This window comes from Mauremys mutica, chromosome 12, assembly GCF_020497125.1.
Source record: "Mauremys mutica isolate MM-2020 ecotype Southern chromosome 12, ASM2049712v1, whole genome shotgun sequence".
Lineage (NCBI taxonomy): Eukaryota > Metazoa > Chordata > Testudines > Geoemydidae > Mauremys > Mauremys mutica.
Window position 1 is genome coordinate 23,340,294 of NC_059083.1, and position 61,765 is coordinate 23,402,058.

The 61,765-nt window shown below is 51.7% G+C and overlaps 3 protein-coding genes across 6 annotated transcripts; all 3 read left to right on the plus strand.

Annotated features, from left to right (window-relative positions):
- Nucleotides 1-17,013: 17,013 nt before the first annotated feature.
- On the plus strand, nucleotides 17,014-31,923 carry LOC123344924 (zinc finger protein RFP-like). 4 transcript variants are annotated; one of them, XM_044981431.1, is made up of 2 exons: nucleotides 17,014-17,543; nucleotides 31,715-31,923. In XM_044981431.1, exons 1-2 carry the CDS (start codon nucleotides 17,127-17,129, stop codon nucleotides 31,718-31,720), a joined length of 423 nt encoding a protein of 140 aa, XP_044837366.1. In that variant the 5' UTR covers nucleotides 17,014-17,126; the 3' UTR covers nucleotides 31,721-31,923. The 4 variants fall into 4 exon arrangements, with proteins under 4 accessions (XP_044837366.1, XP_044837364.1, XP_044837363.1 ...); XM_044981429.1 differs by lacking the exon at nucleotides 31,715-31,923 and adding an exon at nucleotides 26,431-26,482; XM_044981428.1 differs by lacking the exon at nucleotides 31,715-31,923 and adding an exon at nucleotides 24,548-24,659.
- LOC123344925 (butyrophilin subfamily 1 member A1-like) lies at nucleotides 31,775-35,565 on the plus strand. The gene is made up of 4 exons (XM_044981432.1): nucleotides 31,775-31,830; nucleotides 32,267-32,382; nucleotides 33,710-33,769; nucleotides 34,900-35,565. Exons 2-4 carry the CDS (start codon nucleotides 32,358-32,360, stop codon nucleotides 35,262-35,264), a joined length of 450 nt encoding a protein of 149 aa, XP_044837367.1. The 5' UTR covers nucleotides 31,775-31,830; nucleotides 32,267-32,357; the 3' UTR covers nucleotides 35,265-35,565.
- A 1,597-nt stretch (nucleotides 35,566-37,162) lies between these two features.
- LOC123344909 (zinc finger protein RFP-like) lies at nucleotides 37,163-46,561 on the plus strand. Its single transcript, XM_044981410.1, has 7 exons — nucleotides 37,163-37,582; nucleotides 39,869-39,964; nucleotides 40,537-40,767; nucleotides 41,572-41,594; nucleotides 42,306-42,421; nucleotides 44,071-44,130; nucleotides 45,801-46,561. Exons 1-7 carry the CDS (start codon nucleotides 37,166-37,168, stop codon nucleotides 46,316-46,318), a joined length of 1,461 nt encoding a protein of 486 aa, XP_044837345.1. The 5' UTR covers nucleotides 37,163-37,165; the 3' UTR covers nucleotides 46,319-46,561.
- Nucleotides 46,562-61,765: the final 15,204 nt, after the last annotated feature.

Below are 61,765 nucleotides of genomic sequence, written 5' to 3' on the forward strand. Positions count from 1 at the left end.
TGAACGGCACAGACGGGTGGGACAGATTGGTCAGTGAAGGAGGCAGAAGCCTGAGAAGTAGGTCAGGGTCAGTACATTGGGGAGGGATAACACAGACATGAGTTTGGTGGTGAGGAGAGAAGACTGGACTTAGACTCCCAGGCTCCTTTGGAAAATGGGGCCTTGGCACTTTGGAGATTTTGAAAATTGTACCCAAAGCCAACAAGTTCATGCTCATTCTCGATCTTTAGTTAAGGAGGGCGACCCCTGACCCCAGCGACTGTCTGCAGGGACAAAAACCTGCTCCAGACAGTGGACAACTCGGAAGGGGAAATATCAAATCTTCTCCTATGCCCCAGCTGCCCTCTGGCCTTTATATCATATTCACAGGAGGCAAAGGAAAACCCTTTTCTCCCACCCAGGGCTGCCGATGGGTGTGGTGGGGAGGCAAAAGGGGCAGATGCCCTGGAGCGCAGAGATTATAAAGGGCCCAGGGCTCCCAGTCACTGCTACCACGGCCGGAGCCCTGGGCCCTTTAAATCACCACCAGGGTCATGGGCGGCAGGCCGGTCAGCACTGAAGAGCTGGGTGAGGGAGACTGTCCGCCAGCCCTGGTCCTTATGCCTGAGGCCCAACCCCTTCCAGGGGCCCATAGCCGCCCCCCCGCCCCCGCACCTTGCCCAGGGGCCTGACAATTCAATTCTGTTGGCAGCCCCGCTCCCATCTCTTTCAAAATTCCCTTTCATGCCTCAGGCCTCCCATTGAATTCCAGGGGAGATTGGCCAGCGACATGAATGGCAGCCGGACCAGGTCTTTGGTAGCAGGCTGGCAATGTCACTGCAGAGTGTCAGGAGGGAAAGTCTAACTTATTAATAATTATAAAAGTGATAGAAATTCTGCTAAGGAAAAAAGAGTCTGTTAAAATTGTAGCCGCTGACAGAGAAATGCTCACACGTGTATTTGGGGATTGTTTACTTTATGCTGAACTCTAGAACATATCTTTTCCCCTGTGTAACATTTTATACTCATAAGGAGCCACTCAGTCACTCCTAGAAGGCTGGACATTTCCAGACTGTTGGGATTGGTTTGGGCCCCCCGGTGCCACCCTATCCTCCTTGGCGTGATGGTGCACATGAGGTCATGCCGCCTGGGGGGGGTGACATTTTTCAGAGATGGAGGGGGCAGAGTGATGTCCCCCATCCAGCACTGGACAAAATCACATCCATTTTAGACCCCGTGCTGGACAGCAGACAAACCTCTCAAACAGAGGCCTGTCCATTTAAATCCCGGACGAGTGGCCTCCCTCTCTACAACACTAATTTCTGTTAATGTGCTTGTTCAGATGAGCTCTCATCTCTGATTCTGTGTTTCCAGGGCTGGGAAGTTCTGCGCCACCTGTACAAGAAGGTAACTGAAGTTCAGATTCTATCAATGTGCCAGTTTCAGCGGCTGTTAGAACGTTTTGCTGCTTTCCCCTGACTGTGGCCGTGGGAGGGGAGTTTGTTGCTCAGGGCAGAGCTCACAAGCATCCTGCATTTCACAGCATGGGAGGGGAGGGAGATTGTGTAGCCCTGGCCTGACGTACAGCAGTAAATCCAGACACTATTGTGTCTACTCCTCCTGCCCCTCCTCATGCCCCTAGCACAGGGCCAAAGACACAGCTCCTTGTCCCCCCAGCTTCCCAGGGCTGTCCCTGCTCACAGCCCCCTCCCTGCCTGAGGCCCTGGGGGCCAGAGTCACGGGCTGTGGAACAGGAGCAAACTGAGTTCTGGGTCTGTTAAATGCCCAGTAACTGAGGATTAACAATTCAGGGTTTGGAAACCAAGGAAATGACGTGTAAATGCTAAAATTCAGAGATCAGAGAGAGAGAGAGAGAGATACAAAGATATTTCATGTGACAAAACAGGGAGGTGAGGAAATAAAAGATGCCCAGTGACAAGAACCCTGGTGCTAGAGCACAGGGAGAGCCCAGGGGGAAAGTCATGAGAGCGCAAAGAGGGAGACACATCGGGATTGGGAAGGGCCCAGAAGACTGAGGGATGGGGCAGCGTTTGGAAGGGTCTGGAGGGCCGGCAGGGTCTGGCAGGAACAGGAGGGTGGGGAGAGTATCAGGCCCTCAGCTGAATGGGGCTGGTGCGGAGGCTGTAGGAGTGGGGGCAGGTGGAAGGGCCTGGAGGTTTGGTGACAGTGGCTGTTTGGAGGGAACAGGCAGAGAGTTGCTGTTTTCTCACTCAGTCACAGCAAACTCTCTATAACCCTCTCCTGCCCCATCTCCTCCTCATCCAATACTGTTTTCTCTGGGATCCCTTCTGTCACATCTCCATTCACCTCTCTGCTTGCTCTCCCTCCTACCCCTCCTGCTCCTTCTCCCGCAACACTCCCCTTGCTCTCACGTAGGCTGAGGGTGCAGGGATGGGTGGCATCTGTTCTCTCCCCACAGCGATGATCTCTCTCAGCTTGGAATATGGAGTTTAAGATGGGAAACTGCAGGGAGAGGTGAGGCAGGTCAGTGAGCACTGAGCAGAGGGAGCTCAGTTTCTCACCACTTCGTGCGGACCCCCATGATACCTGGGGCTCTAGGCCCATCTGTGGGGAGATGTGGAGCAGGACATGAAAGAGCCTGAGTCCCAGACCTGGCACAAGTGACCCTTTTGCTGCAGGGCCCATCTCTGCCAGGGGCGTGAGTCTCCCCTGCACTGTCTGACATCTCAGAGCTGCTCCCCATTCAGAGTGGGGTAAATTCCCTGGTTCACTCTCCAGCTGGGGCAGATTCTCTCACTGACACCATAAAACCCTCCCCCAGGGCCGAGCTCTGCCCCTAATGCTCTGATTCTCTTCTTTCCCCACCAGTGAATGTGACTCTGGATCCAGACACAGCTTATCCCAGCCTCGTCCTGTCTGAGGATCGGAAAAGTGTGAGATGGGAAGACACACGGCAGCATCTGCCCAACACCCCTGAGAGATTTGACACTGAGCCCTGTGTGCTGGGCTGTGAGGGATTCACCTCGGGGAGACACTACTGGGAGGTGGAGGTGGGGGGTGGGGGATACTGGGCTGTGGGGGTGGCCAGAGAGTCTGTGAGGAGGAAGGGAGGGATCAGCCTCAGCCCTGAGGGGGGGATCTGGGCTGTGAGGCAGTTGGGGAATCGGTTCCAGGCTCTCACCTCCCCTGAGACCCCCCTGGCCCTGAGCCGGGCCCCCAACAGGATCCGGGTTTATCTGGACTGTGACCGGGGGCTGGTGACATTTATCGATGCTGGTGACGAGGCCCCGATCTTCACTTTCCCGCCAGGCTCTGTCCCTGGGGAGAGAATCCGACCCTGGCTCCAGGTGTGGGATGCAGAAACCCGGCTCAGACTGTGTCCCTGAGGGGGGAATATCCCACTGGGGACCTAGAAACCAGCCTCTCTAGCCATATGGACCCCAGTCTTTCTGGCCCTGGAAGAGTCCCATCTACCCAGCCCCTGGCCCCTCATCTCTATGGCCCCAGGAAGATCCTCCCCCTCCCTCTATGCAGCCCCAGGGATTGGGCGGGGGGAGGAGGGAAGAACTCCTGGGGCTGCAGGAGGGGCAGAGGGGCCCTGAGGGGCAGAGGTGGGGGCTGGGCAGGGGGCAGAACTAACAGCCGGGCTGGCACAGGCAGGGGTGGGGGTGGCAGGGACACAGCATGAATCAATCAGGGTTTGGGGGGGTTGGGGAGAAGCAGCAACAGGGAGCGGTTTGTACAGATCTGTGTCCTTAGATCTCAGTGCCATTAAAAACCAGTTCCCAGTAGCTGGGGGTCTCCTTACAATATGCTGCGGCCATTAAACTCTCTCTTAGCTCCTTTTAGCTTCCTGCTTTCCACCTACTTACTGTAAACTAAAAACATTACAAACAATTCTTGTTTCTTCCACTTTAATGTCCCAGCTGTGGTTGTTGTGGGCAGCTCAGAAATGTGAGGACCAAGCTCAGGGCATTAACAAAGCAGGGCACAAACCCCACACTGGTTGTGTGTTCTGACTTCACTCGCCAGGTATCAAGTGTGATCCCCTCAAGCACTAAAACAACCTTAAAATGGGTGGTGGGTGAAGCTTCCCCTGGGGGAGGCTAGTTCCCTGTCCCACCTCTTGCACCCACATCCCACCCCTGTGCTACCCCTAGGCCCCACCCCCACTCTGCCCCAGACTGTGCCCCTGCCCTGCTCAGCCACCACGACTCACCAGACCTCTCCTCTCCTGTTCCTGTGAGGGTCAGGGGTTGAGAAGGGATGTAGTGAGAGGGGGAGGGGTCTCCAGGGCAAGGGGGGTGAGGAGGGATGCAGCGAGCGGCAGTTGGGGGATTTGGGTGGGGGGAGAGGAAAGGAGGGATGTGGAGAGTGGTGGGTGGGGATTCTCACAGCGGAGGGGGTGGAGGTTAGGAAGCACATGGCAAGCAGTGGGCGGCATCTCACAGTGGCGGGGGGTGAGGAAGGATGTGGCAAGTGGCAGGTGGGGGATGTCTCGTGGGGGTGAGGAGGGATGCGGCAGGCAGGGCCCTCTGCATGAGATACCCAGGTGGTAGTTAATTCAGATAGGAAAGCAAGACATGATATGGAAAGTATCAGAAACCACCACTGGTCGCTAAACCTGATGGCTAAATCTGACAGATGGCTGTTTTTCACACAACCCCTGGCGAGGGGCTATGAAAATTTGGGGGGCTGGGGAACCAAGCTTGGAGGGGCACCTGCCAACAGCAAACAATGCCCCCGTTCGGAAGGGGAAAAAAGTAAACTTGTCAGAATGAAGAACAGTGCCAAAATGCGTCCGAATGAGAATATTTTCCAAAGAGAAAAGCCTTTGAAATAGGGTTGCCACCTGTGAGGTACAAAAAATCAGGATGCCCTCAGCCGATAAACCTGGGAGCATCTACCACACACCTTACAGATGCCCCAGGGCAACAACCTCCAGAAAGCTTGTGCTTCAGTGTTCACAGAATGGGAGAATTAGTTACAGACATTAGGTTTATTATTTTTTAATTTAAAAGTTATGCAAAGTACATAAAATGGGAAGTCCAAAATGGTATTAATTGTCATTGGAACATAAGGCCACTTTAGATATATGGAACGTTTTGGAGCGGTAACAGTCAATCAGTGGTTGCAATTTCAGCTTGCAAACTAGAATCATAGAATCATAGAATTCAAGATCAGAAGGGACCATTATGATCATCTAGTTTGACCTCCTGCAAGATGCAGGCCACATAAGCCGATCCACCCACTCCTGATATAATTCTCTCCCTTGACTCTGCTGTTGAATGCTCCAAATCATGATTTAAAGACTTCTAGTAGCAGATAATCCACCAGCAAGTGACCCCTGCCCCATGCTTCGGAGGAAGGCGAAAAACCTCCAGGGCCACTGCCAATCTACCCTGGAGGAAAATTCCTTCCCGACCCCAAATATGGCGATCAGCTGAACCCTGAGCATGCGGGCAAGACTCTCCAGCCAGACCCTCTGGAAAAAGGCTAACAATATCCTATCATTGACCCTTTGTACTAATTACCATTGTGGCATGTTATTGACCTATTGACTAAACCCGTTATCCTATCATACCATCCCCTCCATAAACTTATCTAGCTTAATCTTAAAGTCATGGAGGTCCTTCGCCCCCACTGTTTCCCTCGGTAGGCTGTTCCAGAATTGCACTCCTCTGATGGTTAGAAACCTTCGTCTAATTTCAAGCCTAAATTTCCCAACTGACAATTTATATCCGTTTGTCCTCGTGTCCACATTAGCACTGAGCTGAAATAATTCCTCTCCTTCCCTGGTATTTATCCCTCTGATATATTTAAAGAGTGCAATCATATCTCCTCTTATCCTTCTTTTGGTTAAGGAAAACAAACCGAGCTCCTCAAGTCTCCTTTCATACGACAGGCTTTCCATTCCTTGGATCATTCTAGTGGCCCTTCTCTGTACCCGTTCCAGTTTGAATTCATCCTTCTTAAACATGGGAGACCAAAACTGCACACAATACTCCAAATGAGGTCTCACCAACGCCTTATATAACGGGACTAGCACCTCCTTATCTCTACTAGAAATACCTCGCCTAATGCATCCCAAAACCGCATTAGCTTTTTTAGCGGCCACATCACATTGCCTACTCATAGTCATCCTATGATCAACCAGGACTCCTAGGTCCTTCTCCTCCTCCGTTACTTCCAACTGGTGCGTCCCCAGCTTATAACTAAAATTCTTGTTAGTCATCCCTAAATGCATAACCTTACACTTTTCACTATTGTATTTCATCCTGTTACTAATACTCCAGTTTACAAGGTCATCCAAATCTCCCTGGAGGATATCCCGATCCTTTTCCGAATTGGCAATACCTCCCAACTTTGTGTCATCCGCAAACTTTATCAGCCCACTCCTACTTTTGGTTCCGAGGTCAGCGATAAATAGATTGAATAAAATCGGACCCAAAACCAAACCTTGAGGAACTCCACTGGTAACCCCCCTCCAACCCGACAGATCACCCTTCAATACGACCCTCTGCAGTCTCCCCTTTAACCAGCTCCTTATCCACCTCTGAATTTTCATTTCGATCCCCATCTTTTCCAATTTAACCAGTAATTCTTCATGCGGTACCGTATCAAACGCCTTACTGAAATCAAGATATATTAGATCCACCGCATTTCCCTTGTCTAAAAAATCTGTTACTTTCTCAAAGAAGGAGATCAGGTTGGTTTAGCACGATCTACCTTTCGTAAAACCATGCTGTAATTTGTCCCAGTTGCCATCGGCCTCAAGGTCCGTAACCACTCTCTCCTTTAAAAAATTTTCCATGACTTTGCATACTACAGATGTTAAACTAACAGGCCTGTAGTTACCCGGGTCACTTTTTTTCCCCTTCTTGAAAATAGGAACTATATTAGCTAATCTCCAGCCAAACGGTACAACCCCCGAGTTTAGAGATTTATTAAAAATCATCGCTAATGGGCTTGCAATTTCACTCGCCAATTCCCTTAATATTCTAGGATGAAGATTATCCGGGCCCCCCAATTTACTTCCGTTAAGCTGTTCAAGTTTGGCTTCCACCTCAGATACCGTAATGTCTACCCCCATATCTTCATTCCCATCAGTCCCTCTATCACTATTCCTTAGCCCTTCATTAGCCTCATTAAAGACCGAGGTAAAATATTCGTTCAGATATTGTGCCATGCCAAGATTATCCCTAATCTCCACTCGGTTTAAAGTTTTAAGCAGTCCCACTTCTTCCTTCTTGGTTTTCTTCCTGTTTATATGGCTAAAAAACCTTTTGCTATTGGTTTTAATCCCCTTCGCTAGGTCCATCTCCACCCGGCTCTTTGCCTTTCTCACTGCTTCCCTACACCCTCTGACCTCAATAGGGTAGGTTTCTTTGCTGATCCCTCCCATTTTCCACTCCTTGTACGCTTTCTGTTTTTTCTTAATCACTCCCCTAATACGCTTGCTCATCCAGCTCGGTCTAAAACTGCTACCTACAAACCGTTTTCCCTTTCTCAGGATACATGCCTCTGACAGCTCCTGCAACTTCAACCTGAAATAACCCTAGGCGTCTTCCACCTTTAGATCCCTAAATATGTTTGTCCAATCCACTTCCCTACATAGTTGCCTCAATTTAGTAAAGTTAGCCCTTTTGAAATCGTAAACCTTAGTCTCAGATGCAATTTTGTTTATCCTTCCATTTATTTTGAAACGAATTAGCTCATGAACACTCGAGCCAAGGTTGCCCCCTACAACTATTTCCTCAACAAGGTCCTCGTTACTTACCAAAATCAGATCTAAAATGGCATCCCTCCTTGTCGGTTCAGCAACTACTTGATGAAGGAATTCATCAGCTATCACGTCTAGGAAAAGCTGAGCCCTATTATTATTACTAGCATTTGTTTCCCAATCTATATCCGGGAAGTTAAAATCTCCCATGATCATACAGTTCCTATTAGTATTTACCTCCTTAAAAACATTAAAGAGCTCTCTATCCATATCCAGGCTAGATCCCGGCGGTCTATAGCACACCCCAATCACTATCCCAGGGGACGCTCTAGTAGTTTTCTTCCCCAATGTGACCATTGCCCAAACAGACTCCGTATTATCCGTTGCATTGCTAGTTATTTCATTACTTTTCACCTCATTATTGACATACAATGCTACTCCCCCACCTTTACCTTTGTATCGGTCTTTCCTAAACAGCACATACCCTTCCATACCTGTACTCCAGTCATGGCTACCGTTCCACCATGTTTCGGTTATTCCTACGATATCCGGTTTCAATTCTCGGACCAGGAGCTCTAGTTCCTCCATTTTGTTACCTAAGCTTCTCACATTGGTGAACAAACATCCTAATTTTTCCTGTTGGGCTCCTCTCACCCTTTTCACCCAACTTGGTGGGGACACAGTACTACCAGTATGACCTGTCAGTCTAGTATCCGTCCCCCCCTCTCTTCCTTATACCTAACCGTCCCCCTCTGGTTATATCTGTTGTTATACTGTTGTTCTCACTCTCAACGTATAAATTTGGCGTGGAGAGTACCTGGACCTCTCCCAACCGTCTCCCCCACAATGTCTAGTTTAAAGCTCTTTTAATCAGATGAGCCAGCCTCCCTCCTAGAATTCTACTTCCTTCCCTACTTAGGTGGAGCCCATCCCGTGAGAACAGTTCTCTGTCCCCAAAAGCCTCCCAGTGCCCATACATCCCAAAGCCCTCCTTGTAACACCACTCTCTCAGCCAACTATTTATCGCCACGATCCTGTCACCCCTTTGGCGCCCTTCCCTAGGAACAGGTAGAATCCCACTGAAGATCACCTGAGCCTCAATTTCCTTGAGCGTCTTACCCAACCTGGCATAGTCTCCCTTGATTCTCTCTAGTGAGAATCTAGCCGTGTCATTCGTTCCTACATGAAGGATGATCAAAGGGTTCTTACCTGCTCCTCTTAGGATCCTTTTCAACTGCAGGTCCACATCCCGTATTTTAGCGCCCGGTAGACAGCACACCCTTCTGTTCTCTGGATCGGCCCTGGTCACAGGCCTGTCCAACCTTCTCAGTATGGAATCCCCAATCAGATAGACCTGCCTTTGCCTGGGGACAGTGCGGTCCTCTAACCTATCCTCCGTCCCCCCTGGTTGCAAGCTCCTTCCATTCCTATCATCCCTTGTGGTTCCCCTTAAGCCAGCCTGCATCCTCCCTGGGCCCAAACTTGGTGCTGCCTCCATGGACTCCTCCCCTCTTTCTATCGGACCAGCAGCTCTTCTCTTCTTCCTTGCCCTCCCACCGTCAGCTACCACCTGCTGTACCCCTTCCTCATTCTCCAAACCTTCAAACCTGTTCCTTAGCTCTCTTTCTCCTTCACTGGTTCTCCTTTTCTCCTGCCTGCTTCTCACGGTCACATGCTTCCACTGCCCATATTCCTCGTCTGGCAGTCCCCCCTCACTGGCCTTAGCCCCTGCTTCCCCCTGTACCTCTGGGCATTCCCCTTCAGTCACTGCTTGCCATTGCTCCATCAGCTGCTCAAACCCCCTTCTATGCTCTACCAGGGTTTCTACCTGCAACTCTAGACCCTGGATCTTTTCCTCCAGCAGCTCTATTAGGCGGCACTTCATGTATACATAGTACTGTTCTGGCTCCCCCACTAGGACCATGTACATACCGCAGCTGCTGCATGCTATCATCCTCAGTGTATCCTCTGCTGCTTGGCTCATGGCTGCTGCTGTCTCGGCCTCACTTGGCGTTCTTACCTGGGGAACACGGGAAGCACGGTGCCGGCCCCCTTCCGCCTCCCCCTGTAAACTCCCACTCAAACTCCCCTGTTAGCAGCCCTACTGGCCGGCTCCTGGGCCGCTGCGATCAGCTGTGCCACTGCCTGGCTGGGCGGCCGCTTTTATAGGCCCCTTCCTCCGCCTAGCTCCGCCCCCTAATCAGGGCTCAGCAGTCTGCCCCGACTAAGGCCTGTATCCAGAAAAAAAATGTAAATACATCCCTAACCGTAGTCAGTGCAATTGTCATTGATACCAGCATCATGTGTGTCTAGGTAGACAAATACATATAACCAGTGTTACCGACTATTGCAATTTTACCATGAAGATGGCAGTATTTGGTGTTTTTATTCTGAAACACACTTCTGGGATCAAATGTTTGCTTGAGAATCACAGTTTTCATTAAGGATACCAATAAAAAAAGATTTTAACTTGTGGTTTTGGAAAAAAAGTGAAAATATGAATCTGGTGCACCCCTAAAGGCTCAGAAACCAAAATGAAAATACAAAGAACCTCAAACATATTTGGTTTTAAATCAGTTCTTTGGTGCATGATGTACCATATGATTTCTTGGGGTTATCACTACTCTCTCTATATGTTTAGTCAAAATTACAGTAGAAATTTGCCTCTGAGAGAGATTTCATGCAAGAGAGTCAGGGCCGTCCCTACCCATACACAAAGTACACAGCTGCGTAGGGCACCAGGAAATTTGGGGCACAAGATTTCCTGGTGCCCTGCACAGCTGAGTGCTGCTCCAGCCCCTGCTCTGCCTCTTCCCCAAAGCTCCCGCCCCTGCTCCGTCCCAGCCCCATCTCTTCCTACCCCTTCCCCAAGGCCTCCAACCTGCTCCGCCCCCTTCCTGCCCCTTCTTGCCTCAGCTCTGCCCCCACTCCCCTGAGCGCTGCAGCAGGGCCGGGCCTGCATTCACCAGTGGTGGGAAGTGCAGTGACCCGGCCCCAGCTGCACCGCCGGTGAGTGCTGGGGGGTGGTTCCCCCCGTCCCACAAACCAGCCCCACCTCTGCCACCCCCCGCAGAGGCCTGGGGCCCCACTCCACCCCCAGCAGGGGGGCTGCGTAGGGCCATAGAATAGCTAGGGACAGCCCTGAAGAGTGTGTTACTAGGTTGATCCGAGTGGATGGTTGATGTTGAAGACCCTGCACACTGTTCCAGTGGAGAGTAGAATTTGATTAGTCCGGTATCTGTGATGGGGTCTGCCTACCCCGCACTAGCCTGGACAGTGGAAGTCCCGCCTCCCTGGTGAGACTGGGCATGCTCCAAGTGCTCTAGTAGTATAAAGGGAGGGAGCCCAGCTCATTCTAGGCTGGAGGCTGCAGGGGAAGGACATGTCTGGGTCAGCCACAGTCTCTGACTGCACTGTGAATCGAAGCCATCCACGGCCTGCCTGCACCCCAGCGACTGGAGGAGCCCCTGGAGATGACTGACCCTGCTGAACACAGAGGATCTGACAGCTCATGGGGAACCCCAGCACAGATTCTGGTAGGAAGTGACCCAGGGAGGGTGATGGAGTGGTATCTCCTGTCCCGGGAAACTCAGCGTGTTTTGGTAGGAACCCCCTGCTGAGTCAGTGGCAAGCTGCTATGCCACTGTTAGGGGCCTGGGTCCCCCTACTGAGGCTGCCACACCCTAAAGTGGGTGCCCCAACTCTATAGACTCTGACCGCTAGGCCAGGCTGCCCTGCACCTAAAGGTGGTGCTATAGACTCTGGCTGCTAAGTCATGCTGACCTGCACCAAAGGGCTGCTTTACAGACTCTGGCCACTAGGCCATACTGCTCTGCACCATAGGGGGTGCTGCAGACTCTGGCCTTTAGGTGATGTTGCCCTGCTGCTTCATAAACTGTGCCCAATAGGCCATGCTGCCCTGACCCTAGGGGCATGGACCGTCACAGTATATTTCATACAATCTAGTGTATTTACATAGTATGTAAGAAGTTCTGTTTCCATTATCTAAGGAGGCACCAAACCATCCCATCCATCCAAAAAAATGCAGAAATCTTCCTTTGCTCACTGCTCCAAACTCTATCAGTCAACTTGTGACTGGGTGTGTGCACACGCGCACACACACACACACACAAATTCCAGAGTGGCCTTGGGTCTTCTCTTTTTTAACCTGCACAAAGGGCAGCTGCTACATTCATCCATTTAAAGGGCTCTAAACCAACAATAGGCCAGTGCCTTTAGTGAATATGTGCCAAGTAAGTCAGTTATGAACCAGGCAGCACAATGACATCTCTCTACACAGTCTGACCCAAAGTGATGGCGAACTAAGAACAAGAGTAATAAAATAAACAATGAAAAGGAGTGAAACCACATCTACCAGGGATTACATAAAAGGGAGTGCAATACAAGCAATTAAATACTCCTTAGGGAATTCTGTGCCACTGCACAGGTGCAGAATTCATGTGCCATCCAGACCTTTCTTTTTCTCTGATGAAAATACATTCTGCTTTCACCCATCAGGGGCCACCGAGGAGGGGGGGCAAAGGGGGTAATTTCCTAGGGGCCCAGGAGATTTCAAAGGCCTGGGAACCCTGGCTGCCACCACTGCCATGGTAGCGGTGGCTGGGAGCCCCAGGCTGTTTGAAATCACCAGGATGAGCTGCAGGGCTCCTACACGCATATGCTGGACGGGTGCAGTGGCAGATTAGGGGGAAGAGAAGTTCCAGAGCCTGGCAGGAGCTGCGTTGTGCAGGGTCCGAGTAAACCAGAAGCCCCAGACCTAAGTTCCCTCTAAGCTACGCCCCTTCCCTGGTCCCCCACCAAGCCTAGTGCGGACCTGCCCTGGCGGGGGGATAGATGCCCTCAGTCAGGCCACTGGAGAAGCTGTGACCGTGGAGAGGCATCTCAAGTGGCCCCAAGTTGCTTCAGTGAGAGAGGGCTGGGGGTAGTCCCCGAGGCAACTGGCACCCCAAATCCTTCATCACCAGCCTCATCCCTAACCCCACATGCCCAGCCAGATCCCTCACCTGCCCCACATGCAAACCCTCTGTCCCTGCCCTGAACCCCTCCTGAGCCGCTTGGTCCCACCCCTGCCACACACCTCCATATTGGTGCACATAATAAAAGTCATTCCTCACATGGACACAAAAATTACAGGGAACTCTGCCATGGACCCTGGCAGAAGCCACGCAGCGTGGGTGGAAGAAGCCTCAGACGCTGGGAGAAGACATGGAGCTGAAGCCCCCAGTTCAGGACCCCCAGATGCTCTAGCAGCAGAAGCTGAAGCCCTGCCCCGCCCATGCAGAGCTGGTCTGAGCCCCTCTCTCTCCCATGCCCCCTGGGTGGATCTGGCTCTCACTCTCAGGCTGTGGAGAAATTCAGCTCAAATCTACTCACTTTGGTATCTTCATTTCCCCCCTCACCACACAGCCATGAAGGGATTCAGCCTAGGAGGCAGGGTCAGCATTAGTCCCATTTGGCAGGTGGGATCTAGAGTAAACAGAGGTGAAGTGACTTTCCCAAGGCTAAACAGGGAGTCAGTGGCAGAGCAGAGAACCAGACCCAGCACACCTGAGCCCCAGGCCTGTGCCTGAACCACTGGGCCACCCTTCCTATCTGAGGAGGGGGAACCTCCTCTGCTGCTTTGAGTGTGTGGGGGAGCGGGCACTAGACAGCGCCAGCAGGAGGTGGGGAGCAGAGAGAAATGGGTAAAGGGACATGGGTGGGAAGCAAGAAGGGGGAAACATCTGGAAAGGGAGGGAGCACTCAGAGGCTCGCTGTGTGAAAGGGGTCACCAGTACAAGAATTTGAGACTCACTGATCTACAGGGGAATCTCTCAACTGAGCCTAGGTCACAACCCAAAGAAAGGTCAAAGGTTGAAGCCATTGGTTTGCAATGAAATGCTCCCTGCTACAGGAAAGGGGCTATAATTAAATAGCCATTGGAGCAGGGTCCTGCACCTGCATCTTCTACCCCCCAGTGCCCTGACCCACAGGCTATAGAGTTGTCACCAGTGATGAGCTGCCAAAGTCTTAGGAACCAGTTCCCTACCGGGTCTTCAGCGGCACAGCGGCGGTGGGTCCTTCAATGCCGGAGTGAGTGACGGACCCACTGCCGAAGTGCTGCTGAAGACCCGGTAGGGAACCACCTGGTAGGTACAAGCCCCACCCTCCTCCCAAAACAGCCTATCCCCCGCATCCGACCCCCACCCATGTCCTGCCCCCGACTGCCCCCCTCAGAACCCGCAACCCATCAACCCTCCTGCTCCTTGTCCCCTGACCACTCCTTCCCAAGACCCCTCACCGTAACTGACCCCCCTGGATCCCAGCCCCTACCCAACTCGCCCTGCTCCCTGTCCCCTGACTGCCCTGACCCCATCCACCACCACCCCGACCATCCCCCCAGAACCTCTGCTCCATCCAACCCCCGGTGCCCGGGACTCCCTGCCCCTTATCCAACCCCACTGGCCCTGGCCCCTTACCGCCGCTTACCCCTGCCTCTCCCCTTTCCCCGCGCCTCAGTGCGTGGTGTCCAGGAGCAGCCCTGAACAGCGCTGCAGCAGCCTCGCTGGCTCCAGTGAGGCCTGAGCTCCCGCCTCTCGGCCCGGAGCTCACAGCCCTGCCCCGGCCTTACCATGAGGCTCTGAGCAGGGTAAGCGGCATGGTAAGAGTCCTGGGCTGGGGGGGTTGGATAAGGGGCAGGGAGTCCCGGGGGCAGGGAGGGGGGGTGTTGGATGGGGCAGAGGTTCTGGGGGGTGGTCAGGGGATGGGGAATGGGGGGGGTTGGGTAGGGGGGGAAGGCAGAGGCGGGGCTGGGGGGAGCCTCAGATTCTCGTGACGGCCCCTGTGGGGCCCAGGGCAAATTACCCCACTTGCCCCCTCAGGTGGCCCTGGAGCTCGCAGCCCCCCCTTACCTTGCAAGCAGCTGCTCAAAGCAGCAGGTCTGGGGAGCTGAGCTGCCGGCAGCTCAGCACAGTGCAGCTCTGGTGGAGCGGGGGGAAGCGGGGGATGGGCCAGGGAAGGTCCCAGCTCAGCTGGGAGCTCAGGTGGGGGACAGGATGGTCCCACGGGCTGGATGTGGCCCACAGACCAGAGTTGTTTGCCCAGCCACCCAGCCCTTTAACAGCCGGTTCTCCACCCACATCTAATTTTAGCAACCGGTTCTTGCGAACCAGTGCAAACCGGCTCCAGCTCACCACTGGTTGTCACCCTCTCGCTCTGACCCAGGGACTGTTTAATTATTTAGCCAGAGTGGAGCAGCGTGATCAGAAGAGATTGTGGGATCCTCACAACAGAATATCCCAGACCCCCGTGGTTAGGGCAGTCACCCGAGCAGTGGAGATCACTGTTCAAACCCTTCCTCCCCATCAGGCAGAGCAGGGAGCAGAACCTGAATCTCCCATGTGCCAGGCGAGTGCCCTAACTCCTGAGCTCAAAGTCATAAAGGAGCCTCTCCCAGCACCTGCCCTGGATATTGTCAGGGACCCCAACAGAAGGGGTGCTCAGTGCACTCCTACAGGATTGGGCCTCACCAACAAGAGAGGCTTTCCCCTGCCTGCCTTCTGGTTTGAGGCTCCTTCTGGGATTGACACCTGAGGTAGGCGTGTGGACGCTTAGGGTGAGGCAGCAGCGTTCAAACTCAGGAACAGAGAAATTTAGGAACTCTGGGAAATTTTATCATAGAAAAGTTGGTGTTGAGTGAGTTCGGGTGTCTGCAGAGTTAAGGGCTGCCAGGCAGAGGTTTTCTGCATTTCAGTGGGGCGGGAAGAGGTGGGGAAGGGGTGGAGTGGGGGCAGAGCAGGGGTCAAGCACCCCCAGGGAAATTAGAAAGACATCGCCTCTGGGTATTGTTATTGGAGAGCGTGGACTAAGCAGTCTGGGAATGCTCAAGGGCACAGTCAGCTGCAAGTGACATGGGCTGAGGGATCCATCTCTCCAGCCTCCCCATCACAGCTCCTGGAGACCACTTCTATTGGCCAAAAATAACTGCATGTCACGTGTGTCTGACTAATGTCTGCAATTCCCAGGCAATCCGTTCACCAGTACAAACCTCAGCATCAGTGAGATCCTCTGCCTGAGCCCATCCACGAGAACTGACAGCACCTGGATGCCATGAAACTGGAAGGCTGGTTAGAAGCAAGTTTACAACCATGCAACCAGTTTGCCTTACACAAGGGTAACAATGTATCTCCTCACAATAGGAGTCAGGATCTGTAACAATATTGTATCCGGTTGCTCATGAAGTAACCAGCGGCTTCCCCAGCAGCATCTCTGCCCTGCAAGCCTTTCCCATCGCAACTGCAGCTCCTGTTCTGGCCACTCCCCAGATTCCCTATTGAATCTGGTCTCAGATCCACTCTGCCACAATAGAGTCCTGGCTGCAGCGCCCAGCCACAGGAAACAGCAGCAGAATGAAGGTGTGTGACTGATGGCTCCAGATCTCCAGCCATGCGTTCTCCAGCAAAACAAGGAGCAGGGCCAGCCTTGCCCTTAAGGAAACTAATTTCATCTCACACCAACCAGCTGCAAGAAGGTATGAATTGCCCCGTGCACTGCATTAAATAGCTGCAACATTGTATCCAGCTGTAGGGCAGCCCCTGTAACCAGCCACATCCGTGGAAGCTCTCCCTTCTCACTACCCCTGGATTTCCATTTCTGCTCCCAGGTGGCTGCCCCCCAGACTCTCTCAGGCCCCCTCTGTCTGTCCCCAGATCCCTTCCTGCAGCCAGGCTGGACAAGGGGCCTGAGAACCTTGGGGACAGGAGATCTCTGGTTAGCCCATCCCCTGTACAGCGCAGGAGCCCCAGCGCCAGCTCCCCTCACACCCGCTGCCATCTGCAGAGAGCCAGGAGTCCCGGAGAGCTGGGGAGACTGTGCAGGGAAACAGAAGCAGGAGCCGCCAGGCTAAGAACAGGGGTGACGGCTGCTCTCTTGGCCAGCGCACCCAGCACTGAACCAGGGACCCCTAGAGCTAAAAGCACAGGCTGCCCCAGCTTATGCTAAATATTCAACCCTTTGTAACTGTACCAGCTCCACACACACCCCAGTGGGTTACACAAGCACCACAGAGACATGGGTCTTAAGGAGCCTGAAGGCCAGTTAGGGAACAGGCAGTAGGAGTCAGCAGCTGGGATTCTCACCCTCCTTCCCAGGCTGCTCCACCATATCCTCATGTCAGGAAGTGAAACCCCCAGTCGCTTGTTACCCCTTTTGACCCAAGTGACTAGTCCAAAGTTTGGGGCCTGGCAGACATTTTGGAGGAGCTGGTGACAATTTAGAGTCATCACACTTCATTCAAGGGCTCTTTACAGTCCACAAAAAAGAAATCACAGGAGACCGCACCCAGAAAGGAAACATCTAATGGTATAAAGTTCAATCAGCCCATTTCTGAGGAGAAGGAAGTGAACCTAAACTCCTCTCTTGTCTCTTTCCTGCACTAGAGGCCATGGCTGCTGCAAATCCAGCAAAAACTCTCCAGGATGAACTGACCTGTTCCATCTGTCTGGAGTATTTTAAAGATCCGGTGTCTCTAGACTGTGATCACAATTTCTGCAGAGCCTGCATCACCCAGTGCTGGGAGGGATTGGCTACCAACGTCTCCTGCCCTCAGTGCAGAGTGACTTTTCCCCAGAGGAACCTCCGGCTGAACAGGCAGCTCAGGAATATTGTGGAAGCAGCCAGAGAACTCAGGTTGTCGTCAGGGAAGGAACCAGAACCAGAGAGACTGTGTGAGAAACACAAGGAGCCTCTAAAACTGTTCTGCAAAGAGGATGAAATCCCCATCTGCCTGGTGTGTGACAGATCCAAGGAGCACAGAGATCACAGCGTCATTCCTGCAGAGGGAGCTGCCAAAGAATTCAAGGTAGGAAAATAACCTATTGTTATTTTTATAACCAGAGCCTTGGGAATTTCCAGAGCATTCGTTTCCTTTAGCCCCAGACAGCCACTTAGGCCTTGTCTACACTACAAGACTATTTCGAATCTACTTAAGTCGAATTTGTGGATTCGACCTTATGAAGTCGAATTTGTGTATCCACATTAAATACACTAATTCGAATTTCTGAGTCCACAGTAACGGGGCTGGCGTCGACTTTGGAAGCGGGGCACTGTGGGAAGCTATCCCACAGTTCCCGCAGTCCCCGCTGCCCATTGGAATGCTGGGTAGAGCTCCCAATGCCTCCTGGGGGAAAAATGTGTCGAGGGTGCTTTTGGGTAACTGTTGCCATTGAACCGTCAATCACGCCCTCCCTCCCTGAAAGCTCTGGCGGGAAATCTGTTCGCGCCCTTCTCTGGTCGGTTACAGCGCGGACGCCACAGCACTGTGAGCATGGAGCCCGCTGCGATCATCGCTGCACTTATGGCCGTTGTCAACTCCTCGCACCTTATCGTCCACCTCTTCCACAGTCAGCTGCTGAGAAATCGGGCGAGGAGGCTCCGGCAGCGCGGTGAGGACAGGAATTCACAGAGTGGCGCAGACCTCTCACAAAGCAGGGTACGCCGCGCCGTGGAGATCATGGTGGCAATGGGTCAAGTTCATGGTGTGGAACGGCGATTCTGGGCCCGGGAAACAAGCATGGACTGGTGGGACCGCATAGTGCTGCAGGTCTGGGATGAATCACAGTGGCTGCGAAACTTCAGGATGCGTAAGGGCACTTTCCTTGAACTGTGTGACTTGCTGTCCCCTGCCCTGAAGCGCCAGGACACCCGGATGCGAGCAGCCCTGAGTGTGCAGAAGCGAGTGGCCGTAGCCCTCTGGAAACTTGCAACGCCAGACAGCTACCGGTCAGTAGCGAACCACTTTGGCGTGGGCAAATCTACCGTGGGGGTTGCTGTGATTGAAGTAGCCCACGCAATCGTTGAGCAACTTCTCTCAAAGGTAGTGACTCTCGGAAACATCCAGGACATCATAGATGGCTTCGCCGCGATGGGATTCCCAAACTGCGGTGGGGCTATAGATGGGACTCACATCCCTATCCTGGCACCAGCCCACCAGGCCAGCGAGTACATTAACCGAAAGGGCTACTTTTCAATGGTGCTGCAAGCACTGGTAGACCATAGGGGACGTTTTACCAACATCTTCGTTGGGTGGGCGGGCAAGGTTCATGACGCGCGTGTGTTCAGGAACTCTGGTCTGTTTAAACGCCTCCAGGCAGGTACTTTCTTCCCGGACCACAAAATAACGGTTGGGGATGTGCAGATGCCTACAGTGATCCTCGGGGACCCAGCCTACCCGCTAATGTCCTGGCTCATGAAGCCCTATACAGGCGCCTTGGACAGAGAGAAGGAACTCTTCAACTACCGGCTGAGCAAGTGCAGAATGGTGGTGGAGTGTGCTTTCAGACGTCTCAAGGGGAGATGGCGGAGCTTACTGACTCGTTCGGACATCAGCGAAAAGAATATCCCTGTAGTTATTGCTGCTTGCTGTGTGCTACACAATCTCTGTGAGAGCAAGGGCGAGACCTTTTTGTCCGGATGGGAGGTTGAGGCAAATCGCCTGGCTGCAGTTTACGCTCAGCCAGACAACCGTGCCGAGAGAATATCCCAGCGGGAAGCGCTGTGTATCCGGGAGGCTTTGAAAGCAAGTTTCCTCGGAGATCAGGGTAACCTATGACTCTCCACTTGCTTTCAAGAGAAACTGACCCTGGGCCTGTGTCTGTATGTGTCGATTTCGATCTGCGGTTACATACCCCATTCTCCAAGTTTCCCCCACTTCCAAAGCACGTTTTAAAGCAAATTAATTGTTACACTCATTATTAATAAATGTTTGTTTTACTTTGCATTTCTGTTCAGGTGTTGAAACATGGACGCATACTGTGCTGGGCACGGTGTGCACTGATGTACAGACCGCTTGTTCCATAGAGGAATGACATCCTCCTGCTCCTACATAGGTCTCTGGGGTGGGGGACGGTTGCAAGTGGTTGTGCATGAAGGGGAGGGATTGCAGGAAGGGGTGGGTTTGCAGGAAGGGGCGAGTGGTGCCTTCTTTGGATAGGGGTTTGGATGACGGCAGTGGGCTGCGGGTTTGGGCGTAGGAAGGGGTAAGGGGTGTGGGGGAAGGGTGAGTATCTGTCCGTGGATGAGGGCTCTTGTTGGGGCTCAGGGCAGTGGAGAGGCTCGTTGCTACGGTGGAAATGCATGGTAAGGGCAGCGTGCCTTAACATTAATGGGGTGGCAGGCGCTAGGACCCTGGACAATCATACACCACACAGAGTGACCCTGGTGCCTACTGACTGCAGTGTGTGTGTGCCCTGCAGTTGATCATGCCCCCAAGTCTGTACCCTGGTAATGTAGGCTATACCGTGCAATTATAAATCCCCTCCCCCCCCCCATACACAAAAAAATCCTCTGACACGAAAGACGTGACCGAAACAGTGAATAACAGCAAACAGCTTTTAATAATCTAATACACAGTGGGGGGATGAAACTTGGATTTGGGACTGGGTGAGCCTGTAAGGGAAGCACTTCTACAAATGTATAGCGTGAGAGGTGTGTGGTACATTAGCGCTATGCAGTGGTGCAGTGACAGTTCTCACGGCCCCTACCGCCCCTCCGTCTTGTACTTTTGGGTGAGGGGGGGCAGGACTTCTTGGCGGGGGAGGGCGGTTGCAGATACACTGCAGGGGGGCTCTGTCCTCCTGCCTGCGGTCCTGCAGAACATCAACAAGGTGCCGGAGCGTGTCCGTGTGCTCCCTCATTAGCCCAAGCAGCGTTTGAGTCGCCTGCTGGTCTTCCTGCCGCCACCTATCCTCCCGTTCGATGTGTGTGCGATGCTGTTGACATAGGCTCTCCCTCCGCTGTCTCTGCTCTGCCGCCTCGGCTCTGGAGCAGGCCATCAGTTCCGCGAACATCTCGTCCCTAGTCTTTTTCTTTCGCCGCCTAATCTGCGCCAGCCTCTGCGAGGGGGATGCCGGGGCAGTCCGGGAAAGAGCCGAAGCTGTGTGATGGGAAAAGTAAGTGATTTCCTTGAACAGATACATGTTTGCGAACAGTGAACACAGTCTAGTCAGTTTCTCTGAACAAGACCATACAGGGCAACAAGTCTCACGAGATCTCAGGACAAGTTCGAGATTTCGGAATACGCTCTCATTGGCTGCGGCATTGCACAGGAGAGCGGACAAGTGGGGAGAGACAGCTGAATCTGTCTAGCAGACAGTCCTGGTAAGCCTTAGAGTACATTCTGCTTATCAGTTAATGGATAGCTGTGCCCTCCCGCTAAAGGCAATCTGGAAATCATATACTCTGACCCTTTTCCAGCCACTCCCGCCAGTGCACGGGAAAGATCAATGTATGCTTTTCCTATGTGGCCTACAACACGTGGCTGTTAAGCGAGGGTCATTGTTATGCAAAGTAAAAGTCAACCATTCACAACAGTAACAATACACTAATTGCCCTAATTAGATGCAGCATTTCATGAACGAGATCACCCTGATGCGGGTCCCTCGGAGTCACAAAGAGCGGATGCTAAGGGAAGCCCTGCAGAGATCAGGACCATATGCGGCCATGCTTGTGGAGGCGATGATTCCCATCTACATAAGGATGTCCTGGCGCGGAAGAGTGTGCTTCCACGGAGCACCCAACAAGGCACCTCTCCCCAGGAACCTCCTGCGGAGGCTTTTCGAGGACCTAAATGAGACCTTTCTTGAATTGTCCCTGGAGGATTATTGTTCAATCCCTATATGTGTGGACCTACTTTTCATATAGTTTTTCATTGAAAATTGTATATATAGTATTTCTAGTTTTTTATACCTGTTTTATAAAAAATAAATGTTTACATGTTTATAGCACTTACCGCCTGATCCTTCCCCTGATTCAGAGTCTGGGTTAACGGCCGGGGAGGGTTGGTAGGGGATCTCTGTGAGGGTGATGAAGAGATCCTGGCTGTCAGGGAAAGCGGTATTGTGTTCGCTGTCGCCTGCGCCGTCCTCCACAGACCCTTCCTCATCTTCCCCATCGGCGAACATTGAGGAGGAACTGTCCAGGTTCACTATGCCATCCACTGAGTCCACGGTCACTGGTGGGGCAGTGGTGGCAGACCCACCTAGAATGGCATGCAGTGCCTCGTAGAAGCGGCATGTCTGGGGCCGGGCTCCGGAGCGTCCGTTTGCCGCTCTGACTTTTTGGTAGCCTTGTCTCAGGTCCTTGATTTTCACGTGGCACTGCATTGCATCCCGGCTGTATCCTTTCTCTATCATTGCTTTGGAGACCTTCTCGAAGGTCTTTGCATTCCGCTTGCTGGAGCGCAGCTCCGACAGCACAGACTCCTCGCCCCACACACCGATCAGATCCAGGACTTCCCGGTCTGTCCATGCTGGGGACCTCTTTCTATTCTTGGATTGGCCGGACTCCTCTGCTGGAGAGCTCTGCATTGTTGCAGGTGCTGCGGAGCTCGCCCCGATGTCCAGCCAGGATGTCAGATTCAAAGTGCCCAGACAGGAAAATGAATTCAAATTTTCCCGGGTCATTTCCTGTGTGGCTGGTCAGAGAATCCAAGCTCCGACTGCTGTCCAGAGCGTCAACAGAGTGGTGCACTGTGGGATAGCTCCCGGAGCTACTAAGTTCGATTTGCATCCACACCTAGCCTAATTCGAGCTAGCCATGTCGAATTTAGCGTTACTCCACCTGTCGGGGTGGAGTACCGAATTCGAACTAAAGAGCCCTTTAGTTCGAATTAAATGGCTTCCTGGTGTGGATAGTTGAGCAGTTAGTTCGAATTAACGCTGCTAAATTCGAATTAAAGTCCTAGTGTAGACCAGGCCTTAGTGAGCTCCACTGGAGAGGAACGAGGGGTTTCAGACCTAAGTAGGTTTCCCAACAACTGGGAATCCTCCCAAGGCTCATGCAGGTGGAGAAGTGTGGCCCTCCATAAACGTCTTAAGGCTGACATGTTGGAGTGAGGGGGAGTGATGAACCCGCACCCTACCCCTCCTGCTCCCCATGCACAGAGTCCTGGGCACTGAATGACCTCACTTCTCTGCCCTTCCCCACTTCCACCCTTTCCCAAAGCTATAAACACCATGTCCATGCTGCTGCTCCTCTTCCTGGGGCTGAGGGAGCAGGAGGAGCTGCCCGTTTGGCACACATCCCCTTTGCCCTTCTCCTGCAGAGCTCCTCACGCAGACAGGAAGGGAGCCCCACCCTCATGAGACTGGTGGGGAGCACAGGAGTGGAGCTCCAGTCCTGCAAACCCCAGCAAGTCTGCCTGATATAATCAGAGATGGGATTTCAGGAAGCAGGGACTGGGTGGGAGCAGGCAGCAGAGCAATGGGGCACTGTAGCAGGGTCACTGCTTCCAGAGTGTCCCCTCGTGGCCTGGGGTAGCCCTACCTCATTTTCCCTCTGAGGTTCCCAGAAATCATCCACAAGGGCTTTTCTCACCTTTTACATCACAGTGTCTGTAACTTTTCAGAAATAATAGTCATTCACATCTCTGCAATACACATTGAGTTACATGGTGATCTCTTACTGCTGGACTCCTGTGCCCATGTTTTAGGAGCAGTCTTGTCCCTGTGTTGGGATCTGGAGTATTTCTAACTCAGTCTCACCTGCAACAATTCAGTCACTGGCTTCTGATACTTCCCCTCCATCTCACTGATCAGGTTACCAAGACGGGAAATTTCCTCAGATACTTTACTGACACTTTCATTCTGTATCTTCACAATCTCCTTGTCCAGCTTCTCCAGCTGGGCCAGCAGGAGTCGCTCTTGTTCCTCCAGGAACTGCCGCAGTGGCTGAAATTCAGACATGATCTTCTGCCTCTTGGTTTGTGTTTGTTTCTGTAAAGGAAAATAGGGAAAGGGCTGGTCAAGGACATGGGTGGAGCCTGGGGTATGTTGGAATGTGTTGGAGGAAGATTTTTTTTTCCAAATTCTAAGTCTTTTGACTCTGAACAATATCCTGAGAGAATTATCTCACACTTTTTCATTTGGCCCCAGAATCTCATAACGGGACGTTCCCATGTCTGACATGGTCTGGATAGTGCATTATCAATGGCCTTGGAGATGGAGATCCAAAGCAGCGGGACGCAAAAATAAGAAAATATTAAGGACTATAAAACAACACATCTGGACAACACCCACAGGTATAAAAGGTGAATGACAGGAATAGAGAGATTGTCAGAGCACAACGGGACTGCAAGGCAGAAATGAGCAGAGGGATAATTGTTCAGTCATGAAACCAAGACTTCACAGCCAAGGACACATGTCTCTATTTAAGCTGGAACACAAAATAGTAAACAAAGGTTACACAAGAGGATTCCTCAAGAACATCCCCCAAACTCTGAGCTAAGAGACTATGAAAACTGTGAAACTGAGGCGTGAATGTGTAACAGCAGGAGTTTGTTTTAGTGCACTGGATTTTCTAATTCAAAATTCTGTTATTTCATTAATGTAAATTGTTTCCAGTGAAGAGAGTGTAATTAAGCTAACAGTAGTAAATATACAATAGATAAGAATAATAGTTACAGTAGTTTATGGCAGTGGGTTTCAATCTGTGGTCCATACAGACAATGGATTTCCAAAGGGGTCTCTGCACCCCCAATTCAAAATTATCAAATGTAAAAAGATTGAAACCCACTGGTTTATGGTGTAGGCCTAAGTAGTAATTCCTCCTAAACCAACTAATTTTGATTTACTTGTGATTATGCCCCACTTAACGGATTTCTGTTTTACCCGCCCCAACGGATTGAGATAAAATGTAATTGAGCCTCTAGATTGCCCCTGCCTCTCGTTATTGCTCTGATTCAGAATGCCCTTCCATCCGGCTCGTTACAAATGCAGGTTAATAATGATGGGCACCTACCAGATATTCCAGGCTTCTCGTCTCTTCTCTCACTTTTAATCCCAGCAGCTTTTCTCTCTCTTCCCTCAGCATCTTCAAATGGGCCTGAATCTTTTCCTGAAGAAACAGAAACTGAAGCCTGGTCTACACTAGGCGTTTAAATCGGTTTTAGGAGCGTAAAACCGATTTAACGCCACAACCGTCCACACTAGGAGGCACCTTATATCGATTTTAATGGCTCTTTAAATCGGTTTCTGTACTCCTGCCCGACGAGAGGAGTAGCGCTAATATCGGTATTAACATATCGGAATAGGGATAGTGTGGCCGCAATCGACGGTATTGGCCTCCGGGCGGTATCCCACAGTGCACCACTGACCGCTCTGGACAGCATTCTCAACTCGGATGCACTGGCCAGGTAGACAGGAAAAGCCCCGCGAACTTTTGAAATTCATTTCCTGCTTCCCCAGCGTGGAGAGCTCATCATCACAGGTGACCACGCACAGCTCATCAGCACAGTTAACAATGCAGTCTCCTGAGAATCGAAAAAGAGCCCCAGCATGGACCGCTCGGGAGGTACTGGATCTGATCGCTATATGGGGTGAGGATTCAGTGCTAACAGAACTGCGTTCCAAAAGACGAAATGAAAAAGTATTTGAAAGAATTTCTAAGGCTATGACGGATAAAGGCCACAGCAGGGACTCCGTGCAGTGCAGAGTGAAAGTTAAGGAGCTCAGACAAGCCTACCAGAAAACCAAAGAAGCAAACGGAAGGTCCGGGGCAGGTCGAAAAACATGCCGCTTCTATGCTGAGCTGCATGCAATTTTAGGGGGCTGCGCCACAAGTACCCCACCCCTGATCGTGGATTCCGAGGTGGGGGTTGTAATCTCTGCCATGTCTGAGGATTATGCAGACGGGGAAGATGAAGAGGAAGAAGAAGAGGAAGACCTAGCAGAGAGCACACAGCACTCCGTGACCCCCAGCAGCCAGGAGCTTTTTATCACCCTGACGGAATTACCCTGCTCCCAGCCCTCACAAGCAACTATTCCAGAGAATGACGCCATGGAAGGGAGCTCTGGTGAGTGTACCTTTGCAAATAGCAAACAGTGTTTTTTAAGCAAGCCTTTTTTAATGATTGATTTGCCCTGAGGACTTGGGATGCATTCGCAGACAGTATAGTTACTTAGAAAAGTTTGTTAACATGTCCAGGGATTGAGAGGAAATCCTCCAGGGACATCTCGATGAAGCGCTCCTGTAGGTACTCCAGAAGCCTTTGCAGAAGGTTTCTGGGCAAGGCATCCTTGTTCCGCCCACCATGGTAGGACACTTTACCATGCCATGCATGTAGCAAGTAATCAGGGATCATTGCGTGGCAAAGCATAGCAGCGTATGGTCCCGGTGACTGCTGGCATTCAAGAAGCATCCGCTCTTTATCTTGTTCTGTTATCCTCAGCAAAGTGATATCGTTCAGGATAACCTGGTTAAAAATCAGGAATTTAAGTAAGGGGGGTGGCCATTTTTCTACTGGGTTCGTGGAATGCAGCAGCTTAAAAAAAACACTTTCCTGCACGTAGCGAAGCGGGGGGAGGGGAGGAGTGAAATGCCGATGATCTTTTCTGTTTGGTCACCGGCGAGGCGATCTTCCCCAAGCTACCGGACAAGCAGTGGGTGGGGGGGAGGGGGAAGGTTGTTGATTAGCAGGGAGCTAGCGTGGTATTAGCCATGCGTTGGGGGGGAGGGGTAAATCACTGAGACAGTGGCTTACCATGGCCGCATGAAAACTGAATTCTGATGCCTGGACCTGATGTGTCTGTGAGATCTGTAACCCCAGAGCTGCAAGCAGTCACTATTAAGATGAAAAATGCGACCTTGTAGGGAAATCACATGTGCTAGGTGAATAGTGATGTTCACTGTGAAACAGTATAACCATTGTTCTGTAAAATGTGTCTTTCTAAATATTTATCTCCCTCATGCAGCTGCAAATTTTTCAACCATCCCTCCTCCATCCCAAAGGCTAGCACTGATAAGGCGGAGGAAAAAGAAGACGCGAGATGAAATGTTCTCGGATATTATGGAAGTTACACGCAATGAAAGAGCTCATCTGAATGAGTGGAAGGACGTGGTTTCAAATTACAGGAAAGAGGCCAGTGAACGTGAGGACAGGAGGGACAACCGAGATGAGAGGTGGCGGCTGGAAGACCGGCAGGAAAATCAGCGGTGGCGGGATGCAACTCTGGGGCTGCTGCGTGATCAAACTGACATGCTCCGGTGTCTTGTGGAGCTTCAGGAACGGCAGCAGAATCACAGAGTGCCTCTGCAGCCCCTGTATAACCACCCTCCCCCCTCACCATGTTCCTTAGCCTCCTCACCCAGACGTGTAAGAACGCGTGGGGGGAGGCTCCGTGCACCCGCCCACTCCACCCCCGTGGACAGCCCAACCAAAAGGCTGTCGTTAGTCTGAATTTTTTTTTTAATGGCCTTCTCCATCCCTCCTATCCTCCTCCCAAAGCACACCCTTACTTCTCTCCCTCTTTTTATAATGAATCAATAAAGAATTCATGCTTTTTAAATGAGAGTGACTTTATTTGCATAAGTAAGCTGTACTCGAAGGGGGAGGGGGAGTTGCTTACAGGGACTGAGTCAATCAAGGGGGTTGGGTGTTCATCAACAAACACAGCAGTCACACTGTACCCTGGCCATTGATGAAGCTCATTTTCAAAGCTTCTCTGATGCGCATCGCTTCCTGGTGTGCTCTTCTAATCTCCCTGGTGTCTGGCTGCGCGTAATCAGCGGCCAGGTGATTTGCCTCAGCCTCCCACCCCGCCATAAAGGTCTCACCCTTACTCTCACAGAGATTGTGGAGAATACAGCAAGCAGCAATAACATAGGGGACATTGGTTTGGCTGAGGTCTGAGCGAGTCAGTAATGTGCGCCAGCGCGCCTTTAAACGGCCAAATGCACATTCCACCACCATTCTGCACTTGCTCAGCCTGTAATTGAACAGATCCTGACCACTGTCCAGGCTGCCTGTGTATGGCTTCATGAGCCATGGCATCAAGGGGTAGGCTGGGTCCCCCAGGATAACGACAGGCATTTCAACATCCCCAACTGTTATTTTCTGGTCTGGGAAGTAATTCCCTTGCTGCAGCCGTTTAAACAGAGTAGTGCTTCTGAAGACGCGAGCGTCATGAACCCTCCCTGGCCATCCCGCGTGGATATTTGTGAAACGTCCCTTGTGATCCACCAGTGCTTGCAGCACCATTGAAAAGTACCCCTTCCGGTTTACGTACTGGGTGCCCTGGTGCTGCGGTGCCAAGATAGGGATATGGGTTCCATCTATCGCCCCCCCACAGTTAGGGAATCCCATTGCAGCAAAGCCATCCACTATGGCCTGCACGTTTCCCAGAGTCACAACCTTTCGTAGCAGCAGCTTAGTGATTGCTTTGGCTACTTGCATCACAGCAGCCCCCACAGTAGATTTTCCAACTCCAAATTGATTCCCGACTGACCGGTAGCTGTCTGGCGTTGCAAGCTTCCACAGGGCTATCGCCACTCGCTTCTCTACTGTGAGGGCTGCTCTCATCTTGGTATTATGGCGTTTCAGGGCAGGGGCAAGCAAGTCACAAAGTTCCATGAAAGTGCCCTTACACATGCGAAAGTTTCGCAGCCACTGGGAATCGTCCCACACCTGCAACACAATGCGGTCCCACCAGTCAGTGCTTGTTTCCCGGGCCCAAAATCGGCGTTCAATGGATAGAATCTGCCCCATTACCATCAGGATCTCCAAAGCACAGGGGCCCGCGGTTTGAGAGAATTCTGTGTCTACGTCCTCATCACTGTCATCACTGCGCTGCCGTATCCGCCTCTTACTCGCCTCGGTTCGAAGGTCCTGGTTCAGCATATACTGCACGAGAGTGCGCGAGGTGTTTAAAACATCCACGATTGCGGTATTGAGCTGAGCACGGTCCATGCTTGCTGTGCTATGGCGTCTGCACAGTTCTCCAAGCAAAAAAGGCGTGAAACGGTTGTCTGCCGCTTTCAGGGAGGGAGGGGTGAGGCTGTACCCAGAACCACCCGTGAAAATGATTTTTGCCCCATCAGGCACTGGGATCTCAACCCGGAAATGCCAAGGGGCGGGGGAGGCTGCGGGAACTATGGGATAGCTACGGGATAGCTACCCACAGTGCAACGCTCCAGAAATCGACGCTAGCCTCGGACCATGGACGCACAACACCGATTTAATGTGTTTAGTGTGGCCGCGCGCACTCGATTTTATAAAATCTGTTTTACAAAACCGGTTTATGCAAATTCGGAATAGTCCGTAGTGTAGACGTACCCTGAGTTGAGTGGTGTTATTGTTAGGCATGAGAGTGTGAGTGGGAGGGGGAGCTTTTCCAGCACAAACAAACACTGTACTGATGAGTGGAGAACCCAGTAGCTTTACGATATCCGTGATACCAAGGAATTGAAGTCATATTAATGGACACTGGGAGTGTTTCATTTTCAGACTCCTTGAAATTGTTTGACCTTTTTTCCTCATTGATTTATACCAACATGACACTGGCGTCACATCCTTGGATTTTTATTTCACTGTGAAATATTCTGTTTTTGAGGAGGCTTAACAAACAAAGTGATACAGATCCCAGAAACCTCCAGGGCTTAAAATATGGACTGGGATTCTCAAAAGAGCCCAATTTCCACTGAATTTCAGCCCTGGACCCCTGGGGACTGGACTGGGTGGATAGAATTGGCTTGGGCACTAGGGCAAACCACATTCAATGTTTTCATTGTTGTCAAGAACAGTCAGGGTTTACCCTGGTTCTGTCCCTGACCCTTACAGAGGCAGGGCTGCCTGGGTACCTGTTCCCCAGCTCAGCGCCCAGAAGCAGTGAGTTCTAGAGATTTTGAAATGTTGCACTGTGGGAGAGCAGTGTAAAGATTAATGGAACCAGTTCGGCTGGTTCTTCAGCCTGACCCTGGTCACCACCGCCCAGGGGTTAGTTTTGCTACAACCCAGTCTAATCCCCATCATAAGTGCTGACTTCTAATGGTGCCGGTGGGTGCTTGACCCCACTCTGCCTCCGGCCCAGCCCTGACTCCACCCCTGCCTCGCCCCCTCCCAATGCCATTCCAACCCCTTCCCCAAAGTCCCTGCCCCAACTCCCCCCCCGCCCTATTCAACTCCTTCCCCAAATCCCCACCTCCTCTCCTGAGTGCGCTACATTCCCACTCCTCCCCCACATCCCTCCTGGAGCTTGCTACAGCTGTTTGTTGGTGGCCAGGCGGGAGGTGCTGGGAGGTAGGTGGAGGAGCGGGGATGCAGCATGCTCAGGGGAGGAGAAGTAGGCGGGGATTTTGCCTGCCAGTGGGTGCAGAGCACCCACTAATTTTTCCCCGTGGGTCCTCCAGCCCTGGAGCACTCATGGAGTCGGTGCCTATGATCCCTACGGTATTTGGCATGGACCTGCGCTGTCTGGAGCCCTTTTGTGTGAGGACTCAAGGTGCTTGGAGTCCAAATGGTGTTTAGGACAGTGATCTCCTCTAGTGCAGGCTGGCAGCATCTGAGTTTAACCCCTTGTGGAGCAGCACAGGAGTTCAGAATCCCAGTGGGAAACATCATCTCCCTGCAGGGCCTGCCACCTTTATCAAGGCATCTTTCCCTCCTAATGGCCTTTCTTAATTATTGCTCAGTCAGGAGACGGCTATAGCTGATTACTCCCAGTTTTAAGTGATGCAGGTTTGGCAGAAAATGTTCCCACTGTCAAGTGTGACAGGTTCGACAGGTTCTCTGAAATACTCCAGACAGATGGGACAGGTAGGTTCATGCTGGAATTTTTCCACAGGTTCCCTCTGTGGAGAGCTAGACTCAGCCCTGCGGGACAGAAGCTACCAGTCCCGTCCCCACACGGCTGCCCCTCCACACCAAGCCCACAACCCATCTACAACTTCCCATGACTCACTGGTGGGTCACAAGCCACCATTTGGGAAATAGCACCGAAGGGGGTCTCAACTCCCTAACCCTGATTCTGAAATTCCTGCCAAGCTCACAGGAGGGAGAGGAGACTGAGCCATGGACTCGCCCTCGTGCCTGCTACTACTCCATCACCTAAAACAGTCCCCATAGAAAAGTACAGGCACCTAAGTCTGCATCATGGAAAATGGACGGCTTTGAAATATGGAATGGTGGCCACCCATGATGACCTATCGCCATTGCCAGTGTATGCAAACACAACCCTCTTTACGTGTCCCCCACTCCCAGCCCCGGTTCTTTCTTTATCCACCTGCTGCATATCGTCTTCATTAGACTGTGACTGTGGGCTCTTTGCCTGACTTGTCTGTACAGTGCCTGGCACAACGGGGCCCTAATCCCTCACTGGGGCCTGGAGATGCTACTGCAGGAGAAATCAGAACATTCTATTGGTTATGAATTCTTATTATTGCTATTGATGTCAACATGGAAACCTTTATGGGCACAAGGTTCCCACACTGAAATCTACGGCCAAAATTTCCCAAGTGAAATCTGCAGGATGGGGACTGTCTCCCTGTGTCTGCAGGAGATGTGGAAGAGGAACGATGTCGGTCACAGGGTGGCTGGCCCTATAAAGAGAGAGGAGTCTCAACCCCACCTGTGATAAACCAGTTCTCCTCCCCAGGCGAGGACAATGAAGGAGTGGTGATCACGGCTGGGTGTGACATAGCCAGTTCTCCTCCCCAGGTGGGGAGAATGAAGGAGCAGTGAGCGGGAGAGAGGGGGGTGCCATGTAATCCAACCCGCCCTGGGATAGGTAAAACAGAGGCCTATGGAGAGCCAGAGGGAGGAGACCCATGGAGAAGGCAGAGGAGGCCTTGGGATCTTCTTCAGGGTGATAAGGCCGAACTCCAGACTAGAAGACCTGGGAGTCACTGAGCTGGCGGGGGAGGCGGGGGAGCTGATGTCTCAGTCTCGTTCCTAGTGGACAGATTTCTACACTTCATCTGGGAACCTCCTATCCCTCAGAGCATGGCGGCCAAGGAGTGAATTGGCCATGGAGACTCAATTCCCCTTTTGTCCCCAGAGCTGGTCTCTCCAGGCCAGAGCTGAAGAATATTAATGACTTTTGAAGGGAAGGTTGCTTGGCCCTGGGTTGTGTTGTTCCTGCTCTGAGGCTGGGAGAAGTCGAGGAATTCTAACTCCAGGCCCATTAGAGCAGCGACTCACTAGCCAGAACTTATAATGAGTCACACAGTAAAATATAATCACGTGAAATTGTTTCCCTCCAGGTGTGAGAAGGGGAAGTTCCAGCAGCCAGAGGAGATTTCTCCTGAACTGGAAGAGCGAGTCAGTGGTTTCTCCCAGAAAACGATTGTGCTAATGGAGATTCTGGGGAAGTTCAAAGGTACCTAGAAGGGATCTAGGAATGGAAATTGGGATGAGCCTCTGAGAAGAGAATGGTGCTGATCAATTGGTTCACACTTAGATGATGCTGTTAAATTAAGAAATAACTCAAAGACTTTAAGACCGGAAGGGACCATCATGATTATCCAGTCTGACCACCTGCACATTGCAAGCCACAGAATCTCACCCACCCACTCCTGCAATTGACCCCTAACCTCTGGCCAAGTTACTGAAGTCCTTAAATCATGATTTTAAAACTTTAACTGTAACTGGTTGAGCAGTTGTGGGGGGCGGAAAAGGTTCACTGCCACGGCCTTGCTCTGAAGTTGGGAGAAGTAGAGGAATTATAATTCTAGACCCATTAGAACAGTGATTCACTTGCCAGAATTTATGAGTCAATTAATGAAATATAATCATGTCAAATTGTTTCTCTCTAGGTGTGAGAAGGGGAAGTTCCAGCAGCCAGAGGAGATTTCTCCTAAGTTAGAATCAAGACTCAGTGATTTCTCCCAGAAAACTGTTGCTCTAATGGAGACTCTCAGGAAGTTCAAAGGTACTGAGAAGGGACCTAGGAGGGGAAATTGGGATGAGCCGCTGAGACTGTGGGAATAGAATGGGTCTGGCCTATTGGTTGATAATTAGATGATGGACCTATTTAATTGTTGGGTGAGAATGCCACATACTTGGGGTCCAAGACACTCCAGTTGATTAATTCAAACCTTTATATGTACCACAAGGATGCCTTGCCATTGCAATTACTATTCAAGTAAGAAATTACAGACATACCTTATAGATGTACTGGCCAGTTACCTTCTTCTGGGGCATAGATGCATCACAGGGAATTTTCTGTGAGGTTCAGGTTCCTCTTTACAGATCCAAATTATATATTAGATTTTTCAATCATCTTTGACTGTTACAAATATTAAGTATCTTATATAACTCGTACAATAAACATTCATGAACTATTTAATTGACAGGGCTTTTGCTATACAAGCTATTTTCATGTTGTAGGTCTCTTCTGATTGGTTTATTGCTATGGATTAAGTATAGGTCACTTTGACCCTGTTCTCTGCATAGGGGTATTGGACTTTGCTAACTGCTCCTGGGCTATACGTTTTGGGTGTCTGGTGTGTTAAGGTTTCAGAGGGGTAGCTGTGTTATTCCCAAGTCTTTGCAGGCTCTGGGTCTAGATTACGAGAAAGGGCAGAAAGTGAATGAGAGAAACCAACTGGAGTCTGAAGGGTGGGAGGGAATGAGGAGGGGAAAAATAAATCGTACTTACAGAGCGTCTGTCCTGGGTCCGGCTGCAATGATGCTGGCTCCATTGCTGAGAAATGCCTGATTGAGAGGGGAAATAGGTTTCAGACCCTTTTATATTAAATATCTGAGTGCTTCTCGACAGGGGCGGCTCTAGAAATGAGGCTGCCCCAAGCAGCGCGGAGCGCTGCGCCGCCCTTCCCCGGTCCCGTGGCGGGTCCCCTCTTCCCGCGGCTCCGGTTGAGCTCCTGCCGGCATACCTGCGGCAGGTCCACCGGAGCACGGGACGAGCGGACCTGCCGCAGTCATGCCTGCGGGAGCTCAACCGGAGCCGCGGGAAGACGGGACCCGCCGCAGTCATGCCTGCGGCAGGTCCGCTCGTCCCGGGCTCCGGTGGACCTGCCGCAGGCATGCCGGCGGGAGCTCCACCGGAGCCAAATGCCGCCCCCCCGGGAAACGGCCGCCCCAAGCGCCTGCTTGGCGCGCTGGTGGCTAGAGCCGCCCCTGCTTCTCGAGGTGTTTCTCTGTCATAATTAAAACACAGTTCTAGGAGTTGAGAGTGGGGATGCTGTTATGAATATGAAAGCCTGAACTCTTGTCTCCTTTCTCCTTCCCTCCTCCAGACACTCTGCCGTCTGCACTAGAGTCAAAAAGAGAAGGATCCATAGGAGCATTCAGACAGGGTGAGATTACAGCTGGAGATTGTCTTTAAATTATCAGAAAATGTCTTCATGAGATTGTAGCTAAAGTTACCAACCAAACTGACAGCAACCATGACACGCACAGCCCTAAAAACAACACACTGAACAGTGAGGAGCTCCCACACCGAAGTCACACAAACACTCCTGACACCAACCTTAGTGCTGAGTTCATGCCCACGCTGCTGAACAGAAACACTCTCCCTGAGCAGCATGTGCACAGAGCTCTATGCCTGGAGGGCTGACATATCCCTCTGCTTTACCCCAGTGCAGGGGGTCTCCCCATCACTCTCCTCCAACATCCTGCCTTTCCTCTGGGCAGGGCTGGGCTCCCCCATTGGAGCTGCTTACTGCTTCCTGGAGTGAGGAGACGCTCTCCCTGTGAGGCTATCAGCTCCTTCCTTCTCTCTGGGCTGGGGATGGGGCTACCCCACCGAATGCCATTTCCTTCTCTCTTTTTTTAACTGGCTCTTCCTCCTCTGGCTGGGGAGTGGAGGCTGCATTTAGGGGAGGGAGCTTCTCTCTGGGGTTAAAAGCTGGTATCTGCCTCCTCTGCTCTCTCCTCACTAACAGGGGCGGCTCTAGACATTCCGCAGCCCCAAGCATGGTGGCATGCTGTGGGGGGCGCTCTGCCGGTCGCCGGGAGGGCAGCAGGCAGGCTGCCTTCGGTGGACCTCCCACAGGTGTGCCTGCGGAGGGTCCGCCAGTCCCACGGCTTCGGTGGACCTCCCACAGGTGTGCCTGCGGAGGGTCCGCTGGTCCCGCGGCTCCACTGAAGCCGCGGGACCAGCGGACCCTCCGCAGACATGCCGCCCCTGCTCACTGAAACCTTCCTTGCTGTGTCTCTGATGCTGGGAATGGAGCAGCCCCAGCAGAGGGAGCAGGGAGCTGAAGCCTCAGCAAGCAAATTAAAAATGAATGAAGTGGGTCCCATTACACCGACTGAAGAACTGCAATGACATCACTGCTTTCAGCCTCAGGTGCCCAGGACAGAGGCAGCTCCCTGGGATCCAGCACTGACCCAGCCAGGACAGGGCTGCTGGGAAGTGAGAAAATGGTCCCAGCCTCCCCCAGGGCTGAGCTCTGCCCCTAACGCTCTGATTCTTTCTCCCCAGCGCATGTGACTCTGGATCCAAACACAGCTCATCCCCAACTTGTCCTGTCTGAGGATCGGAAAAGTGTGAGACGGAGAGACACACAGCAGAATCTACCCAACAACCCTGAGAGATTTGACTGTTGGGCCTGTGTGCTGGGCTGTGAGGGATTCACCTCGGGGAGACATTGCTGGGAGGTGGAGATGGTGGATGGGGGAGGATGGGCTGTGGGGGTGGCCAGAGAGTCTGTGGGGAGGAAGGGATGGATCAGACATAGCCCTGAGGTGGGGATCTGGGCTGTGGAGCCATCTGTCCTGGGCTGTGGAGGGTCAGCCGGGCCCCCAGCAGGATCCGGGTTTGTCTGGACTGTGACTGGAGACAGGTGACATTTATTGATGCTGGTGATGAGGTCCCGATCTTCACTTTCCCGCTGGGCTCTGTCCCTGGGGAGAGAATTCACCCCTGGCTGTGGGTGTGGCTGGGATCCCAGCTCACAATGTGTCCCTGAGCGGGGACGGGGAGGAATATCTCATTGGGGAACCAGACATCAACCTTTCTAACCTCACACAACCCAGTCTCTATGACCTTGGAGGACTCCTGTTTACCCAGCTCCTGGCTCCTCATCTCTATGACCTGTGGAAGCCCCTCCCCTTTCTTGCAGGCTCAAAGATGGGAGGGGGAAGAACCCCTGGGGCTGCAGAGGGGCCCTGAAGGGCTGATGAGGGGGCTGGGCAGGGGGAAGGGGGCAGAACTAACAGCCAGGCTGGGACAGACGCAGGTGGGGGTGCAGGGACACAGTGTGAATCAATCATGGTTTGGGGGGTTGGGGAGAAGCAGCAGCAGGGAGCGGTTTGTACAGATCTGTGGGATTAAATGGGGCAGGTCCAGTGCCCCAAAATGATGTGATGCCTTTTATGAGACATAAAAATAAACATGATAATAAATGTTGAGTTCTTTCGATTTGTCTTCTGGCTTCTCAGCCTTTTCAGCTGCACACAGATCACATTTTAAGTTTTTCTTTGCAGCCAAAAGAACCAGAAACTTGCTTTGTTTAGGAAATGGAAGCCAGAGTCTCACTTCATCACATGCTTCCAGGAGCTGGGGTTTTAACAAACATACCAAATATCAGGCAAAACCATTCTCTGAAGTGTCCCTAGCCTCTGTTGGCCAGAGGCTGGTTATGGGCAACAGGGAACGGATCATGTGATGATTCCCTGTTCTGTTCATTCCCTCTGAAACACCTGGCTTTGGCTACTGTCAGAAGACAGGACACTGGGCTAGATGGAATATTGGTCTGACCCAGTATGGCCATTCTTGTGTTCACGAGACTCATTATTAAATCATGAATGCTGGCAACACTGATTTACACAGAGCCAGAGCAGCCTTAGTGTATGTTAGAAACAGGCCTTTGGAAAAATTGATTCCGACTTAACCACATTTTTGGCCTGTGACTTGAATATCCCTGGACTTGGAAGGATTAGACTTTATCAGTAGATGTCTCTAAATGCTGATTCCACTGGACACACACAAACTGATAAAAAATATTTCCATTGATAATAAGTGAAATTTACAAATAGGCACAGTAAGAAAAATGCTGCTTGAGAACTTACTAGAGTTTGAGTTAAGGAGATTGACCAGGTATATTTTGAGAGGTGATGTTGACAATTTGTGTTTTAACAGTTATAAAGTTTTAATGTTTTGAATCTCCACATGTACTGTCATTAAATAATTATTGTCTGATTAAAATATTGTCTGACCCTCCCCCCACAATTTCCCACAACTGTGAACATTTAAATTGATCAAAATGGGCAACTGTGAAAGTTTAACTAGACAAACTACTTACCGAGATTAATCTTATATTAAATCAAATTAATTCCGCCAAGCCTAAATATCACTCCTTAGACACACAGTTCTGTCAGCTCATCAGGACAGGCAGATGCTGATGTCCATGTGAAGCCCAAGTGACCCTTCAAACCAGTCCAGGGGGCTGATTGCAGGATCAGAGCCTTATTGCTACATTTTATACAAAAGCTTATGCCCAAATAAATTTGTTAGTCTCTAAGGTGCCACAAGAACTCCTCGGTTATTTTTGCTCATACAACACGGCTGCTACTCTGAAACCTGTCACCGGGTTGGAATGTTACCAGCGAGCTGGGTCCAGCTCAGCAAACAGCCTGAGTCAGTTCCAGGAAGAGAAACACCCTGTTGCTGCTGCAGGTGGGGCCAGGGGCATATTTCTGAGCTCAGGAAAGTGAAACTAACCCTGTGACACTGTCCAGAGGGAGCCATGGCCACTGAGAGCCCCTTGGAAAGTCTCCAGGAGGAAGCTACGTGCCCCATCTGTCTGGAGTATTTTAAGGACCCTGTGATTATAGAGTGTGGGCACAATTTCTGCCGAGCCTGCATCGCCCAGTGCTGGGAGGGATCAAATACAGACGTCTCCTGCCCTCAGTGCAGAGAAACTGTGCAACAAGGAAACCTCAGGCCGAACAGGCAGCTGGCAAATATGGTAGAAATGGTCAAACGGCTGAGTTTACAGGCAGCAAAGGGAGCAGGAGAGGAGAGGGTGTGTGGGGAACACCAGGAGACTCTGAAACTGTTCTGTGAAGAGGATCAAACATCCATCTGTCTGGTTTGCCATCTGTCCCGGGCTCACAGAGCTCACAGGGTGGTCCCCTTAGAGGAGGCTGCCCAGGAGAACAAGGTAGGGAATTGCTGTCAAGTTTAATGGGCAATAACTTTGTATTTTAATTACAGGTTAATTTTGCTGAAAGTTGCATATCACAGGTGTGATGCATCATTCAGCTCTGTAAAGCCTTCATGGTACGGGAGATGTCATAACAAAAGTAATGATCTGGCAGTGTGGCAAATCAGGGAAAACTTAAATCTTTAAAGATAACTGAAGCGGGAAACTTTTCTCTGAGGTCCTGAACCCTTTTCAAACCCAGCTTCCACTTGTGAAATGAGGGAACTTTTTATACAATGGAAGATGTTAAGAATCAGTGAGGTTTACATCAGAAGAGCTGCAGGTGGGTTTGTGTGACAGTGCTGCCTTCAGACTGGAGACAGGGAAGTTACAAACGATTGTTGCTATTACTGATTTGTATCATAGAACATATTATTAGTACCTGTATTTGCCTCACGGTAGCCCTTACAGACCCCAGATGAGAGCTGGGCTCTGCACAAAACACAGCGAGGGACAATGCCTGTGCTGAGCAGTTTACAGTCAAGATGGACAAGACAAACAAAGGATGGGAAGGGAAACTGAGGCACAAAGCAGGGCAGTGAGTTACCCAGGGTCACGCAGCATGTCAGTGGCTGAGCTCAGCAGAGAAACCAGCTTTCGCTTGTCCCAGTCCAGGGCCCTAACCACTGGGCCATGCTGCCAACTCAGCAACAACTCTCCCATGAAGAAGTTTGTCCATTAGGAGGGAGAGGAGGTTTCTCACTGGGATCCTGAACTCCTGTGCTGCTCCATGCGAGGTTACATGGGCAAGGACCAGCCACAGTGGCTTCATCAACCCCAAATGAAGCCTTTTGAAATATCCGAGAATGCACTGCTTCCGGGATCTTTACTAGGGAATGGGACAGTGGGGGACCTACCCAGAGCGCATTGCCACTGAAAGGGGTTAGGACAGCACTGGGGCAAACCCCAACTGTTCTTTATACCACCCTGCATGTCTAGTTCAGGTGGCCACAGATCCATCCCCAAAATACAGGACTTCCCCACACCTGCCTACTTGGGCATGCCCCCGTCTTTCTCAGCGTGCCCCCACCTGCATCATTTTGCATAGAGGTGCCCCCTCCTCCCGCCAATGGTGTCCTTCTGCGTCCTCAGGTTTTCCCATGGGGCATCATCATTCTAGGGGCACCTAAAAATTCAAGATTTCCTGCTCCTGGGTCCTGGCAGAGGGGGGGCAAGCTAACGGGGAGACAGCACCATGCAACCCTACTGGAGTGCTCCTCGCTCTGCCTGGTGGTGGGCACAGTCACCTTCCAGCAGGGCTGGTGAGTGCGCCCAGGGGGCAGGGTGTGGGAGAGGGGGTCTCTGGGAGGGTTTGTGGAGGGGCTCTGGGCAGTGAGAGGGTCTGTGGGAGGAAGGGCGCTGGATGGCAGGGCACCTAAACATTAAATGTGGCGGTGCCCCCGATGCCCATGGCAAATAGCAGCTCCAAGCCACTGTGAACAGAGAGGGAACCCAACAGCTCCTGGCTGTTTTCAGGTGGCAGAGTGACCTCACAGCTCTAGTCTGCCACTGGGCTGTGGGGGCCCCTGCAGCTCTAAGTCCCTGCGGGTGATGTGGGGGAGGAGCTTGGAGCTGGAGCTCCCACAGCTGCCCAGCCACCAGGGTCAGTGGGGGGACACCGCATCATGGCGCACAAGATGCAAATCCGGCATGGTCTCCTCCTCCTCCCTCATTTATCCTGAACAAGGCCATGTCCAGTGCTGAGTCCCAACCGGACAGGGACAGTGCTCCACAAAACTGGGACTGCGCAGCTTCCAGCCAGACAAATGGCCTCCCGACGTCCTGTGGCGTTTGCCTTGGTACTTAGCCCAGTTCGGTCCAGCCAGTGCAGTCCCAGGGACTTCAGGGATGAAATTCCAGCCTGTATTTAAACCCTGGTGGCTTCTGGGATTTGTATCACTTTCTTCGATAAACCTTTTCAAACACAGGTTTATTGATTCGCCCCCATGTGACTTCAGTGCCCTGTTATGCTCTGTACCACTCATCAATTCACAAATACCAGCAAATCTTGGTTATAATTGAGATCTCTGTCTAATTACTAAAAAGACTGAACTGGAATTGATAACAAGTCTGAATATGACATGCTCCCAGTCTCTATTAATGAGGTTTCATCTCCTTGGTGGTTCTGATGTCACAAAGCGATTAGAACCACAGTCATTGTGGGTTTTGGGTGGAAAAACACCCACTTCCAAGTACCTCTCAACTATCCAGATGAAACCTCCTAAATCATTTTTGTTTCTTCAGGAAAGAATCCAGGCCCATTTGAAGACTCTGAGGGAAGAGAGAGAAAAGGTGCTGGGATTGAAAGCGACTGAAGAGGCAAAAAGCCAGGAGTATCTGGTAGGTGCCTGTTGTTGTTAACCTGCAGGGATTGGCAGTGGGAGGTCTGTTTGGAGGAAGATTCCTCTGTAGCCTCGGTGAATGTGATCTTGTGTGTGTCTCCATGATCAGCGATTGCTGGGTTAGATCTATGTGTAGACAAGCCCCAAGCTTCCATTTCAGTGGATGAGTTAATGTCTAGCCCTTGTGGCTTTCACAAAAATCTTCCCCAAGTGAACTGAATGTCCCCGTGAAGTGCTGTCCGCTGTGTCTGGTCATTTTGTTAAATGTTTGTTTCTCTTTTCTCCCCTGGCGTCCCTGTCAGTGTAGTGCTGAGTCCTGCCTCCTGCTGCTCTGGGTCTGAATTTCCAGAGACCATAAATAACAGAATATGCTGACCATGACAGGCATGGAAACATCCCTTTCAGAGGGATACAGGGACCAAAGGGGAAGGTGCGAGAGAATCCCCTGCCTAGTACACACAGGGTAGAGTCAAACATCAGAAATCTTTGGATTTTCAAGCTCAGCTCTCCATGAAAAGTCCCCAGGCTCCATCCATGTCTCTGACCAGCCCTTGCCCTATTTTCATATAGAAACAAACACAAACCGAGAGGCAGAAGATTGTGTCTGAATTTCAGCAACTGCGGCAATTCCTGGAGGAACAAGAGCAACTCCTGCTGGCCCAGCTGGAGAAGCTGGATGAGGAGATTGTGAGGATCCAGAATGAAAATGTCAGTAAACTCTCTGAGCAAATTTCCCATCTGAGTGAGCTGATCCGTGAGATGGAGGGGAAGTGTCAGAAGCCAGCAAGTGAATTCCTGCAGGTGAGACTGAAGGGGATAGCTCAGTGGTTTGAGCATTGGCCTACTAAACACAGCGTTGTGAGTTCAATCCTTGAGGGGGCCACTTAGTGATCTAGGGCAAAATCAGTATTTGGTCCTGCTAGTGAAGGCAGGGGGCTGGACTTGATGACCTTGGGGGTCCCTTAGAGCTCTATGAGATAGGAATCTCTCTCTCTCTCTCTCTCTCTATATATATATATATATATAAGAAACAGAGGTGGGTGCTCCAGGGCGGCCAGCTTCCTCTGCTCAGTGCTGGCTACCCTGCTGATCAACTCCTCCCCCTTCCTGCTGTGATCAGCTGTTCCATTGTGTGAAGGAGAGGCTGTGGGGGAGGAGCGTGGAGGGATTGCTCAGGGGTGGGGGTGGAGTAGGAGTAGGAGTGGGAAGAGTTGGGTTCGGGGGTGGCATTGGGGGAAGGTTTGGAGTGGGGGTGGGGCATGGGTTGAACACCCCCAGGGACAATTAGAAACTGGCACCTGTCATTAGAAACATGCCAGACCCCCACAGAGGGAAGGGAGGGCCCCTGAATCCTAAGCACTGGAGTCCAGCAGTTGGAGACCATGGTGAAACTTGGTGTGTGCATTGCTGATGTGAATAACTATTATTCTTTGCAAAGTCACAGACATAAAGATATGAGAGATGGAAAAGCCCCATCAGCTCAGGAAATCCATGACCCTAGGCCAGGGCAGGGCCTCCCTTCCCCATATTTGCAAAATCCCTTCCCTGGAATCACATGTGTGTGTTAGAGGGGGAATGAAATTCTTTTGTCTCTCTCTCTTCTAGGATATTAGAAGTGCCTTCAGCAGGTACATGGCTCGCTCACTCTCCTTCACACTTCACAACACTGGGAAAGAGCTTGGTGGTGATGTTAGCACTGCATCTCCTCAGGGCTCTACAGCAAAATAGGATAAAAATCTCTCTGATCAACTTCATCCTGAGCTTCTCACCCTTGTAGAGAAAATTCTGGGATTCTCCAGTCAGTGGGAAGGACTGACCTCAAGTATTTCCCAGAGATGTCACCTTCCTGGGGGACTGGCCTCTTGAGGATTGTGGAGATGGAATACGGGCCTGTCACTGCTGGGGCCCTGGTTACCATTCAGCCCAGGGCAGTAGTTTTCAAGAGCCTTTCCCCATCTGAGGGCTGTTTGGAGACCTGTGTGGAATGAGCTGGGGAAGGGGTAGTTGGTGTCTCAGTCTAGTTCCTAGAGGGCAGATTTCTACAGCACTTCACCTGGGAACCTCCTGACCCTCAGAGCATGGAGGCCAAGGAGTGAATTGTCCATAGAGACTCAATTCCCCTTTTGTCCCCAGAGCTGGTCTCTCCAGACCAGAGTTGAAGAATATTCATGAGTCCTTGAAGGGAAGGTTGTACGGCCCTGGGCTGTGTTGCATCTGCTCTGAGGCTGGGAGAAGTCAAGGAATTCTAACTTCAGGCCCATTAGAGCAGCGACTCACTAGCCAGAACTTATAATGAGTCACACAGTAAAATATAATCACGTGAAATTGTTTCCCTCCAGGTGTGAGAAGGGGAAGTTCCAGCAGCCAGAGGAGATTTCTCCTGAACTGGAAGAGCGAGTCAGTGATTTCTCCCAGAAAACGATTGTGCTGTTGGAGACCCTGGAGAAGTTCAAAGGTATCTAGAAGGGATCTGGGAATGGAAATTGGGATAAGTCTCTGAGAGTGAGGGAGGAGAGTGTCTCTGGCCAATTGGTTCACAATTAAGTGATGCTTCTATTTAATTGTTGGGTGAGAATGTCACGCACTTGGGGTCCAAGTCACTCAGGTTGATTAATTCAAACCTTTATTTCTACCAAAAATATGTCCTGCCATTATAATTACTGTTAAAGAAAGAAATTACTCAGACTCATGGACTTTAAGGCCAAAATGGACCATCATGATCATCCATTCTGACCTCCTGCACATTGCAGGCCACAGAACCTCCCCCACCCACTCCTACAATAGACCCCTAACCTCTGGCTGAGTTACTGGAGTCCTCAAATCATGATTTAAAGATTTCAGGTTACAGAGAATCCACCACTGACCGAGTTTAAATCTGCAAGTGACCCGTGCCCCACACCGCAAAGGAAGGCAGAAATCCTCCAGGCTCTCTGCCAATCTGATTTTGGAGAAAATTCCTTCCCGATTCCAGTTGAATACCGAGCATTTTGGCAAGACCCAACAGCCAGACATGCTGCAAAGAACTCTCTATAACTCAGAGCCCTCCCTGTCTACTAGCCCATCACCAGCCTTGGGGCACATTTCAAAAAAGGTGGATCCAGCCCATCACTGTGCTCAGGTCCCGTTTGCAGCTAGTTTCTGCCAAATGGGCTATGGAGAAGGAGAAAGCCCTTCCCCCACAATCAGGGATCCCTCCAGCACAGGGGCCTCTGGTGCCTCCTTCCCAGCAGCTGCAGGCACAAAGTGTGTTCCTGAGAGGGCTGGGAATGGGGTGGGGGTGGTGAGGGCGGGTGGAAGAGGGAGTGGGGTGGACAAGGGATAGAGCGAGGTGGGCAGTGTAAAGCTGGGCCTCTGACACTCTGCACAGTGGCCAAGACACACGGGGGCCATTGTCACAGGGATGTAGCTCTGGCTGGCTTCAGAACTTCCTCCACCTGTGCCAAGGTCTACACCGGCCCCTGCAGCCACTGAACAGCGGAGTCACAAATGGCCCCTCCCCTCTCTCCTTTTGCTGGTACAGGGGTAAATCTATCCCATTAACTCAACCTTCCACCACCTAAATTTCCACATTTATAAAATGATTTTACTTTTATTTCTGTTTCTGCTTGTGGAGGACGAGGCCCCATCGTGCTGCTCTCTGTAGAGACACTGAGTAAACAGACCCAATGACTCACAATTAGAGCCAGGATTTCGCAAACTGTCAACATCCCGTTAGTGTCAAAGGGACCCAAGTGGGTAAAGTTACTTTTATGCCAAAGTCTTTGCAGGCTCTGGGTCTAGGTTATGACAAAAGGCAGCAAGTGAATGAGACAAACCAACTGGAGTCTGAAGGGAGGGAGGGGATGAGGAGGGAAAAGTAAATCTCTTACAGATTGTGTGTCCTGGGATAGTTGTGAGGCTGCAAGGATGTTGGTTCCATTGCTGGGAGATGCCTGAATGAGAGAGGAAAGAGACGGTTTCAGACCTTTTTATATTAAACATCTGAGTGTTTCTTGGTGTCTTTCTCTGTCATAATTAAAAGACAGTTCTATGAGCTGAGAGTGGGGACACTGTTATAAATATGAAAGCCTGAAATCTCATCTCCTTTCTCCTTCTCCCCTCCAGACACTCTGCCATCTGCACTAGAGACAAAAAGAGGAGGATCCCTAGGAGCATTCAGACAGGGTGAGATTGCAGCTGGAGATTGTCTTTCAATGATCAGAAAACGTCTTCATGAGATTGTAGCTAAAGTTACCAACCAAACCAATACCAACCAGGACATACACAACCCTAAAAACAAGACACTGAACAGCGAGGAGAAGTCACACAAACACTCCTGACACCAACCTTAGTGCTGAGTTCATCCCCACACTGCTGAACAGAAAATCTCTCCCTGAGCAGCCTGTGAACAGAGCTCTCTGCCCTGAGGGCTGACACATCCCTCTGCTTTACCCCAGTGCTGGGGGTCTCCCCCTCACTCTCCTCCAACATCCTTCCTTTCCTCTGGGCAGGGCTGGGCTCCCCCATTGGAGCTGGTCCCTGCTTCCTGGATTGGAGAGATGCTCTCCCTGTGATGCTGCCAGCTCCTCCCTTCTTTCTAGACTGGGGATGGGGCTACTCCACCTAATGCCACTTCCTACTCTCTGATGTTAAGCAGCTCTTCCCCAGTGCTGCATCTTCCTCTCTGTTCCCTGGCCCGGGAATGGAGGCAGGGCCATTCCTACCCATACACAAAGTATGCAGCTGCATAGGGCACTAGGAAATTTGGGGCACAAAATTTCCTGGTGCCCTAGGCAGCTGAGTTCTGCTCCAGCCTCTGCTCTGCCCCTGTCCTGCCTCTTTCCCATGGCCCCCACACCTGCTCTGCCCCCACCCCGCTCCTTCCCTCTCTTGCTCCGTCCCAGCCTTGCCCCCACTCCCCTGAGGACTACTGCATGTCGGGCCTGCACTCACGCACCACCGGTGAGTGCTGGGAGGCACTTCTCCTCTGCCCCAAAAGCCAGCCTGCACCCTGCAGAGGCCTGGGGGTCCACCACCCACAATGGGGATGTGTGTAGGGGGCTGGGTAGGGCTCTAGAATGGCTAGAGTTGGCCCTGAATGGAGGCTACCCCACCCAATGCCATTTCCTACTCTCTTTTCTTAACTGGCTCTTCCTACTCTGGCTGGGGAGTGGAGGCTGCATTTAGGGAAGGGAGCTTCCCTCTGGAGTTCAAAGCTGGTACCTGCCTCCTCTGCTCCCTCCTCACTAAAACCTTCCTTGCTGGGTCTCTGATGCTGGGAATGGAGCAGCCCCAGCAGAGGGAGCAGAGAGCTGAAGCCTCAGCAAGCAAATGAAAAACTAGTGAAGTGGGTCCCATTATAAAGACTGAGGAGCTGCAGTGACATCTCTGCTCAGTCTCAGGTGCCCAGGACAGAGGCAGCTCCCTGGGATCCAGGCCTGTCCCAGCCAGGACGGGGCTGCTGGGGAGTGTGAGAAATGGTCCCAGCCTCCCAGGTCCAGCTCTGGCTATTTTGCCGCCCCAAGCAAAAAAAAAAAAACCTGCATGGGGGCCGGAGTGGCGAAGGGGAGGGGGAGAACAAACCTGCCAGCCAGCAGAAACAGCAAATGGGGGATCCTCCTCCATGCCGCTGCCCCCTACAGGGCGGCAGGAGCAGCAAACCAAAAACAAAAAAAACCTGCACGGGTGGCGGAAGCGGCAAAGAGCAAAAAAGGAAAGGATAGGACAGAATGCCACCCCCTTGGAATCTGCTGCCCCAAGCACTAGCTTGCTCGGCTGGTGCCTGGAGCCGGACCTGCAGCCTCCCCCAGGGCTGAGCTCTGCCCCTAATGCTCTGATTCTCTCTCTCTCCCCAGCGACTGTGACTCTGGATCCAGACACGGCTCATCCCCAACTCGTCCTGTCTGAGGATCAGAAAAGTGTGAGATGGGGAGACACACGGCAGCAACTGCCCAACAACCCCGAGAGATTTGACTATTTGCCCTGTGTGCTGGGCTGTGAGGGATTCACCTCAGGGAGACATTGCTGGGAGGTGGAGGGGGAGATGGGGGGTGGGGGATTCTGGGCCATGGGGGAGGCCAGAGGGTCTGTGGGCAGGAAGGGACAGATCAGCCTTCGCTCTGAGGGGGGGATCTGGGCTGTGGCATACTGGGAAGGTCAGTTCTGGGCTCTCACCTCCCCTCGCACCCCCCTGCCCCTTAGCCGGGTCCCCAGCAGGATCCGGGTTTGTCTGGACTGTGACCAGGGGCAGGTGACATTTATCGATGCTGGTGATGAGGCCCCGATCTTCACTTTCCCGCCGGGCTCCATCCCTGGGGAGAGAATCCGACCCTGGCTCGGGGTGGGGGAATCCCGGCTCAGACTGTGTCCCTGAGATGGGCTGAAATATCCCACTGGAGAACCAGAAATCAGCCTCTCTAGCCTCAGTCTCTATGACCTTGGAGGACTCCTGTTTACCCAGCCCCTGGCACCTCATCTCTATGCCCTGTGGAGACCCTTCCCCTTCCCTGCAGCCCTAGGGATGGAAGGGGCAGGGATGAAGAACCCCTGAGGCTGCATAAGGATCAGAGGGGCCCTGTGGGGGCAGATGCGGGGGCTGGGCAGGGGGGGCAGAACTAACAGCCGGGCTGGGGACAGGCGGAGGTGGGGGTGCAGCGACACAGCATGAATCAATCAGGGTTTGGGGGGTTGGGGAGAAGCAGCAGTGGGGAGCAGTTTGTACAGATCTGTGGGATTAGATCTCACTGGTGTTTCCCAGCCAGAGCTCCTGCCACAGGGTTCCAAGTCTCCTTCCCCTGTAACTACAGGAGAGCTGGTAACCCTGTAACTGTCACAAAAAAGGTGGGGGGATGGATAGATGGGTGCAGATTGACCAAAAACATTATATAACCTTTAAAAAATCATCATTGTGTCATTCTCTTGATTTTCTTTTAAATTCCTGAGGTTGGGAGCACTGGGAGAGGCAGGCACAGGGCGGGTTTAAAAAGAGGGATTTAGACGCAAGAAGAAAAATGTGAATGAAAATAAAACAAAAATAAAGGGAGAGTCGATCAGAAATGATGGAAAACAGAAATGAAAAGAGGGACAGGAAAATATCCCTGGCAGGGGAACCAGCTGGAGGCAGCAAGAGGGGAAGGGATAAAATTAGGGGAAAGAAGGGTGCGGCCATGGGGGAAGATCAGTGACAGGGAGGGGAGGAGGGTGGGAGAGAGACAGAAAAATAAACAGGGATCAGAAGTGAGAGTTAGAAAAATGAGTGGAAAGGGACAGTATGGAAGGAAAGGGAACATTAGAGGGACAGAGATTTATTAAAAGTTCCTGAAAGTGACACTGTAACTCATTAATTCCCTATATTTATTCCTGGACGACTGTCCTGTTGTTGTGCCATTAAGAAAACTGTTCTCAGTAGCTGGGGAATCTCCTTTCCATGCTGTGGTTATTAGGGCTCCTTCTCAGCTCCATTTGCTTACCACCTTTAGTTACTTACTGTAAATAAAACATTACAAACAATTCTTCATGTTTGTTCCAGTTTACTGTCCCAGCTGCAGTTGTTGAGGACACAGTCCTGGGATTTGCTTTCTGACTTGGTTGTGTCCCCTCAGCACCCAGGAAATACTGTTCCCCTAGGAGGAGAGTTTGGGTTTACTGGGATGTGTCACTCTCCAGCCTATGCTCTGTCTCTGTCCTGTGCACACCCACGTCAATCAGGAATTGCTCAGCTGTGTTCTGTGGAGAGGAGGCTGGTTGCACAGGGTGTGATCCATGACTTGATGTTGCAGTGCTGAGCATCACAGGGCTTCATTTGTAGGCAACTAGAAAATCACAGTCTGCAACTCTGGAAAGCTGAATCAGGTGCCTGAACTCCCTATAATAATGCATGGGCATCACAGGCACCTTACAGCACGATTCACAAAAGCCAGCTCTCTAGGCGGGGAATCTGATTTAGGGTGTACTGATAATAATTTAATTTATCAATTTTATTTTCTTATTTTATTTAAGTTTAATTAATAATATTAATGATAACTAATTATCAATATTGATAATAATTAATTCTTAATATTAATAGTATGGGGTCTAGGCTCGCCAGTTTGTTTGATTAGAAGATAAAAGTTCTTGTCCCGAATCAGGCACCACAGAATTTAGAAAGGACCCTCAGGGGTATGACAGGAAGCTCACACTGAGACAGAACTAGCCTTAAAGATTTTTTATTAAAATCAGTAATAGTAAGTAAATGGTAAAATACCCAGAGTTACAAAGTTACAATTGCATTACTGCTATTCAGAAGATACATGTGATAATATAGTATTATATGCAACAAAGCTTTGGTTAATATACTCACACCCTTCCTTGATAACCTGGTGGTAAGAGACACAGGACCAGGCTTGTGGTTCAGGTTTCTCGATTCTTGAGTGAGGGATGCAGTGCTTAGAAAGCTAATGCTACTTAGGGTTTACTTAACTAACTTAAACTTAAAAGCAAAACCTAATAAACAATACTTAGAATAAAACTTAGGGAAACGTGAAACCCAATGCCTGATGGGGCAAAACACATTGTTGCGGGTGGTTCTGGGTACAGCCTCCCCCCTCCCTCCATGAAAGCAACGGCAGACAACCATTTTGTGCCTTTTTTCCTGGATGAACTGTGTAGATGCCATACCATGGCAAGCATGGAGCCCGCTCAGCTCAAGACAGCAGTCATGAACATTGGAAACACCTCGCATATTCTTGTGCAGTTTATGCTGAACCAGAACCTGCAAAACCAGGCGAGGAAGAGGCGGTGATGGAAGCGCAGTGACGAGAGTGATGAGGACATGGACACAGAATTCTCTCAAACCATGGGCCCCAGCGCTTTGGAGATCATGTTGTTAATGGGGCAGGTTATAGCTGTGGAACGCTGATTCTGGGCCCAGAAAACAAGCAGAGATTGGTGGGAACGCATAGTGTTGCAGATGTGGGACAATTCCCAGTGGCTGCAAAACTTTCGCATGCATAATGGCACTTTCATGGAACTTTGTGACTTGTTTTCCCCTTCGTTGAAGCACCAGAATACCAAGATGAGAGCAGCCCTCACAGTTGAGATGTGAGTGGCAATAGCCCTGTGAAAGCTTGCAATGCCAGACAGCTACCAGTCAGTCAGGAATCAATTTGGAGTGAGCAAATCTACTGTGGGGGCTGCTGTGATGCAAGTAGCCAAAGCAATCACTGAGCTGCTGCTACGAAAGGTTGTGACTCTGGGAAACATGCAGGTTATAGCGGATGGCATTGCTGCAATGGGATTCCCTAACTGTGGGGGAGTGATAGATGGAACCCATATCCCTATCTTGGAACCAGAGCACCAGGGCATCCAGTACATAAACCGCAAGAGGTACTTTTCAATGGTGCTGCAAGCACTGGTGGATCACAAGGGACGTTTCACCAACATCAACGTGGGATGGCCGGGAAGGGTTCATGATGCGTGCGTCTTCAGGAGCACTAATCTGTTTAAACGGCTGCAGCAAGGGATTTACTTCCCAGACCAGAAGATAACCACTGGTGATATTGAGATGCCTATAGTTATCCTTGGGGACCCAGCCTACCCCTTGATGCCATGGCTCATGAAGCCATACACAGGCAGCCTGCACAGTAGTCAGGAGCTGTTCAACTACAGGCTGAGCAAGTGCAGAATGGTGGTAGAATGTGCATTTGGCCATTTAAAGGCGCGCTGGCGCACATTACTGACTCGCTCAGACCTCAACCAAACCAATGTCCCCTTTGTTATTGCTGCTTGCTGTGTGCTCCACAATCTCTGTGAGAGTAAGGGGGAGACCTTTATGGTGGGGTGGGAGGCTGAGGCAAATCGCCTGGCCACTGATTACTCGCAGCCAGACACCAGGGCGATTAGAAGAGCACAGCAGCAAGCGCTGTGCATCAGAGAAGCTTTGAAAATCAGTTTCATCACTGGCCAGGGTACGGTGTGAAAGTTCTGTTTGTTTCTCCTTGATGAAATCCCACCCCCTTGATTGACTCATTCTCTGTCAGCAACCCACGCTCCCACCTTTGATCACAGCTTGTTCTCTAAGGAAATAAAGTCACTATCATTTAAAAATCATGTATTCTTTAATAATTGATTATAAACATAGGAAGAGAACTGACAAGGTCCCCGGGTGGGGTTTGGGAGGAGGAGAGGAGGGAAGGAACAGGCCACTTCAAAAGTTCAAAATAATGACAGCCTTTTGCTTGGGATGTCCACTGGGGTGGAGTGGCAGGGTGCACGGAGCTTCCAGCCCCCCACCTCCCGTGTTCTTACACGTCTGGGTGAGGCTATGGAATTTGGGGAGGGGGGAGGGCAGTTATACAGGGGCTGCAGCGGCACTCTGTGATCCTGCTGCCATTCCAGAAGCTCCACCAGACACCGGAGCATGTCCATTTGCTCATGCAGCAGCCCCAGTATTGCATCCCGCCTCCTCTGATCTTCCTGCCACCACCTCTCATCTCTTCACGTTCATCCCTCCTGTCCTCATGTTGGTCCCTCCTGTCCTCACATTCACTGGCATCTTTCCTGTACTTTGATACTGTGTCCTTACATTCATTCAGATGAGCTCTTTCATTGCAGGTCGATTGCATGATTTCCAAGAACATGTCATCTCGTGTGCGGTTTTTTTGCCACCTTATCTGAGATAGCCTTCAGGACGGAGGAGGAAGGCTTGAAAAATTTGCAGCTGCGGGAGGGAGGGAAAAAAGGGAGAGAACTGTTTTAAAAGATATATTTTACAGAACAATGGTTATACTCTTTCATGGTGAACAACACTATTCACATTACATAGTATATGTGATTTCAGTGCAAGGTCGCATTTTGTATCTTAATATTGAGTGCCTGAGGCTTTGGTGTTAGAAATCACAGATGCAGGGCCGGGCAACAGAATTCGGCGTACATGCAGCCATGGTAAGCCATTGTCTTTCGGCTTCTGCAACCTTCATAAAAAGCAGTGCCCTCCTTTCCCATACCAAGCAAAGCCCATTGAGTACTGCAGTTTTCCTGTTAATGTGCAGCAGCAGAAACCAAACTAACCCCCCCGCCCCCATCCAATTCTCTGGGATGATCATTTACCCCTCCCCCCACCACGTGGCTGGTATCAGGGAAGATCCCTGCAGAAACCAAACTAACTCCCCCTCCTCCAATTCTGTGGGATGATCGTTTTACCCTTCCCCCCATCGTGTGGCTTGTATCAGGGAAGATCCCTGCTAGCCAAACGCAAAAAGCTCAGCACCAATGCTTTCGCCCCCGCATCCCCCACCGCTTGGCTAACTGCAGGGAAGGATTTCTTTTCAGCCACAAACAGCCCAGTAGGAATGGCCACCTCTGTCCCCTTAATTAAATTCCCATATTTCAACCAGGTTACCATGAATGATATCACTCTCCTGAAGATAACACAGCGACATAAAGAACAGATGTTGCTTGAATGCCAGCAAACACCGGGACCATACGCTGCCAGGCTTTGTCATGCAATGATACCAGATTACTTGCTACTAGCATGGCATGCTCAAGTATCCTACCAAAGAGGATGGAATAAGGCTGCAGTGCCCAGAAACCTTCTGCAAAGGCTTTTGGAATACTTCCAGGAGAGCTTCATGGAGATGTCCCTGGAGGATTTCTGCTCCATCCCCAGACACGTTAAGAGACTTTTCCAGTAGCTGTACTGGCCGCGAATGCATCCCAAGTCCTCAGGGCAAATTAATCATTAAAAAACGCTTGCTTTTAAATCATGTTTTATATTTACAAAGGTACACTCACCAGAGATCCCTTCCATGGCTTCATTGTCTGGGATACCGCCTTGGGAGGATTGGGAGGGTACTTCAGTCAGGGTGAGAAAAAGCTCCTGGCTGTTGGGGAGAATGGAGTGTTGTGTGCTCTCTGCAAGCTCATACTCCTCCTCCTCCTCCCCCTAAGCTCCCTGTCCACAGAATCCTCGGCATAGCTGAGAGTAACCCCTTATCAAAATCCCCAGTCAGGGGTAGGGTATTGGTGGCTGCCCCCCCCCCCCAGAATTGCATGCAGCTCCGCATAGAAATGGCATGTCTGCGGCTCTGCCCCAGACCTTCTGTTGCTTCTATAGTTTTCTGGTACGCTTGTCTGAGCTCCTTAACTTTCACGCAGCACTGATATGAGTTCCTATTGTGGCCTCTCTCCATCAAGCCTTTGGAGATTTTTTCAATTGTTTTGGCATTTCATCTTTTACAATGTAGTTCTGCTAGCACGGAATCATCTCCCCATATAGTGACCAGATCAAGTACCTCCCATACAGTCCATGCTGGTGCTCTTTTTCAATTCTCAGACAGCATAGTTACCTGTGCTGATAAGCTCTGCATGGTCACCTGTGCTCTCCACGCTGGGCAAACAGGAAATAAAATTTAAAAATTCGCAAGGCTTTTCCTGTCTACCTGGCCAGTACATCTGAGTTCAGATTGCTGTCTAGAGCAGTCACAATGGTGCACTGTGAGGCCAATACTGTCAAATTTTGTCCACACTAACCCTAATTCGAACTGGCAATGTCGATTTCAGTGCTACTCCCCTCGTCGGAGAGGAGTACAGAAATCAATTTTAAGAGCCCTTTATGTTGAAGTAAATAGCTTCATTGTGTGGACGGGAGCAGGGTTAATTCGATTTAACGCTGCTATATTTGACCTAAACTCGTAGTTTAGACCAGGCCTTTGTTTCCAACTCAGAAGGACAGAGCAAAGTCCCCCAGCATGAAGCAGGTTCATGAGGCTGGGGGGCCCTGCCTGCTTTTCCTGAGCCGAAATGGCCCCAGGACTCCCAAGGGAAGGGTGAGCTAGTGAGGGGCACTGCAGTTAGGTTGGTAATTTTGTGCTATGTGATCTGAACTCTCTTGTGCTTTATCTGGATAAGTGAAAGAGCAACAGTGTGTTGGATGTGTGCAAAGAGTCTCTTTCTATGTATGAAATGCTTCACAATTACTGCATGCCTGCAGAGAGAGTTCAGCTGAAAACCGGAAAGCTCTCACCTTGGCATGGAGTTCTGGGAGACGGTGTGTTTAAGCATGCGGAAGTCTGGAGGGTCAGCTCTACACCAGGGGGTTAGGCAGTGGGTTTCACACCTCAGATAGGGAGAGAGTCCTAAAGAATGTGCCTACAGGCCCCAAGATTGGAGCAGTGGATGGGCTCTGTTCTGGTGCCAGAGTCTTGAGGCTCAGATACTTGGATTCCCCTTACAACAGTCCGGTAGCACATAACCAGATCTGGGATACACCAGTAAACAGAAACCTTCTCATGGCCCAGCATCCAAACACCCTTAACTCTGACCATGTGGGTTCTGGTGAATATTTCTAAATGGCTGAAATATTAAATTCAGAGACATGAATGGAGAGGTCTCTCCCTCAGGGCTGTCACATCCATTTGCCTTGGGCTGAGGGGGGTTCTTTCCTGGATGGTTCTCCTTGTTTCCGTATTTAGGGAGAGGCTCTCCCTCCAGGGCTGCCACCTCCTGCTCCCTTTGCCTTGGGGTGGGAAGGTTTCTATTAATAGTTCTTCCTTGGCTGGGGAGAGGCTGTCTCCTGTTCCACATCTTCCACCATTGTCTGTGGTCAGGATAGAGCGGCTGGTGGCTTTAACCAGATACCTGTGGCCAGGAGCTGCACAGGCTGGAGAGTGACACATCCCAGTCAGGGCTGGTGCAAGGATGTTTCACGCCCTATGCAAAACTTCTACCTTGCACCCTCCCTCATCCCTGAGCCCTGCAGCAGCTCCCCCCCCCACCGCCCTGAGGCACCCCTCTCACTGCCCTGAGGCACCCCCCCTATGGCAGCTCCTCCCCCTGGGGAGCCATGCGGCAGCTCCCCACTCCAGCTCACCTCTGCTCTACCCCCTCCCTGAGCCCTGCGGCAGTTTCCCACCCCACCCCTGCCCTGAGGCACCTCCCCACAGCAGCTCCCCACCTGCCTTCCACTCTGAGGCATCCCCCCCATGGCAGCTCCGCTCCCTGACCCGGGGAGCCATGAGGTAGCTTAGGCCAATCAGCTTAGGCACTGCAAGCCTGGGAGGCGGGAGAAGTGAAGCAGCAACAGCATGCTCAGGGGGGAGGGGGGAGCTCGGGCAGTGAGTTCCCCTGCATGCCACCCCCCCTTACTTGCTGCAGGTGACCCTCCTCAGCTCCCTCTGCTTAAAGGCCAGCAGTGAGCGGGGCAGCCGAAGATCCAGCTGCCGTCAAAGAAAATGCCGCCTCCCAAATTCTAGCGCCTTAGGTTGCCTAATAGGTTGCACCGGCCCTGATACCAGTAAACCCCAAACTCTCCTCCTAGGGGCAGGATATTCTCTATGGGGGTTGGGAGGACAGCTTTCCTAATTCCATATTTATAAAGCATCCCCACACACAGAGCTATTACACAACCACAGCAGACCCCCAATAGACCCCATCCCTGGCTGGTGCACCGCAGATGCCCAAAGACTGACCAATAATTAGCACAGGACAGGGGGTGCCACTCCCCTCCCCTCTCCACCAGACTAGTGGAGCCACCCCCCCATCCCCAGTCAAGCTGGGCCAAGTCCCCAAATCCATCCTCTACCTTCCCCTCCCCCACACAGCCTGTGTGTCCCCCTCACTGATGCACAGCAACTACCAGGCAAGCAGGACAACGGCAGGTAAATTGATGCTGCCCCACTGCAGCTACAGCTAGTCGACCCCCCCCTCCAAACCACAACACCCCACCACCAACCAGGGGCATCCACGTGGGTGGGGTGCAGGAGAGGGGCAGCCAGCAGCCCTTGCAGCAAACGAACAAAACTCCTGCACTGGAGGCAGAGACTCGCAGCAGCCACATGGCGCTGCCGGAGGAGCGAAGAACGCGACCGGGGGGCGGCTCGAGGATCCCGAACACAAAAAAATAACAATCGCACGGACGCAGTAATGAGTCTTCAAAGCTTTTTTAAAGCCGATTGGGTAACCGGGAGCCAATCACGCTCTCAGGAGGGAAATTAAAAAGCAAGCAGCCAAAAAAAGCAGAAGCCCCGCCCCCAGGGGCAGCCCCAGAACAGGCAACATTCGCTGCACGAGAGAAGCCGCGTGAGGCCGGCCGGGCTCTGCCTTGGCAGCTCCTGCAGCAGCCGCCGGGTGTTTCCCTTCCTGGGACTGACTCGGCTGCTGCTGGGAGGGGAGGAGCCCCCGGGAACATTGCAGCCTGCGGGCGTTTGTGTGACATGTGCCCCAGGGCCCTGTGGCTGGGGGGCATCCCCTTATCGCGGTGCTCTCGAAGGAGCAGAGTGTGTGTGTGTGTGTGTGTCTGAGGAGAGACACCCAGAATTCATTGATATATTAAATTTATGTCACTGCCAGTTTTAAGCATTTTTTTGCAATATTTATTGAGTTAAATGTTCACAATTGCACATAAATCTGGGGTTTAGCATTTCCTTCCAATTGTTCTCAATTTCAGTTTTCACAGTTGTGGGAAATTATGGGGGGATGCATCAATAGCAAGTCAGACCCCAATGATTTAATGTCAGCAGACACTGAGATTCAAAAAAGTTGAAGCTTTATAACCATGAAAACACAGATGGTCGCATCACCTGTCAAAAGATGCAGAGTCACTGTCCTTCAGTCAAACTCAAATAACTTCTCAAGCAGCCTTGTTCTTACTTTGCATATCTGTAATTATCATTTATTATCAATTGAAATATTTGTCATTGCTCTGTGTGTAGACAGCAAAAGCAACGTTTGCCAACACTTATGAATAAAAGCGAATTCTTCCAAGCTTGTGATAATAAAATCTCAGAGCTAAATCCTTGGTTAAACTAGAATCAGTGTTTTCAAGACCCAATTCTCATTTACACTAACGCTGCTTGTCTCAGTGGAAAGGGGCTGCAGCATCACCAACTTTCATGATTTTATCATGAGTCTTGTGATATTTGTTGTGTTTGATGAAGCCCCAGCTCCTGGAAGCATGTGAGGAGGTGAGACTCTTGGCTATTGTTTTCTAAACAAAGGAAGTATCTAGTTCTCTTTGTTGCAGAGAAACACTTAAAAATTTCACCACAGTGCAGTCTAAAGCTCTGAGACACCCAGGGCCAGCTTTAGGCACCAGCCCCCCAAGCATGTGCTTGGGGCAGCACTTTCTAAGGGGCAGCACTCCTCCTCCCACCTTTTTTATTTTTATTTTCTTGCTTGAGGCGGCATTGCCAGGAGCCGGCCCTGGCGCAGCCACTTGCCCTGTCAGTGCACGAGCCAGGATCCGCACCCCCTGCCCAGCCCAGCGGCGCCCTGCACAGCCCACTCGGGGAAACACTGCGCCACCCTGGGGAGACTCAGAGTGGCAGCAGCAGCAGGACCCCTCCTTCCTCCCTGAATCCCGGGCCCTGCCTCCCTGCCTCCCCGGCTCCTCACACATTCTGGGAGCCCCTTGAGCCCAGGCTGTGGTGGCAATGAGAAGGGCTCCCAGAGTCAGCACCGCCTGGGGGGGAAAGCAAGTGGGGCAATTTTCCCCAGGCCCCAGCCCATGCAGGGACTCCCACGAGTATGTCAGAGGCTCCCCCCACCTCCGTCTTCCCCCATCCACCGGTGTCTCAGCTGGTAAGGGGGCAGGGCTGCGAGCTGCAGCCAAGCGGTGGGAACTCAGGCCCAGCTAGAGACATGTTGCTGCTGCAGCGCTGTCTGGGAGAGGGGGTAGTCGGCATGGTAAGGGGCCGGGGCCGGGGCCGGGGCCGGAGCTGGCCCCCCCGACCCCATCCCCCCCAGCTCCGAGCCCAGCCCCTCTGAGCCGGGCAACCCCCCGACCCCATCCCCCACAGCCCTGACCCCCAGCTCTGAGTCCAGCCCCTCTGAGATGGGCACCCCCCCCAACCCCATCCCCCACAGCCATGACACCCAGCTGTGAGCCCAGCCCCTCTGAGCCGGCCACCCCCCAACATCATCCCCCTCACAGCCCTGACCCCCAGCTCCGAACCTAGCCCCCGACCCCATCTCCGCAGAGCACTGAGCCCAGCCCCTGTGAGCCAGGCACCCCCCAACCCAGCTCCCCACCCAGCCCTGGGCAACAGCAGCACCACCCCCAGGCAGCGGCAGCCCATTGGCACCAACCATCACCATCAGCCCATTATGTAACTGCAAATGTATACATACCATTAAAGCATTAAATGTTTTTAAATAGTGTATTTTCAAATTATTACAAATTGATTTTTGAATGTATTTCACTAGTTATTTTTTACATTTCCAAATACATGTTACTATAGTATTGCAACTTTTTTTAATGGAAGGGGCCCCTGAAATTGCTTTGTCCCAGGCCCCCTGAATCTTCTGGGCGGCCCTGCCCAGAGTGTGTGAGAAGCCGGGGCAGGGGAGGGAAGCGGGGTCCCCTGGAGCCGAGCCCGGGCTGTGGCAGCGGCGAGAGAGGCTCCCGGAGTGTGTGAGGAGGTGAGCGGCCGGCTGGGCTCGTCAGTGCTGAGCCCGTAGCCCCGCAGCCGGAGATCCTCGCCTTCCTGCCCGCCGGGCCTGGGCCAGGGCACCGTGAGGCTGAAGATCAGCAGGACCTGGGGGCTCTCCAGGTCCTCGGACGCCAGCATGTCGGGGGTGAGGGCGGTGAGCGCGAACTGATCCACCTCAGACACCAGCAGCGCCACGAAGCTGAGGGAGTGACCCATGTTCTCCACACCTCCCTGCAGCCGCACCACCACCTGAAAGTACTTCCGCTCCATGCTGCCCAGCAGCTCCACCCGCATGGGGATGGAGTCACAGCTGGGCCAGGGCTCGGCTGCCATGTGCTGGTAGCAGATCCCATGTTTGGTGGGGAGCCCAGTGCCGGGGTGGCAGGGGGTGTGGGGGGAAGGAAGAGAGAGCCCAGTGCTGGGGCGGCAGGGGGTGGGGGGCACTGGTGGGCAGGGAGGGGGAGCTCAGGGTTGGGGTTGGGGGGGCAGCCAAATTTTCTTTTGCTTGGGGTGGCAAAAAAAACCTAGAGCCGGCCCTGTAGACACCAAAAGGCAAATAAAAGAATGCTTCTATTTACTATTTATTATTATTAAATCTCATTATTTTGAGGGGCTGGCCTGATTTAAGATTTTTAAATGCCTGGGGTTGGCAGTGCTGTGCCAGTGAGAATTCAAACCATAAATCTCTATCAGTTACCCAAGGGAAGCCCCCTAAATGCGTGTCATCATTGATCTAACACAGCACAGTGAACAGAAAGGGAAACGGACACCAAGGACAAGCGATGGGAACGCACAGGGAGCTGTGCTGTGGGCCCCAAGCAGGACATGAGCAGAGTCCTCCCAGGCCCAACAACAGCAATTCCGAGCCCCAGGGCAGAACAGTCAATGGGCCCCCGCTGGTGCCCGCATGCACAAGCTGCGCCCATGTGGACACCGTCCACCTGACATTAGGGCGGTGCTGCGCCTGTGCTGGCTGGTGCTCAGTGAGCTGCCCTGCTGGGTGCGGTCTTCCAGCATGGCCAAGGTTTGCACATGCCCACCCAGCTGCCTTCACTGCTGTCACTGCCGGTACCACCTCACGCACCATAGGTGCTGACTTTTGGTTTTCCTAGTGGGTGCCCCATTCCAGGTCTGCCCCCTTCCCCAAGGCCAAGCCCCCACTTCACCCCACTCCACCTGCTCCTGCCCCTGCTCTGCCCCCTCCCCCTAGATCCTCTCCCCCGAGTGCTTCCCACCCACTCCTGGTCTGTCAGGACTCAGCGAGGAGGTGGATAGGGGTCGGGGCAGTCAGGGGACAGGGAGCAGGGTTGGGGTCCCAGGATGGTGGTTGGGTGGGTTCTCTGCGGGATAGTGAGGGGGCAAAGAGCAGGATGGGTCAGGGATTCTGAGGGGGGCGGGCAGCTGGGGGGCAGGAAGTGGGTGGGGTTCAGATAGGGGGCAGGGCCAGGCTGTTTGGGAGGCACAGCCTTCCCTACCCTAAAGCTCATTCAGCAGTTTGAGGCTTGCAGAAGAGCCAAGCTGTTAGCTTTTCCATTAGGACTACCATCCCTTTCACTTCTCAAATGCCAAATTATAATTTACATTTAATTTTAGTGCCATAGGGAGATTCATGTCAGGGGAGGGTAGCTTCATTTAAAATTAGCCACTGGGGGAGGGATCACATGAGAAGAGCAATATCCTACACCACCTATCTCTTTCCCAACCCTACCAAGGGAGACCCGCCCCCCTTGCATTCCCTGAGGCTTTAGAGGGGTTAATTCAGCGGTTCTCAAACTTTTGTCCTGGTGACCCCTTTAACATAGCAAACCTCTGAGTGTGACCCCCCCCTTATAAATTGAAAACACTTTTTTATATCTTTAACACTATTATAAATGCTGGAGGCAAAGTGGGGTTTGAGGTGGAGGCTGACAGCTCGCGACCCCCGGTAATAATATGGTGACCCCCTGAGGGGTCCCAACCCCTAGTTTGAGAACCCTTGTGTTAATTTAATGTTAGCACCCTGTGTCCATTCACATGCATGTGCTATTTTGAGCATTTCAGTTTTCACAACATAAGCTCATCCCAGATTCTGGAACAAGCTCAAATGCTCAGTTTGTGGAGTATGTACATAAGCTATAGTAAAGACAAACCCACAGTAACCGTCTCCAGTTTGTGAGGGACCCCATGGACCCAGTCTCTAGGAAACAGATAAATGCATGGAGGTTAAGTCCATTAATGGCTATTAGCCATGATGGGTAAGGGATGGTGTCCCTAGCCTCTGTTTGTCAGAAGGTGGAGATGGATGGCAGGAGAGAGCTCACTGTTAGGTTCACTCCCTCTGGGGCATGCAGCTGCATGCTTTGTGTATGCGTAGGGATGGCACTGACTCTCTTGTATGAAATCTCTCTCAGAGGCAAATTTCTACTGTAATTTTGACTAAACATAGATATACAGTACTAATAACCCCAAGAAATCATATGGTATATCATGCACCAAAGAATTATGATTTAAAACCACATATGTTTGGGGTTCTTTTTATTTTTTTGTTTCTGAGCCTTTAGGGATGCATGAGATTCATTTTTTCACGTTTTTTCCCAAACCACAAGTTACATTTTTTTATTGCTATACTTAGTGAAAACTCTGATTCTTGAGCAATCATTTGACCCCAGAAGCTTGTGTTTTCAGATTAAAAACACCAAATGCTGCCACCCCATGGTAAAATTGTAAGAGTTGGTAACACTGGTTATTTGTGTTTGGCTATCTGGACACACATGACATCGGTATCAATGACAATTGCACTGAATACAGCTAAGGACACAGTAACATTTTTTTTCTAGATACAGGCCTTAGTTTGCAAGCTGAAATTGCAGCCATTGATTGATTGTTAGCTCTCCAAAATGGCCTTATGCTCCAATGACAATTAATACCATTTTGGACTTCCAATATTATGAACTTTTCATACCTTTTAATTAAAAATAATAAACCCAATGTCTGTAACTAATTCTCCCATTCTACAAACACTGAAGCGCATGCTTTTTGGAGGTAGTTGCCCTGGGACATCTGTAAGGTGTTCAGTAGATGCTGCCAGGCTTATGGGCTGAGGACGTCCTGATTTTTTGTACCTCAGAGGTGGCAACCCTATTTCAAAGCCTTTTCTCTTCGGTAAATATTTTCATTAAGATACATTTCAGTGCTGTCCTTCATTCTGACAAGTTTACTTATTTTCCCTTCCAAACAGGGGCATTATTTGCTGTGGGCAGGTGCCTCTCCAACCTTGGTTCCCCAGCCCCACAAATTTTCATAGCGCCTCGCCAGGGGTTGTGTGAAAAACAGCCATCTGTCAGATTTAGCCATCAGGTTTAGCTACCAGTGGTGGTTTCAGATACTATCCATATCACGTCTTGCTTTCCTATCTGAATTAACTACCCCCAACTTTCCACATGGGTATCTCATGCAGAGGGCCCTGCCTGCCGCATTCCTCCTCACCCCCGAGACCCCCTCCACCTGCCACTCGCAATATCCTTACTCACCACTTGCCCCTGTGAAACACCCACCTGCTGCTCGCTGTGTGCCTCCTCACCTCCACCCCTCCCCTGAGATCCTCCTCCACTGCTCTCCATGTCCTCCTCTCCTCCACCATCCCCGCAAGACCGCCCCACACACCCTGCCCCTCCTCTCATCCACCCGCCTACCCGCGAGATGCCTCTGCCCATCACTCACTGTGTTCCTCCTCTCCTCCATCCTCTTGCCTGTGAGACCCCCCAAACATCGCTCATTATGTCCCTCCTCTACTCCACTTCCCCGTGAGACCCATAGGCGCCGACTCCATGGGTGCTCCAGGGAAAAATTGGTGAGTGCTCTGCACTCCGGTATCGGCAGCTCCCCGCCCTGCCCCAGCTCACCTCTGCCTCTGCTCCACCTCCTCCCCTGAGCGCACCGTATGCCCTCTTTTTCCCCCAGCTCCCAACGCTTGCACCGTGAAACAGCTGTTTCGAGTGGCAAGTGCTGGGAGGGAGGTGGGAGAACATGGTGTGCTTGGGGAAGAGGCGGGGCTGGGGTGGGGATTTGGGGAAGGGGATGAAATGGGGGTGGTGCAGGGGAAGGGAAAGGGTGGAATCAGGGCAGGGCCAGGGGCAGTACAAGCACCCACTGGTGGTGGGGAAAGTTGGTGCCTATGACCCCGCCCCACTGCTGTGTCCAAGCCTGCCCTCACACTGGCAGGAGAGTGACGCAGAGAGTGGTGGCGGCTGAGCAGGGAGGGGGCAGGGCCTGGGGTGAAGTGGGGGTGGAATGTGGATGCAAGAAGTGGGACAGGGAACTAGCCTCCCTCAGGGGAAGCTTTGCCCACCCAAGGCTGGCTCTAGGTTTTTTGCCACCCCAAGCAAAAAAAATTTTGGTTACCCCCCGCCACCCCATCCCTGGGCTCCCCTCACCCA

Coding starts and splice junctions, on each gene's coding strand:
- LOC123344924 (XM_044981428.1), top strand. CDS start 17,127: ATGGCTGCTGCAAATCCAGCAAAAACTCTCCAGGATGAACTGACCTGT. Junction 17,544..24,547: donor GAGCTGCCAAAGAATTCAAG/GTAGGAAAATAA, acceptor CTCTTCCCTCAG/CATCTTCAAATGGGCCTGAA.
- LOC123344925 (XM_044981432.1), top strand. CDS start 32,358: ATGGAGACTCTCAGGAAGTTCAAAG. Junction 32,383..33,709: donor GACTCTCAGGAAGTTCAAAG/GTACTGAGAAGG, acceptor TCCCTCCTCCAG/ACACTCTGCCGTCTGCACTA. Junction 33,770..34,899: donor CATAGGAGCATTCAGACAGG/GTGAGATTACAG, acceptor CTTTCTCCCCAG/CGCATGTGACTCTGGATCCA.
- LOC123344909 (XM_044981410.1), top strand. CDS start 37,166: ATGGCCACTGAGAGCCCCTTGGAAAGTCTCCAGGAGGAAGCTACGTGC. Junction 39,965..40,536: donor CAAAAAGCCAGGAGTATCTG/GTAGGTGCCTGT, acceptor ATTTTCATATAG/AAACAAACACAAACCGAGAG. Junction 41,595..42,305: donor ATTAGAAGTGCCTTCAGCAG/GTACATGGCTCG, acceptor GTTTCCCTCCAG/GTGTGAGAAGGGGAAGTTCC.